The sequence below is a fragment of the Scomber scombrus genome, chromosome 16 (genome assembly GCF_963691925.1).
Source record: "Scomber scombrus chromosome 16, fScoSco1.1, whole genome shotgun sequence".
Classification (NCBI taxonomy): domain Eukaryota; kingdom Metazoa; phylum Chordata; class Actinopteri; order Scombriformes; family Scombridae; genus Scomber; species Scomber scombrus.
In genome coordinates, this window is record NC_084985.1 from 18,627,185 (window position 1) to 18,699,273 (window position 72,089).

The following is a 72,089-nucleotide window of genomic DNA, read 5'->3' on the forward strand; positions in this document are numbered from 1 at the left end:
AATACTTTTGTGTCATCCACTTACATAGCTGGAATCCTTATTTTAGTACAGCAAATCAAATCTTACGTAAAGCAATAAAGTGGCGTTTAATCATAGGCTGAGCAGACAGTCACACTGTGCCTCCCAGCATCCTGCTACACAACCACAGACTGAACAACAAAGCACTTCAGCTTTTCAGCTTTCCTGCTAAAATCTTTCTTATCTAACTTTCAAACATGAACACATGTCTTGTCCTGCACACTAAACAGCATATAAATGTACCTGAAAATGTCACTTTGGTCCAGTTAGATGCTAGTTTGGTCATTTCTCTTAAAAATCCCTGTTAGTGACACACTGTCTGTAATTAAACTGCAGCAGTTGGTTTACACACGTCCCCCGTCGACTGAGATAAAAAGGAGCGTTCCCCAGACCTTTTTTCTTCCAACCCATTTAGAAAACATGTTGACATTATTTTTGACTGCAAAGGATGAAGGATGATTAAATGTGATTTCAGTCTGGAGGAGGAGGCAAAGAAGGTCATCCACTAATCACGGGGTGGGCGGTTCAATCCCCAGCTTCTCCTGTCCACATGTTGAAGTGTTCTTGTGCAAGACAACAAACCCCAAATTGCTTCTGATGGCCGGGCCAGCTTCTTGGCTTTCTGCTAGTGGTGTGTGAATGGGTGAATGAGAGGCTAATTGTAAAGTGATTTGGATAAAAGAACTACAGTGTATAAATGCAGCTATTTACCCTTTACTAACTCAGTTAGACATTTCAGTAACTGTTTTCAAAACTTCAAAATGTTTTGTAATTTACTTCACATATGACTTGCAATTGAAAAGCAGTGAAGAGGCCTGAAAAGCTATACTTTACTTGCTTATAAAAAATGTCACGATGAAGCTGTAATAAAGAGGGTTTGCTGCAAAAATAGTGCCAGTTGTCAATAACATCCCCTTAAGAAAGGAAAACAGCATCAACACATACTTTAAAGGTAATAGGTCAACAAAATTATTTAAATAATTTTAATCTTGTATTATTATATCTAAAAATGTCATTCTTTTATGCTCTATTAAATGATATAAACTTCATTTTTGAACTAACAAAACATTTGTGGGAGAGGTAAAGTTTTACTGCCCAGTTACAGTTTATGCTCTTTGGCAGCAGATCTCGATACCTCTGATTTACTGTTTGTTTTGCATCACTGTTATAGCTACAGCAATCATTTTGAGTCTGAAGAGAGGGAGAAACATATTTTGTCTTTCTGGTTGTTGAGAGATGTGGAGCAGGCAAAACTTTTCACTTGTCATTCAGTGAATTTGATGTTGAAATTGTTCCAAATATACACTTGCAAATAATCATCCTATCTCTTTTTTTTCTTCTTTCACTCACAAACGAGCATGACTGTACACACACACACAAAACAGGCGCACACACACCACACCCTGTGACTTGTTGAATCATGCGGTTATAGTGAAGCTTTGTGAGTTTCTCTCATGTCACTCTGCACCTCACAGCTGTGGGACAAGAGGTGATGAAAACTCAGAAGATACAGTAGAACCTGGTGCACAAACTCACAAACACACACACACACACACACACACACACACACACACACACACACACACACACACACACACAGCACCAACACATAGAGTAGGTATACGCAAGCTCAAGTTTGTGCATTCTTTGACACATGTCTGCTGACCCTTCAGTCTCCTACACACACACGCACTCAAGTCTCTTATTCATTAATCTTCATTTCAACACACACTCTGGCCGCCGTCAGCACATATGCTCCCAACAATCACTTGGCGCTGTGCAGTCTCTCTCTCTCTCCCACACCCACGCACACACGTGGACACACACACATAAACAAGCTCTCAGCGGGTGAGATCTGATTGCTGACACTGATATCAGGTCCCCCCCTGCTGCTGAGCTGTCCATCTGGCTGCCCGATGAGAGGACAGAGTGAGGTCCTCACAGCAGGGCTTCTGTCACTGTGCATTAAGAGAAGGCTGAAGGGAGATCTGAACTGACATTCAGGATAATATTGGCATCAACAGAATCCTTTGGTGCCGACATCACATCGGGATTACAGTGGAACATGATGACATCTGAGGTGGCCAGGTCGAGTCATTTCGAGGGCACGGCGTTCCCTGATGATCCAGCAGATCTTTTCCTGGATTTTGCATGAGTTTGGGTCAAGTCCAGGGGACAAATCCATGTGGTGCATGTCTGTGTGAGCTCATAGTGGATAAACTTTGAGAAGTTGGGACGCCCTACTTCCAGACTGTATGTCCAAAACTACATTTGACAAAAAGCGTTAGTTTACTCTTTTCCATCTTATTTCTGTGGTCTGATCAGTGAGTTTGTTGAATCAAATCCAGACTTCATAAACAGTATCACGTTGGTTGAAAATCACGGAACCCACATAGATGAAGTGCCAATCCACTTAATTTTTACAATGTTGTTTACAAAGTTTCTTGAAAAGTAGGAGTCCTATGTTCATTAGAATTCTGTTTCTAGCAGGGATGACTGAATCCAGTCCTCTCATAGCCTCTGATTCACTACAACAGAGACAAATAAACTCCAAGCCTGTGTTTGGCCAAGCAAATCAGTACTGTTGAACGATTCAATCCCACCGTTTATTATGTTTTTTACGCCATGCATTCCAAATGAAGCCCTGAGCACGAACAGGCATGTAGGAAAAACCAGGCACTTATGCTTTGTATATTTCTTTCTCTCCCACTTTCTGTCTGTAGCTCCATCAATAAGTCCCTTGTTCTGAAAGATGAATTTAACTTCCTCATGGTTGTACTGTAATAAATGCAAACAATGCTTGAAAAATGTTAGAACCCTGACCTTGTTTTAACATCCCTGACTGTTCATTCACAAATTGTACTGAACAGAGGGGGCTGTGTGGGCTGTAGTATTTTACACTGGTGTCCCCAGCTGTGACTTGGCTGTCAGTGAGACATTTGGGTTGCTGGCTGGGGGCGACAAGAAGGTTTAGGTGTTGTAATCAAACTCCCTCTATTCCCCCCAGGCTCGTTACAACCCTCAAATTCTGCACTAATTGGCCAGCGAGTCACATGGCAGCCAGGGACCCTGTCTGCCCAGAAACCCCCAGAGAGAGACAAGCGAGGGCTATTTTATTATTTGCAATTTGTAGCAATATATAACCTTTAAGTTGATTTTCTGGGCTTCTTCAAAAGTGTACAACGTGTGAATTGTAGCTATGAAAGTGGCAAATACAACATCCTCCTATTATTGTGGCTCAACTGTAAAAGCACACATTGATTTAATTAATCTATTCTCATGAAACATGCTGCTCCCAGTCTACAAAACATCATTATTACAGTTTTTTTTAAAAACACTTAGTGACTCAGGGGCTGAACATTTGCCTGGCTGTCATGTTGACAATAATGGATAATGTGTGTTTTCATAGAGATTTCTCAAGGATATTGCAGATGGATTTCAAAAGTAAATGGATTTGGACGTGGCCAGGTACTAAAGATAATGAAGTGTAACACATAAAACTGGGTGATGCAACCGTGGTTTTTCAGTAATTGGAATTGGAAGATAAACAATCTAACTTTATCTGCTCCTCTATCTCTGTAACCACCCCCTCCCTCATCTGCTCCCCTACTTCTCCTTCAATCTTCCTCGCTCCCCGGGTGCCTCCCTTTCTGAGGTTTATGGCTCGCAGTTCTTTGACTGCTGAGGCATTACCCCAAAGAGCAACAAACTGATCTGTGGTCACACTTTATAAGCTGTCAGGTGAACCGTGCTCCTCTGCCGACAGGTGAGGAATGTTTTCATTCACCTCTTTGCCTCTCTGTGGGTGTCTCTCTTTCTCTCTCACACACACACATATGCAGTTTTTCTCTGCACCTGGGCTCAGCACTTTAAAGATGAAAGGAAAGGGACAGGAGAAGACTGAAGATGAGAGGTAGAGGAGAGAAGGAAATGTGATCCATCATCAGATGAGTTTTCCTTTTCGTCTCCTGCACCATATCCCCCCCTCATTCCTGTGGGGTGTCCCTGAATCAAAGCAGACCGGAGGCCACAGCAGTTCTGGAAGCACTTTCACTGTTAATCACAGAAGAGAAGTTTGAAGCCCGAACGGCAGCTAAATACCCGCAATTTTTGACAACTACTGGGCGTTTGCTCTTTGTGTTGATCCATATTAACTGTGAATTAGTTTAGCTGATTAGTGTATGTTTGATGAGGGCTTAGGTTTCTCTGGCTGACTCATGCCCACCCGGCAGGCATCATGGGTAGCTGCTAACGGAAGAGAGGGATTGTGGGAGAACACAGGGGCCTGGGGTCGACTTGTCACCATCGCTCAGCGTCCTTTGGCCCTTCTGCCACTCTACACACACGCACACAAACACACACATATGAAAATGTCCCAGCCATCAGCTTGCATGTGACATCAGAGTTCTGACAAAGACAAGCTGGCCCAGCAGTCTCCTTTTTAACAAGCTCCAGCTGAGGGTGGACATAGGCCACTGTGAGTGTGAGTGTGTGTGTGTGTAGGCTGGTACCCACAGTGACACAAGGCAGCCTGTATATGTGTCTACTCCTTCATTTCCTGTTCCTGTGAGGCAGACTTTCCTCTCACAGAACATGGCAGCTCACCGTTGGGGGGCAAATGGGCCTGCAGTGAGTGTGTGTCAGTGTGTGTGTGTGTGTGTTCTCTATGGGAATGAAAAGTCATGCACACAAAAAGGAATCAATCGCACTTGTTGCTGATTGAGCTGCAACTCCAACCCCCTTGCTCTCCTACCTCAGCCTCTTCTCCCTCCTACTCCTCCTCCAGTTCTCCTCAGCTGTGAGTGATTAAGTTGAGCCGGAGGGGCGGGTGGTGGGAGCGGGTGGAAGGGTGAGAGGAGGGGACAGGGTACTCACTCACTGGCTGAGTAATGGCTTCCAGAGACCCCCGACTCCCTGGCTCTGTGCAGCACGAGGGCTAATCAGGAGTGACGGCTCGGCCCGTTTGGACAGTGTAAAGGCAGCTCCGCTCCTGTCAGGCACAGACATGGACAGCCAACCCCTCCCCTCTCTCTCCCCTCACCAAAAGACCCCCACCGCTAGGCCGCTAGTCCCTGCCACAACCATCTGACAGGGAACTGTTGGAAGAAGGAGGAGGGGGTGAAGGACAGAGAGAAGAGGGAAAGCAAAAACGGGAGAATAATTCAAGCAGATTTGAGGTTGAGAAAGAGAAAAGAGCCAGTGAAAGAATAGCGCACAGGGAGATACATGGAAGGCCCCCATATACTGTGGAGTGGTGGTTGCGGTGTGTTGGTTTCGTGTTTGTGTGTCAGATTGACTGTGTGTTTAATGGAACCTCTGAGCAGCTGGGGAAACCTATCGTGTTCATTTAACAGTACAGATCTCAGGCAATACTGAGGTTACCGTGCCTATATGTGTGTATGTGTGTGTGTTGGCGTGTACTGTATGTGTAAGTTTGCGAGGGTTACGATGTGGTCTGCTGATTCGTGCTGTTTCCACGGTGATTGGTTTCCATCAGGCGTTCGAGGGCTAAACCATCGACAGCGCTCCCTCCTTCCCCACCACCCGACTTCTTTTCATTTTTCAATTTCAGTTTCATCAACCGCTGCCGCCTGTTTTTTCATTTTTCTATTTCCAACTGATGACAGAAAGCGTGTGAAGTGTGAAATTAGAAAGAGCGTGTGTAAATAATGGCGTGTAACACGGAGAACACACACATGAACAGACGCCTATGAACACACACATACACTATTGCATAAGCCATGAGACAAAACTCATTACCTTCAAACTGAGCAATGGGAAAAAGTGAACAGAATGCATACACTTGCTTCCAAATGACATAATTACAAACTGAAAATGATAGTGGGAATTTGTGCTTGATTTTAGCAAGTGGGAATTCAGAATATTGTGCAAAACATGCAGAGAGAAGCCTTTGCTATTTTATGGCACTCATTGAGACATTTTGAGAAGAGTTTAAGTGTGTTATTTTGTCCTTTTGGGGTCTCTCTGTGAAGGAGCCCCTGTTCTTTGTCGCCCCTTGGCACATACACACACATAGAAAACACACATCTTGTCCCCCCACCTGGGTTTAACTGTCTGACAGAGTGAGATGTTGACGCGGTGGAGGACTGGAGAGGGAGGTCAGGGGCACAAGGGCAGTCAGGTCCCTCAGACGTCCATCAAAATGACAGGTACCCCGGCCTTAAAACTCCCCGACCCACCCCAAAACCTAGTTTCCCTCCTTTTTGCAGACACACATGCAAGCATACACACACACACACACACACATACTGAAATACCAGGCCTAAAAAGTAGCCCCGCAGCGAAGGAGACCAGCTCTCCGCAATTAGGACATTCTGCGGCCATGAAATCATTCTGAAAATTAGCTCCAGGAAGCGAGAGGAGGGAGACAGAGTCCTAAAGAAGGACAAAAAGAAAGGGAAAAAATGAGAGTGAAAGAAAAAGGGTGAAGTTTAAGGAGGAAGAAAGTGTTCTGGATCTCCTCAGCAGTCAAACGGACGGGCCACATGTGCTGGCAAGGCGAGAATGAAGGAATTTAGAAATTATCCCAGATAATGACGGCAGTTAAGATTAACAATTAATCCTCTGGCCTCATGACATGTTACATTTGGATCTGGGGAAATGGCGCTGAGAGGTGTGAAAGGTCTTCAACAAGGACTCAGTCAGCTAAAATACACTCTGTGTGTGTGTGTGTGTGTGTGTGTGTCTGTGTGTGTGTGTGTGTGTGTGTGTGTGTGTGTGTGTGTGTGTGTGTGTGTGTGTGTGTGTGTGTGTGTGTGTGTGTGTGTGTGTGTGTGTGTGTGTGTGTGTGCGTGCCTGACAATGTCCAGGCCCCAGGTCCTGACAGGAGAAGGAACCAGGGTTCGGATCTAAGCTCACGACCGAAGAGACCTGCTCTATGTTCTCCTTTCGTCCTGGACTTGGCTACAACAACGCCTGTTCTATTTTCTGCAGATCTGCGGTGCTCCTGTCGCCCCGGTTTACCCCGTTGTGACCTTTCTGCCATTACACAAACAGCATCTGCCAGAGATCAGCCCCCGACAAGCCCTAAGTAATGCTGGGACAACATTACCCAGTGCCACCCCAACCCTCAGGCCATGCTGTCTACTAAGCTAAGCATTTGAGAGATAGACTTGGGGTTCATCTAATGCTGGCGATTTCTACTAACTTTAGTACAAATGGATGTGTGTGTAAGTGTATGTGTGAGCCCAGCTGTGGGTTGTTAGTAGCGAAGTCAGCTCAGTGGGGAAGGGGCACCAGATGGTTACCGGGATGGAACGATTGAGAGTTGAAAGGAAGAGGTGTAAATCGCAATTAGAGAAGACAAAGAAAATACTTCGGACTGGGAAAATGTGGAGAAATAACAGAGCACAGCATAGACATTATCCAAAGCTGAATGTTTCCATCGCCTTAAACCAGTAGTATCCCGCAGCGATTTACAAAGACTCACATCAAAATAGACATATAGTTGCTAGGTAATCAATACAAAGCAACTCCATAAACTGAGGTAGTGTCTATGCCCACATGTGGGTATGTGTATAAGCGTATGTTGGCGCATGCATGCTCATGCATCACTGTGATTGTGCAAATGCAAAAACATCCTGTGTCCATCTCTACCACAACATGTTCTTCAAACTCCAGAATTCTCAAGAACATTTCTTCATCTATGAGGGGGAAAATGGGAGGACATGTTGTTCCGAGATTCTGTAATTCAGATCTTGTGTCTTTACACGACATGTGTTTTTGTCGACATGGGGAAACTCAGTGTAACAGTCAAGCAAGGATCACGCGATCAGGCGAGCTGCTAATCAAGTGATGGAAGAGGTTGAGAATTCCTTGGGAGGCAGACAATGGAGGCAGCGGGGTGTTTTTGTGGTATCCGGAGCAGCAGGCATTGGGAAATCAAGTTCAGCTGAACAGCCACCCACACACACCATTATTTGGCAAACATTTGGCAAGAGAAGTACCCATCTTGATTAAAGGGTGTATGCTTGTGTGATGTATGTTTCTGCTGATGACATGTTTCTTTCTCAGTGTTGTCAGCGTGTACGGACCTGTTAACTTTCCCGCTGTATGAGTTCAATTGTGTGTGTTGTGTGTGCATGTCTACTGTCTGATTAGCTGCTGTTTCTTTCAGGTGTCCCTCGTCCTCCTGCTCTTTAATCAGAGCTGAGGCCCCTGTCATGGCCGGAAGGAAACCCTGTTCCAGGAAGTGCCTGTCTGATACTGTGCAGCTGGCGTCACTGTGGTCTCGGTGCCAATTGTTAATCTATTCATCTGAGGAAAAGGAAAACCGCCATTCCCATCCTTGGTCATTCCTAAATCCAGTGACTGTAGATTCCTGTCCTGAATAGGAGGTGTGGTCTTCAGTGTGTTTGTTTTGAGCTCAGTGATTGACATCTTGTTGATGGATCTGACAGAAATACACACCGGTTACAGTCCATGACTCAACACCCCTGCATAAAATTTTCTAAGAATGTTCTTTAAAAAAAAAGAACAAAAAAACAACAACAAAAAGACAAGTCAAACTCAGGTTGTATCTGAAGTGCACTGCGGGTCACCGAGCCCTCACACAGGCGCTGAGTGATGATGTCATACTTAGGAAACCACCTCTGGGACAGCAGGAGGGAAAATAAGAGCTGGAGTATGAAAGGAGGGGAAAAGACAAAGATTGGAGGTGACGCTTGTGATGTGAGAGAGTGTTTCTGGGCGCTGTGACTGAGAGTGTGCAGTGCGGTTGCTAGTTGGCTGAGAGATTTTTAATAAACAGCCTGTTGAAACATGACAGGACTATTGGGTGAAATCATGGTTGTTTTACCATGATGACTGTAGTGACTCCCTGGACCTGGGAGACAAAGCAGATCAGGATGGGGTAAGAGCATGAATGTCGGCTTGCATAATTGTCAGTGGTTATACTTTAAGTTCTGCTTAATTTTGACAACACAAAGACCCCTTCCAACTCTGATACCACCAAATGCTTCTTGTTTACCATTGAGGTCACAGTATGCTTCAAACAGTGTCTGAAACCCCTTCCTCCAGCACCTTTCCAGTGTTGGAACTGGTGAGCTGCATCTGACAAAGTTTGACTGACAATCTAACAAGCTTGCCCACTTTACACAGCTAAGCCAAAAGTGTGAAAAGTAGAGTTTGAACTTCTTGACACAACTGCAAATCCCAGAGAATGATCGGAAAAACTGAGAGCGTCTGTCATTTTGTCCATCTGAACAATGAATGTGTCTCTGACCGCCTTTGATTGTGGTCATACATAGCCATAAACACTTTTGCCTTCAGAGATGGTTGGACGTCACATCGTATAAAGTAGTTCTTTTCAAGTTTACAGCAGATTTTAGTGATCGTTATTGTTGAATTGTTGTGTTGGCCAAAGTGTGTCCAAATTGAACACAATGAACATTTTTGGCTCACTTTATTTGCATGAATTTGGCCAGTTGACTGTTTTTGCAAGGCATGATTTGTACAACATCTGTGCTGACTGTTTGCAGATTGAGTTTGGGCTTGTGTGACAACTCTGACTAACTGTAAACCTTCCCAAATATGTCATTGCTTTTTGTTCCTTCACATCTCTTTCCTCTTTATTTTTGTCTCTTTGCATTCATATAATGAGTTCACACCATTGACTGTCTCACACTGCCTCTAAAATTTCACTCTGAACACACCTTGAAGATACGTATGTGTACGATTACACAACAAATTCCATAAGTCATGCAATCATGGTGGATGTGTCAGTCATGCTAATAAAACAACCACAAAACAGAATAAAACCGGGTACACCAACTACACACCCCCATGTGTGGTTGGTGCTTTCAAAGGCAATTTGGAGGACAGAGAGGATGCTGATGCGAGCAGAAAGCAACCTTGCCTATCCCGATCCCTCAGCAGACGTATTATGCTGCTGTTGGGGTGAAGGGTGAGAGGTTAGAGGCAAGGGGGAGGGTGTGGTGCTGCCGAGGAGGGGGGGGGCTTGCCTCTGGATGACGGCTCTCTCCCTCATCCATACACCAGCTGCCCCTGACGGATACACACATATGCTGACATTCATGCGTAAGCACACTCTACACATTAACCCACTCAACCTCTGTCCCCCCAAGCTCCAATCACTTCTCCTTGTTTTGAACAAAGACTTTTCACTGTTTCATGCCAGCATTATTCATCCTTTTTTCATGCAGGTGCTTCATGTCTTTGCCAGATCTGTCCTGCATACATGAATTGACATTTAACCAGTCTGCTGCTCTCTCTCTCTATATGGTGGCTGACAGGTTGCAATAAACACTGTTTTTTTTTTTTGTTTGAAGGAGATGCCACGCTGCATGGCATTTTGAGTTGCAGCAGATAAGAGATGTTTTCAGTGCAACTGCAGGGCACCATGTCGGGGCAACGTCTAGAAAGCTGCAATGGGTGCTGAAAGACTGTGAGAGGTGCAGGCCTGCAGGGCAGATGTTAAACACACTGTGACTGAGGAGAGACAGAGTAAGAGACAGAGCTACTGTCAGAGCCCGACCGCAGAATTAAACTGAGCAGCACCTGCCATAGGAGAAGAAAGGATGGAGGGAGGAGAAAATGATATTGTTGTTTTAAAGAGAAGGAATTCATCTTTCAAGATCAGGCTTCAAAAGTGTGAAACATCTGCATGCTGAATCAAATCTAATCAAGCTCTGATCAAACATCGCTGGGAAAGCAATTGCATATCTTGGGTGAAGAGGCCATGTTCCTGATTCCTTTCCCGGGGGTGTGATGTAGGTCTGAGCCATCAAGGTGATGGAAATGAGCATAGGCGCTGATCCGTGGGACCGATCGACACGTGTGCTAGCCCGTGAGCGCTCCGCAGATCTCCCCTTCTCCTCCTCCTTCTCTGTCATCTCTCCGTCTCTCCCATGGTTTCCTCCCATGGTTTATTATTACGGTATAATCGCTTCCATCTGCCTGTCAAGCCACCGGGTAGACTGAGATCAGGAACAAAAGACAGTATGAGCAAGAGAGAAAAAGAGGGCAGGAGGGATTTTGCTCTCCAATACAAACACATCTCCTCCCTCCCCTCTCCTCCCCTCAAACTCCCTCGTCAGATCACATCAAAAGATCAAAATGCTGCAGAGTCACTTTTCTCTTTCTGTTTGGGATATTATAATTCAGCATGACTTTTGGACAGCTTCATGAACAATTAGGAATTCAGCGGGACTGGGCAAGAAAACGTGATTCAAATTAGTGCTGTATTATATTACTGTTTTCTTATGATCTCTCCTGCCATCTCACACTCTCTCAGTTTCTCTTGAGGCTGTCCTATGTGTGTATGCATGTGTGTTTGGATGCATGAATGCACTCTCACGAATGATATGCACCCATACCCAAGAGGAATTTATTTATATAAGGAAGTAATTCCGAATTTGAATTCCTACAAAGACATCACATTGTCAGGGAAGTTTTAGCTAACAACATAAACACATAAAATCTTGTTTTGTAGTTCTACTCCCAAATCACACGTCAATGACCGGTAGCAATCAGCTGTGTTACAAACGAATATGTTTGATGTGTACATCTTGGGTCAGCAGAGGGGCGAGGGAATACTCACTCACAAACCACACAGGACCCCCAGTCCTCTGATCTCCAATCAGATTAGCCCATCGGCCCAATTACAGGCAATCAAAGCCAATTAAATCCAATTATGACCAATTATGGATAATTAGAATGCCCCGGAGATTGATAGCTCAGAGAGATGGGGCAGCAGGCTGTCACTTTCAAGAAACCGTGACACTCATCGCTTTTTTTTTAGCTTTTTTTTTTTAGAGATAGTCACTCCATCTCGCGCTGGATCTTTCAAAGGAAGCCTGCTGACTTCAAAAGGACTTTCGATACAATTCACGATAACAGGGCAAGTTAAAAGTATAAATAACATTGTACTACGTTTCTCTTTTGCTTGCTTGCGTTCTCTCCTCCATTACACCCAAATTATGGAGGTTCCCACTGAAAACCAAAAGACTGGAACACTGAAATGAATGACCACCAATCTGCTGTGTGCTTATCCGCTGCCAGTTCAAGATGGTTTTCTTTGCTTCTTTTCTAAAACGTATGACTACTTTGATTGTCAGCCATTTACCACAAAACAATCCACTCTTTCGACAGTTGGGTATTTTGGTAATGTGGTTTGCAAAGGCCTGCTTCCACCCTCCCCCCAATTCCAGATCATTGCAACAGTGATGTTTTTTAAAATATCAAATGCCGAACTCATGTGTTACCTGGGCTTTTCCTATATGGTGTTTTCGCAATAGTTCAAGCCCTCTCACTGGGTGCTGTGGAATGTCTATGGGCTGTATTATTGTATGGCCTTGAGTTTCGGATTGCCAGGGAGTTGATGTTTGACTTGGGTTGATACAAGGGATTCGGATACATATTCCCATCTTTTAGACATTGCGCAGACATGGAGAAATGTGGAAAATGAAACAGGTCTTCAGTTTAAATTCAAGCCGACATTCTTGAGCTCCACAGGTCCATCATGTTTGTCCATCAAACGGCGGGATCCTGTCAGTCAAAAGGTCAACCTCTGACCAGGTCCTGTCCCGCATTCTTGTTATCATTCACTCCACTTAAGGTAGTTATAGCGTAGCCTTTTATTTTCAACAATTCTGTTTTCCATTCCACAGAGCAATTGATGTTATCGTTTTGATTAAAATCACTGCTCAGATATTCGGCTCTAATGGCTGACAGAGAATAATGAGGCCTGTTTCAGAAAAAGTCCAGCCAAGATAAAGTGCATAAAGTGCGGAGCGTAGTCTTTTGCTGTTTTGAGCATTCTGAAGATTGAAATAATTACTACAAAATACTCACATAAAAGCTTCCTTCTGCTTCACTTAGTCAGATTTCCAAGATAGTGCCTGCAGGGTTTGCTCTTTGGATGGGAGCTGAGAAGGACTGAAATAACCTCAACCACAAGCAAACAAAAAGCTACACAGTAACCTAACTTTGGATGAACCCCATCATTGGTGGTTAAATGATTTTTTGGGTGTTCTTTCTCGGCATATTCCTCTTTCACACTCCTCTGTCACACATGCACTTAACTCTCTTCTGTGTTTCCTTCTTTCCCTTGGGTTATATAAGTTCATATGTGTGTGTGTGTGTGTGTGTGTGTGTGTGTGTGTGTGTGTGTGTGTTTGGGGTGGGGGTTTCAAAGGAAACATGGAGGATAAACAAACAGACTTGCAGAACCGTAGAGGGCTCAGCACTGATTGCCCAGCTTAGATTGACTGCCCTGGTTTATTTGTCTATGTCATCGAGATAAACATCACAGTAACCCTTCGACAACTCATGAGAGGATGAACGCTCTCACTGGTGAGCAGAAACCACTCACACATGCACATGTGCACATGCACAGATGTAAAATGCACCCGCAACTACATAGGCTCTCTCTATTTTACATACACACATACATTCCTTCATGCCTTCCCTGGCCCCTGCAATGAAGAGACCTCTTTAAGAGCTGTCAGTCAATGCTGGTCACCATGGAAGTGACTCGAGCTCATAACAAAGACCCTTAAGAGTTTCTCACAAGGCAAAAAAGGAATGGCACACAGAGAAAAACAACAAAGAAGAAGACAGAAACAGACGGCGAGAGACTTACCGGGAGACACATCAACGCTAGCGAGGCATAGAGATTGACTCACTGAGAGAGTGAGACGCCACTCAGATGAAGATGGATTGAAAGGATGTGATGGACAAATGAGACAGAAACATATTGAGATAAAGAGGTTGGGAGGCAGAGTTGAAGAAGAGTTGGCAAAAAGATGGAGAGAGACGGAGAGAGGAACCAGATTTTCTTCCAGACATCCTACCAAGCCTCATTAAACACTTCTGGAAACCCTTCCCCACCGACACACACACACACACACACACACACACACACACACACACACACACACACACACACACACACACACACACACACACACACACACACAGACACACATCCCTAAAACAACACAAAGATATATACAGTGCACGTCTACAGAACAATCTTTTCTAGGTTTGCAAAGCATTTTCTGTCATTTTTAGGGTGGAGAGCCAGTGTGGGTGGTGGTTGGCCGAAGTGGCAAAAAAGGCAGAGGGAGCGTGGGACAGTGGGTCAAGAGGTGAGGGGTCAGCGGGTGCAAAGGGGGCCAGGGCAATGGGCCTGTGGCTACAGGGTCACATGGGGTATGTGGGCTTCAGGCAGAGTGCCAGGCTGAAAGGCACTTGGGTGGGCTTGATGGTGGGAGACAGGGGCATGGAGTGGTGGGTGGAAGTCCAGAGGGTAAGGGTGGAGGTACACACTGGAGGATTCTCTAAAGCCAACTAAGCATCAAAGTAACCCAGCCGTGTAATGTTTCCAAAATTTGATGCTCCAATAAAATCTCAGAGGAAAGCTTTGCCAGCAGCTTTACAAATTTGGGTGGAACAACTTTATGTTGAGGTAAAAGTGTTTAAGAGTCTTCGGAGTGTCTCAACACAGAAGTGCAGCTTGCTAGAAAAGAAGATATAAGGAGAGGGGAGGAAAGGAGAAGAGAGGAGATGAGAAGAGAGGAGAGGAGAGGAGAAGAGAAGAGAGGAGAAGAGAGAAGAAAAGAGAAGACAAGCTGAGCAAAAACGGCAACAGAGTTGGGCAAAGAGGGATTTATTCCCAGAGTAAACAGTTTGACATTAAGAATACCACCCCTGTAGCTAAAATATAGCTCTCCCTCTTTCAGACACACAAACTAAAGTCCTTCTCACACAGCCCTCTGCCTATTTTGACTCGGTTTAAACACTTTTCATCTCAGTTTTGACTGAGAGGCAGAACTGAGAGGCAGTCAAGCTGCTCCTTAAGACTCCATGACACAGTGATAAAAAACAGTGCTGAGCAGTGACAGACTGAGTGAAAGGGAGACAGAGAGGGGAGGAGGGGAAACAGTGAAAAAAACAGAGGCCTTCAGTGGACGAGAAAAATACCCATGGAGAAAGAGTGAAAAAGAGAGAGACTTGCTTGAAAAGAGGGTGAGAAGACGAGTGAGAGCCAAAGAGAGGCAGAGGAAGGGGAGGCCAAGAAGAAGAAGAAGAAGGAAGAAAGGAATGACGAGCAGTGCAGAAAAGGAGAGAAAAAGAGAGTTAAAGAGATTACTTTCAGGTTCAGAGACGCTCTTTCTGGCTGCTTACTGGCTGTCACTCAGTGCCTGGCTCCTAGGGGGAGGGACGCCTAGCTCTCATTGGTGTCATTCACCTGTCAATCGGCCTGACAGGCGGACCATAGGGCCTCATGTTGTGGTGCGGAAACTGTCAGTCAGCCATGCAGCAGCTGCATATGACATCATCCAAGATCAGGTTTGGAGCACGCATACACAAACTGTACGTGTGACAAAGAACATACACGCATGTTAAATTTGGAAATTCAGACACTGGAAATAACATACCATCAACACCTTTGCCCAACAACACCCAAGCGCACGTACACACATTCACACTTGACTCCCTGTGGATTGCACCTCATGGCCTTGCCAATCCCGTGGCTGTCCTCCCCTCCACTTTGCTCCCCAAAAGCCCTTGTTACTGGCAGGACAACAACCCTAGGACATCTGCACACCAGAGCATACACACAAATACACTCACACAAGTACATCTGCACACACGACAGCTGGACAGTTCGACAGCCAAAGAGGAAAAGCAGATTTGTGCATACGTCTTGGCTGTAATTAGGCACACACTCACTAACGCAGACGGAGATCAGTAACCCTGCTTACCTCACACTGACACACTCAAACACAGAACACACACATAGCTCTCATGGAGACGGCTTGGCACCCATCTGTTTGGAGCTAATTCAACATGGTCACTAAAACAAAGGAGACAAAGGCCCGTCTTGTGAATAATGATGAAGTGACTGTCAACTGAAAAACACTTCTGGTTCTTGTGTGTACAATTCACCCTGTCCATCTACACTGGTTCACACAGCACAATGCAGGATTTTCATTGGAACTACATACATATAAACTGGTGAGATGTGATGTGCTGTTGCAAATGTGTGGGAGGAATCTAGGTCTAATTTGTAATTTAATACATGGAAGTTTGAAGTATGACACATGAACACATTTACAGGATGTATGATATTGTAGGACAAATTGTTTCAATCCTGGTTAGAATTACTTTAATTTCACTAATGTGTATTTGAGAACATGCTGCCAACGTTTGACTGGTACAACATTATTATCTTGCAGTACTGAAGCACTGTACCTGAGTAGGTTTGAGGTTCTATTCCTTTACTTGATTGTATTCATTTTCTGACACTTTATATTCCTGCTTCAATACAGTTCAGGCGGAAATGTTGTACTTTTCTCCACTACTGTTTTTTCACAGCTATAGTTACTTTTCAAACTAAGATTTTACATACAAAACAGATGAATAGATTAGTTCATAAAATATGTTGCATTTTTAAATGCCCAATCATCACCACATTTGAAATTATCAAATATATTTACTGTAAGTATTTACTTTTATTCTGCTACTTAACACTTCACAAAAGCAAGATTCTATATACAGACCAATGCATCACTAATTATAAAATATACTAATATACAGTTCTTTATAAAAAATAAATTTTTCCGATAATTATTATGCAGTTTTATGTAAGATTTTGAACTTATTGTTGTTTTGGATATTTTTATATTATACTATTCCTACTTTTATTTATACGCCATGAGATGAGGCATGTGTAAATATATATATATATTTATATATATATATATATGGAGAGAGTGAGAGAGAGAGAGAGAGAGAGAGAGAGAGAGAGAGAGAGAGAGAGAGAGCATGTGACACAACAGATGGGGAAATGGGAACTGTTGAACCATATCATTGTGACAGCTATTATGACGGATGACTGTATCATCTTAGAGAGGAAATCCCTCTCTCTATTTACTTGTGTCTTTAAGGTCTGATTACTCTCACTCTCTGTGTCACTGACTTGCCTCTGATTTGGGGTCAAAAAATGACATTTTAAAGGTTGTGAAAGGAAAATAAAAGTAACACAGATTAAAGACAAAATGTTGAACATGCTTGGGTGAATTGCAGGAAAGTCCACTCAGTTTATCATTTTATTATTTTTTATCAGCCTTATGGCGCTGATATAAATCTTTGACATAAATTCAACTAAAACATTTTTTCTCCGAAAAGCCTTAAGGAATTGTTTCTTTCAAGTGCAGTTTTTCTTAATATTTTAGTTTGATTGCCTTGTGATCATCACTGATTTGAGGCCATAGTTCACTCAATTATTTATTTATACTGGTGATATTAGAGAAGAAATGTTTATTGTCTCTGTACAGCTCCACTGATCTTCAGTTTGCACCAATCAAACACTGGCATGCAGACATTCTTTGTTGAGAACAGGCTGCTCTGGTGAATGTCCTTGCCTCTGTCTGATGTGTTGCCTGCTGACAGTTTTGTCCACTGCCGAAAGCAGCCGGGAGGCTGTTCATACACCATGACAGTCCACAGATTCTTTAAATGTCTTGCAAGGACGCTTAAAGGATTCAGAATGGTTGGCCGGACACTGTTATTCCCAGTTACATCTCATTGGGATCACATAAAGTTAATGCTCACAATAGGACATGCTGCTATTCATATGCTGCTATTATTGATATTATTTCTTAATGGTATGCCCTGATGTTTCAGCTGAAGGAGTTCAAGGCTGATAACTGTAAATTTGTTCTCTTTAGGCACTAACTGTGGTAATAAAAATGATATACAGCATGGACAAAACCAGGGATCTCTTGTAAGAACTGCTGAGTGGGAATGTTCAACTCCAGACACAAGCAGAGTGGAGTGAGCCTTTCTCATGGCTTCTCTATTCTTTTCTTCTTCTCTTTTCCTGCCCTCATCTGTTTTTTTCTCCCTGGCTCTGGAGCTTAAAGTGATGTTGTTATTCCAGATGTCTCTGTGCTATATGGAGAACAGACAAGAGGAATACTTAATTGAAAACTATGAAAATATGTCAGCATGCGGACATCATTATTGGCAGCCTAGTTCATTTAAGCGCCCCTAAAATTACCTCCAGGCCTCATGAAGAAAAATAATAAATGTGTGTCTGTGTGCATGGATGAAGGCTCACATGTATGCCGCTGCATCTGTACGGAGCTCAGATGTGCAGATTTCAAACACATGTCTGCTTGTTTCTCAGAGACCTTGATAGCAAATCATATCTAGCGTTAACACAATTAGCTTTACATCTGGCTTTGAAGCTGTAAACCTGTAATAAAAAACACGATACAAACGGAGACACGCAGTCTGCAAGGCAGAAATGGTACTGAACTGCAAAAAGTGAGATATATGTTTTACATTCCTCCTCCACTCACTGTTTTATATCACTCAGATTGGTGCAGGGGAGCACGTCTCCATGTGGGGCTCTGTCTCTCCCTAAATCTGCCTCCGGTGGGTCCTGAAAGTGCCCCTGTGCCAAATGAGCAGCGTAAAGCATGGCCTGAGGCATGGCCCAGAACGACACCCAAACAGAAAAGCTGACAGCCCATGAGCCAATGCACTAAAACATGAGTACAGCTCAGCCGTTGGGTTTTATAGCCTACAACTCCCAGTCACAAGCCCTCTAATGCCCCGTTTAACAAGCTGAAAATCCTCCATTTATTCCCCCTCCATCTCCCTTTAGGAGCTCTTCTATTACCATTTACAAACAAAGATGGGCTGAAATACACTCCATGCAGTGTGTATATCCAAGCGTAAATGGTGTTAATGCCCTGATGAGATGCTGGAATAGATGGTGCTTTGCATGTTTGCATTCATGCATGCATGCAACAGTGTTTTCATTTCAAGAATTTTACCCCTGACAAGGGGGAAAACCTTCTCATACAGTGGTTTGATTTTGTATCTATGTGGATACATTGGCGAGTTGTAGGAGAAGGAAAGGAAATTGAAGGAGAAGAAGGAGAGCAAAGCAAAGGGATAGCGCAGTGGGGTCGATAGGTCTTGGGAGGATAGGGTTCACTCTCTCTGCTCTCCCATCATGAACACAGCAGACTGGATGAAGTCTTCATCAGTGTTACACTCCACCAGTCACAGTCTTGTGAAACCAGCACCGTGTCCCCAGCACACACACCCCTCCTCCACTGCCAACAATGGTGTCACTCACGGAGGCCAAAGAGACACAAGGAGTGCACCATCATGGCTATTAGCTATGGGGATCAGTTGCTTTAAATAAAAGAGGAGGGGTGTGCTTTTGCAGCCGATCATGTAACAACTGCAGATGAATACCTTTGAAGTTTTGTCTCTATTTATTACATGTATTTCCCTTTCAAATTGGTCTGTGAGGGTAGTAATGTAGCCGCACAGGCAGGGAAAATACTTTGGATTAAGCAAGCTTGTAAAACATCCTTCCCAATTTTTATGCATTTAAATCATTTCCAGGTATTTATTAGGATTTCATTACATTTTCATCATAGGTTTCACTAGTTTCTACAAAAGATGGAAACATTTTTTTCCACTTCATTTCATTTTACAACACATACTGTGGGGTCCTGCTTTACCATCTCTGGGACAAGAAATTAAATCAATTTCAAATGCATGACACAAAATGGCAATGAAAGCCCTGCATTAAGCAGATCTGGTTGGCTGGTTGCATTTTCCAATTAGGTTTTGTTTGCTTGTTTATTTTGCTATTTTTCCACACTGAAACATCCAAACTATACTGTCTTAGCGGCCTAACGAACTAGCGATCTTGGAGTTAGGAACATGCTCTGCAAGCCAAATTGTTTTTCCCTCATAACACCATCTGTTTTCTCCTAGCCAAGCATGGCAAATCAGGGGTCATCAACATTAATATGCGTGTTTGCTAAATCCCACTCCACAATCACCACGTAAGTCCTGGTCCATTTAGGGCTATGTGAATTTGTCACCAGTAGGTTTAACTCACTGTCTTCCAAACTTCCCCTGTGAATTTCAAAATCAAACAGGCTCTCATAGGAAAAAGCATTGAGAGGTATGGAAAGATGGCCAAATGAAAGTAGTAAAATTTAAATTCTCAGAGGTATATGAATTACAAATTCCTTCACATTTTTAAAGGGTATCCAGCAAACCAAAGCTCAGATTGGATTAGCCATGCTGATCTTCACCAATATACCTTCCATCTATTTTCTTTGAACATGTGTTTATAGCTTTGGGAGGACATGTTTATGTTCGTCGCCGTGACAGGACCAGAATCCTCAAGAGTGCTATGATGTGGACAGGAAACTCTGAATCTCTCTCCCTCACAAACATCGTACACATTTTCCCTCTCCTCACCCAGTTCTCTAAAATAACAGCTTTGACACGATCTGCGCCAGGCTGCCGGTAACTTGAGAGCAGGCTGCTAGGACGTGGAGTGCTGAGGAATCCCGTGGCTGTGAAAGAGATGCAGTCAGAGACGCACACACTGAGGCGGGTAGAAATCGATGGGATGGATGGTATAGGGGGCCACACAGAACCCACTGGGCATGGGCCCCTGGTGAGAAATATCCCAGGCCATCTGGCTAGGGTAGAGGACAAGGAGGCTGACAGGGGAAACCAATGTTTGGGTGGTTGTGCCACAGCAATGCAGAGCATTCACCGCATTCGTCCCTTACAGTGGAGATGGAGTGTGTTGGGATTTCTGACGGTAGTGGTGGTAGTGGGGTAAGGCCCAAGCACACACATGCACTCACAAAATCCTACTCGCTTCTTATGGTCACAGAAGTGCAGTCAGTCCTCTGTAAACATCTGTCAGCCATTGCCTTCCTTGTCCATACGCCCCTCCCCAGACCCCAGCAATTCAGCGTGCCCTTTGACCTTCAGCTGAAGAAAGAGCAACTGTGACTTTCTGCCAAAAACTAGCAAAGAGTTCAGTTCTTTGACAACTACCTCAAAAGGGGAGACTGATTTAGTTGCATGTCTGTATATGGATAAATCAGTGTTAACAGCAAAGACTTGTGTTTCTCATGGTTCACAGTCCAGGCAAGCAGGCTTAAGAAAGTACAGCTGTATAATAGTGATTGCAGCAGAATGTGGCAAAGTGGAAAGCCCTTGGGTTATTTAGGCTTTGAAAGGGTTTAAATACTTGGAATAAATGCAAAAAACACCTAAATTATTCGAAATAAGATCTGAAACACAACTGTGCCAATTATCAGTTCAAAGACTTGTAATTGTATTTGCCAGCAAGGAAATTCAAGCTGTTGCAAATAATAGACAGAATATTATTTTTGAATCATACAAGATTTTGCTCTTCATTTCCGTTTAGTTAAACAGTCAGTTTTCCTAATAAGATTTGTCTGTGGTTTGGACATTCGAGGCTCTGATCTACTGTCATTTCAGCCACTCTGGCCCCCGTGGGATCCAGACCAGCACCATAGACCCGTGGACACAGACCAGAGCCCTCATCAGTTCTCCTACTCCTGCTTTTCTGGGGCCTCAGGTTTCCCCTCCATTCCCTCCTGCCCTCTCTGCTTCCAGCAGCCCCCACAAGCCTCCCTCCCTACATCAATTACAGCCTATCCCCTGTAGCGCTGGGCCCCTCCCTCTGTGACCCCAGGGGTTACCAAGTCAGGGAGGTCAGAGGTCATTCTCCCTGCAGCGACCCAAGGCATCTCTCAGAAGTTTCCGGCTCTGTGTCTGAAGCCCTGCGGCCCTGCAGGGCGACACCCACACGACCCTCCGGCAGCTTGGGAAGACAGGGATCCCCCTCCTTCAGTCGTGTCACAGGTCAAATGTTTTTCCCAAAAATTATTTTCATATGCAGTTTTGCATTAAGTAAATATATTTTGGATCCTTTTATCCACAGACTCACACAGTCATACATGCTGTAATGTATGGTTGTTTGGGAAGAATGCAAATTATGTATGCTCCATAGTGCAGCAGAGGAATGTAAAAGTAATGCAATACTCAATTACAAGCACATTTATGTATATAAAAGGTAAGTTACTAATTTATGCCAAATGGCCACTTTCAGAAAGTTAAATTATTATAGGATAATTAGTACTGATGCATTAACATGCATGCAAAATTAAATGTAGTAGCAGACAAAGGTGGAGCTGATTTTAACTAAGTTATATAAAGGTTTGTAGTTCATAACAATCCATCAAATAGAATTACCCAAGTACATAAAGTACCTCAAAACTGTACATAAATACAGTGCTTGAGTATATGTACTTATTTATGTAATACTGCCATTGTGTGATATCTTTACTGTTCCTCTAAAGACTCCAAGGCAGCATCTTGTACCTTTTTACCGTTACTTTGAATAAATCTCAATTGTTTGTCCAAAGAAGAGTGTCATTTTGTGTCTTACTTTTAAAATCATCTGATCATGCTGGAAACATGTCATCATGGATTTAGTGTGTTTTGTAAATGTATAGATAATCAACTCTAAATCTAAATTCAACTGAGAGTATTCATGCTTGTCACAATAAACATACATATTTTACTTTTTATCTTCTTACAAAAACAAGAATTTAAAGTTACTGAAGCCAACTACTATGTTTTGACTGAATAACTATGATATAAATATGGATAAAAGTGAGCTTGTGCTGACCATGGAAATCAATACTTAATGCGAAGAAAGGGTTTACACACATCAATTTTCTGCAGAATGCTGGACTATCTCAGGTAGTTTCTTCAGATTAATGCAAATACAGATAATTGTATGGTTTTTGCAATAATTTTCTTGTGAGAGGAATATGAATGTTCAATACAGACTGTATACATACAGTAGCAATCGTTTTAAAATGCGCTTTAAATCTCTTTAAATTTCTCATTAATTTGACAACATTTATCAATAAAGGACTTCAGGCAATAGCGAATAAAACTTGCTTTTAAAATCTATTTCACTGATTCAGTGGTAAATCTCACAGCGTGTGGTCAACAATGAGTACAGTCAGCTAGGTTAAACAGCAAGTCGATGACTCGGGTTGTGTCGTTGACCGCAGAGTTTTAACGGGGAAATCGGCCTCACAGAGCAGAACTGTATTTCTATCATAGTACCCAGACCTTGCAGTGTCAATACCAGACACATTATCTCTAATGGGAGAGTCTGGGGTGGAGGGAAGAGGAGACAAGGAAAGAGAGAGAGAGACAGAGAGACACTGAGCGTGGAGAGGGACGGTATCTCTATTGATTAACTGGAAGAGGACCTCCACTCCACCCTCTCCTGTCCAGACATATGGGGTAATAAGGACCACTCTTCTCCACTGTCACCCCCCCCCCCCCCCCCCCCCACCTTCTCCTCTCTCTTCTCTTCTCCCTTCACCCCAGCTAGAAAGCCTTTTAATCAGCCCCTGTGGGAATACATGGATATGATATGAGAGAAAAAGGAGGGAAAGAAAGAGGGAGGAAAAGGAGACAGGCTGAGAGGAATCCATTAGTGAAGTAGACACAATAGCTACAGAAACAGAGGTTTCCCTCAACCACAAAAAAGGCATGACAGACCTGAAAACAGACTCTGTATGTATTAATACACACATAATTACTTTCTTCTTCAGTGTAAAATATGATCATTTTTGAGGAAACACTTAAAGGATAGTTTCACAGTTTTTCAAGTCCATCTGAAATCAACAGTGAGGTGCCCGTATAAACACTGAAAGAGGTTTTCCTTGCTTTAATCATGCCTCCTGTTCATACTGACCATTATAATGTCCCCTTTAAATGCACTTTCAATGTAAGTGACTGATGCCAAAATCCACAGTGTAGCCACACTGCATTTAAAAGTTTATCTGAAGCTTATATGAGGTTTCAGCAGCCTGAGTTAGTCATATCAATCAGATATCTGCCACGTTTACAGTCTTTTTTAACTTCAAATTCCCTCTTTGTGTTTCCTAGGACAGTGTTTCCATGTTACGTTAAAAAAAAAGAGGGACTTTGGGACTTAAAAGGCTGTAACGTTGAAAGATATCAACTTGGTTTGACTAATTTGGACGGCTGAAGCTTCATATTAGCTTCAGATAAACTTTTAAAAACATTGTTAAACAGAAGCAGCCAGGTTGGGGACTTACATGGTAGGTGTATTATAAGATATCAAATGACCAGTATGAACATAAAGAATGATTATGGCAAGAAAAACCTATTTCAAAGTTATTTTGGGTATCTGTATATTGTTTTAAGACAGAATTGAAAAACTGTGAACCCGTTCTTTAAGGCACTGCGATCAGTATTATCAAGTGTGAGTGCACGTACAAGTCTGAGTTGATATTGTTCCAAAGTTACCAGGTCACATCATACAGGCCTGTTTTTCTTCAGCCAGGGCCATTTTCCTCTGTTTATGTAGGGCCTTTCTGTTTTCTTTTCCAAGGAGAAGGCTGCCAATCTCAGCGAGCCAGACCAACTTTATCAAGGCGACCATCTCAGACTCTGACATCAAATCCACGACTGCTTCTCAGACTGCAAAAAAAAAAGAAGAAGAAAAAGAAAAAAAGAAAACCCAACCTAAAAACTTGTCAGCACCTCGCCCTACTGCTGGCCCCTCAGCCTCTGGACTCATGAGAGATGGGGTGAGGACAGAGTGAGGAAGGGATCCAAAACATTTAAATGTGGTTGAAGGCGCTCTGACTTTTAATCTTGAATGAGATGTTCAATTATTATGTCTCCATTCAGTTTAACAGCACAGAGCCTTCAGAAGCTGCAACATTTCAATCAGTGAGCACAGGTTTCATTTGTGAGAACTGATTACCCTTCACATCAAGATTCATCATGGGCTTTACAATCCACATAAATTGGACAGTAGCGCCCCCAGGTGGCCGAGGCTGCACCAAGGGTTTTTGGGGAGCGAAATAACAGTTTTGCTAAACAGTATCACATGTTACTGACTGAAAATGGGAATAAAAGTTGGGAGTTATTGTGTCCTACATGTTTTAACATGGTAATAAAACAGCAGTCCTATATTTCTGTCAATAGAAGACGTATTGCTGCTGATGGAATAAAGCAGAAAAACTGCTAAGTGGGCTAACACAAAGCAGTTAGTTTCCTACAGGCCGGTGGGACACATTATGTAGAAAGGTCTGCTCAGTCCATCAGCATTAAAACAAAACCTGTATTGAAAAGGAAAAGAAATAAAGCCGTGAAAAACTCGAGTGTTTTTCTTTTTTTTAACTCAATTTGCAGAGTACAAGCTTGGTGTAAAATTGTTTCCATATGTCTCCACTGCGGGGCGCCACAGAGTCTGCCAAACGGCAATTATATATTTTTTAAGAAGTGTACGTTTTGTGATTGGCTGACGCGTTGGAGTGACCAACCAATAAAATGTAAGGGGCTTGACTCTTTTGTGTGATTGGCTACACACGGATGTCAATCAAGCAGCGACGGAGTCTGGAGGCAGAGAGCGGCCAGTCTGTTGTTTTGCTCTCTGGAGGACAGAGCTCCGCTGCTGGACACACACACACACACACACACACACACACACACACACACACACACACACACACATAGCCAAAACTTAATTAAATAAAACAAGCTAATTGAAATCAGAGTAAAATATGTATATATTTAAAATCAAGTATATTTAAAACTGCAGCTTGTAATAAATTGTATTTTAGGATATATTTAATTATGGTGAATTATTACTATTATGTCATGGATCATTATAAAAAGCCTAATTATAAACCGGGCTTTAAATGGCCTGCAAATACATATTAAGCATAATCCTTAAATAATACCAAATCGGAGTAAAATAACAGTAATTGTTTTAAACGTTTTAAAATTTTAAAAACATTCAGTCCATAAAGTTTATCATAGTGGGCGTATTTTTTTTTTCTTTTTTTGCACTAATATTTTTGTTTATTATAAAATGTATTAAAACTTTATTTTGTGTTTATAGACACCGACGTGTGTAGTATTACATTGACTAGCATTTCTAAACAAGCTTAATATAATTCTTATTTTTCATGACACAAATATTTTTAATAATTATGAATATTCGAAAATATCTAAACTACAATACCAGTCCTGCAAACTAATAAAAGACTAAATAGGACTACAATTAGAACACTGAACTATTTTCCTAATTTAATAATTTCACTTTAAGATATCAAGGCTATTAATAGCATAAACTATGTTCAGGTAATCGTGTAGGATAATACATACATGCTCAAATTGAATATTTTTCATCCATAAAATAAAACAGGGATAAGTTCTTCTCTGCTTCAAAAATTTGATGATTTTTTAATTTTTTATTTACAAAAGTATGTTAATTAGATTACTATAGGGATATGAGACCGTCAAATTTAAATTGTTGCACTCAGAATAACCTTAAATCAGAACTGAGGTCAGTGTAAAAAAACAGACCTTCCACACAAGTTTAAACTGTAATTCCTACAGAAAACACAGAAAATACCGAAAAAAATAGTCCCTCGGTTTGGTCACCTCAATTTCCCTTAGGTTTCCCGTGAGTCTTTGCGGCACCCAAATTTGTGGGCATGCGCTCTAGCCTCCCATACGTCAGGTATACGCCCGCCAATCAGCTCCGTCCTCAGAGGGGCACGTGGGGGTGATTTAAGAGCTCTCCCCCAATAAATCTGTCAGAACTTCGCAAAGTTGATTTAAATGTGTTTCACATCGTTATGAAAATACTTGTGGATTAATCAAGTGACTGCGCGCTGGCGTCAGATCAGTCGGAGTAGATCACTCTTCACACCTTTGGAACGTTCAGACTTTGGATTTGTCGGGCCACCAAGTCGATCTGTAAAGCTTTGCATTATGATTTTTTTATTATTATTATTATTATTATTATTATTATTATTATTATTATTATTATTATTATTATTATTATTATTATTATTATTATTATTATTTCTTCATATTACAGTTTTGCAAGACTTAGATGCACCGCGTAAACAGATTAGGACGTTATTAAACACCAGCTCTTCTGTTGATTGACTATATAATTATCAAATAGGCCATTTCCGCTGACAGTAGCCTATCGTGTGACTGTTACATTGTTGCAGTAGGTGTATAGCCTAACAATGTTGCAGCTTTATCCTAAATGAAGTGTGATGTAGCCAGTGCCTCTTAAGCCACGTTTAGGCTTGTTTGTACTAGATTTATCAAGCTAACATAGACAGTGTGCGTTGAACTTGTTGTGTTGAACCAGGCATGCTCACACTCATTATTGTGCCTGTACTTGAATGGGATTTTCTAGACTTCCTTGTGGTGCAATGGTACATACGTGTCTTGTGTAGAATATTTCCAAAAGGCTTACAGTGAATTTTTATTTCACCGAAAAGCTCCATTACAGCACCAAATTTTAAACAGGTCATAGAGTTGTAGAGATCCTGAGGAAATATTTGTATCCAACTGGTCATCAACAGCTTATTCCTGGATAGACTTTTTTTTCTTTTTCTTTATAGGCTATTCACAAATCATACGATAAGAGAACGATATACCTACAATAGGCATATATCTTTTAAAATGTAGTCTGCACAATAAAACAAAAGTTTTCAGTGTAACATTACTTTATCAATTGGCGGATATACTTCGTCAGGCTGTTATATGCAATAAAATAAATAGCCTAACAGACGTGGAAAGAACATAAAAATAATGGACATTGTTTTCTTTCTGAAAATGTACAAGTTTCAGAGGCCCAAAGTTATGTTTTTGTAAGGATTCTGTTGATTTAGTGGAAAGCTCTTTCGATTGCTGTTACCATTATTCGACAGCAGGTGTCACAGTTGAGCCAGATTACTTACACTGTTCTGAGTATCAGCAAAATCCAACAGGAGGGACTTGTAGGAGTCCTGGTACCTCTGATACTATTATAAATCAGCCATGAAGACAGAAATTTGGTAAAAATTGAAAGTAGATTTGTTTAATGATTGCCCACAGCACATACACAGTAGTGAGAGGTAACTAAATAAATCTACAAAGTTGTCACCTAAGTACAAGTTTTAGGTACTTGTACTAAAATGTACTTTTGTACAAAAAAGTTCTACCTTTTTATGCAGGAAACTAATACTTTGCTATACTTTATATTCCACTAAAATGATCTGACTGCTAGTTACTAGTTATTTTGCAGATTAAGGTTTCACATAGAAACCACATGACAGGTTTATAAAATGTAAATTTATGGGATAGATTTGACTATTTGGCAAACTAAATAAGCCCCAATTATGTATTTGTCTGTGTTGTATACAGACAAATACAACACACATAACAATAACACTCTGAAATGTATCATTCTGCATAGATATTTACATGTGATAAGTGCATTTCTGTAAAAAGCTTTTTTTTCCTGTTTTTACTGTGCATGTATATTAGGAAGATTTTGAATGTATAATATTTTTGAATGAGTACTTACACATTGTATTTCAAGATTTACTATATATATATATTTATTTATTTTGTCCCACCACTGGATGTAGAGCATACATACAGTATGCATTTTACTATTTATTTGCACAATAAATGTTTTCTAAAGATGCAGTGAGTGTTTGTTTAATTCTGTGTGTCTGCTGGCTCTGTGCTTTTGATTTAACTCAAGGTTGTCCCTAATTACACCATTAACACAGATACAGTTTACACAGTCCTTGAATAACTTGATACTGTATAAGCAAACAAGTGTTATTATTGGTAGACATAGACCCATTAAACATAAGCACTAGATTATGCTTGACATCTTAGAGAAGGACAGACTCTTCCAAAACAATGTGTTTGTCTAACCATAATCATTTGTTTTGTGCACATGGTTCTTATGTAAGTTATGATTATTCAATGTTTGAAACAAACAAACAGGACATAGAGAAATACACCATGTAGAGCTTTTCATCCCTTACACAAGGTTCATCAGTTTGTACCGCAGATGCAGACACAGTTGAAGTTAATCTGCCGGAGCCTATACAGTATCTATTGATCTAACTATGAAGGGAAAACCCAAAAAGTTGTAAGGGGCAACTTCATGTTCTTTCACAAGTTTTAAGATGAAGGAAAATGTACAGTATAAGCAATGTGAACAATGAGTCGTTGTAATTGAGCCATAGGTGTACACTATAGTTCTGATTAAACATCATGATTTATAGATACACAGCATCAAGTACTATAAAACCAACAAAAAGTCCAACCTTGAAATATCCAAATGGTTACTTAATGGCCACGGCTAAATTGACCTAATAACATTACCAACAACATCTATCAGTCTGAGTGACTACTTTTTAATGTGAAGGGTCTTCTGTTTCAAATCATATTTAAAAACATAGCACAAAATGTAAGGAAATTTGTGTTTGGTAGATTATTTCTTTGTTGTAACAATGCTTTTTGGCAATAAATCTTATACCGTTGGAAAGCCTGTTTATTTCCCTTTTAAATGGGGCCACATTTGTAAGGAACATGCATTTTTGGGATGAGCAGCAGAGCTGAGTATGTGGTTTGCGCCAATGAAAAATGTGTCAAATCTTCTCTGCCTTCTTTGGTGGAGGCAGTGTGATGGTGTGGGCGGCATCTCCCTGACTGGAAAAATTAGGCTTGTCAATATTGAAAGCAAACTCAATGCAGAGAGATATCGAGATGAGATTCTGGAACCAGTGGCAATCCCATATCTCCACAGTCTGGGACCAATCTCTATCTTCCAAGATGACAATGCTTGCTTCCACAGAGCGAGGTTTATCAGAGACTACCTGCAGAATTTGGGAGAGAGGATGGAATGGCCTGCCAGCAATACTGACCTCAACCCCATTGAACACTTGTGAGATCAGCTTGGGCGTGCTATTAGTGCCAGAGTGACCAACACAACCACGTTGGCTGACTTGAATGGGAGAATGGGATGCCATCCCACAGCAGTGTGTGACCAGGCTGGTGACCAGCATGAGGAGGAGGTACCAGGCTCTTGTGGTTGTGTATGATTCTTCCACACACTACTGAGGCTGCTGTTTGTTAAATGAATAAATTGTTAAATTGACAATAAGTCTGGTTTCTTCCGACTTCAGTCATCCAATTCATCAAACAACACCAAACAAGAAAACAAATTTCCTTACTTTTTGTGCTATGTTTATTTTTGTGTTTAATCTTATAGGGTGTATAACCACAGAGTTGGGAAAGTTACTTAGGGAAATGCAATAGGTTACAGATTACTAGTTACTCTATTTAAAATGTGGCAAGTAATGTAACTATTTCAATTATTTAATGAAAGTAATGTTATTATATTTGATTACTTTTCTAATTTTCTAATGATTGTTTTCAACTGTTAGCGTAAGTGTACTCATCAAGCCCACCAAAATCTAAGTTGAGGTGTTTTTCATGGATACTGACATGATTTATAAATTACATCATTTCATATAAAGCAAGATTTATGTCTTAATGTATTCATTAGTTCATGTAGATTTTGGAATATAAAATAGATTCAAATAAATTAATTAATCAAAAGTCTGGCATGGGCTTAATTGGTACAGTAACACAATTTAAGCCCATGTGTGCTCCAAATAAGCCCATGTAATGATCAATAAAAATATTAATTTCAAAGAATTAAAAACAGCAATATATGTATTCAGTAACATGTTAAATATTAAAAATGAGGGAAATAACCTCCACCAGATGTAACCCCCTTTGTAATCATCAACGTTTTCATAAGTAGCTGTCATTCAATTACACATTTGTTTCTCAGTAACTGTAACAGATTAAAGTTGTATTTATTTTGTAATTAAATTATGTAACGCTGTTACATGTAACTAGTTACTCCCCAACACTGCCACAGACCCATGACAAGGAACACTCAAATCCACCAGATTTAACTGTTGATGGCAAAAGTTTACCCCCTTTCCTCATGAATGGTGGTCCTAAAAAATATTTAGATCCTTTAATTGTGTAAAAGTATTAATATACAATGTAAATGTTCTCTGTTAAAAGTTGTTTTTTTAAAAAGTATTAAATATTGCAAAATCCCCTTTAATATCTAATTATGTAGAATGGCCCCTTTTTAAGGTGCTACATTATTATATAATATATAATTGGACTATTCTTGCTGATGTTGTGTAAGAAACATTTCCATATTGAAATTGGTAAAGGTGGAGCTTATTCAATTTATTTAATCTATAACAAAACAAAGGCTATAACCTGATATGATTTGAAAGAATATGTAATCTGAAAAGTAACTAAACTATGTAGCATCAGATGTCCGATTGGTGAGGTGTTTTGAAGATATTCCCTCTGTTTGGAGTCAGAGTAAACAAGTTCAAAGTGTAATTCAGAGACAGACCTCTAGGCCAAACATAGACAAATGCAGGTCAGTAGAACAAACGTCCCGGAACTGCAACCTAGTTTACGTTGCTCAGAAATCCCTTTGAAATCAACAAACTTCTGGATGTAAGAAGTTACTGGGTCAAAGAAGTATCGGATATATAGTGTTTCTGAAGTGATATCAGTGTAATTTCTGCAGTTTTTCGTGTAAATAATGTGTGTAGTTATGTTCAGGGTGGGCACTGGCAGTGGTTACCATCTGTCTCTTGCTTTCATTGGTCAAGAATATAACTGTCATGCTTCTTGTCCAATCAGGTGTTGTTGCGGTCAAAGCGGTGGACCAATCAGCATGAGTTATGCAAATCATGAAGTGAAGTTCCCTCAGTAGCAGCACTCTACTGTGACAGCATTTAGCTTGACCGATATTATTATTTCTGTTTAATTAGCAAAGTTAGCGAGGTTTTGATAGCTATATACCACGGAAGAACCATTTCTCCGTTGCAAGGGATTGAAAGGCGGCGTTTTCGCTATGTTTGTTCCAAGAGCTTTCCGTTAACTGGTAATTAAAGCTGGTGGCTAACAGCTAGCATAACGTTAGCTATCCAACGATTTCGCCGGTACAGGCGGACCTCTTTGTCTGACAGGGGAAGGCGTGCTCTTTTGTTAGGCTTTTCCCCTTTGTCCATACGGGAAAGAGGAACTGTTAGGTCAGGATTTCGCAATTAACTGCAGCTCTAAACGTGTTTAGAAAATGCAAATCGCTAAAAAATACTTCACAGAAGGCCTGATTCAATTGACAATCTTGCTCAGTTTGATTGGAGTTCGTGTGGATCTCGACAGCTACTTAAGCGGCTATTATTCGCCTCTGATAGAGATTAACTTGGGTCCTAGCTCAGCCTACACCCAGACACCCTTTCATAATTTGAGAGACACTCTTGACGGATACAGCGTGCACCCAAAATGTCCCGAGTTGGACTATTTCTTCGCAAGTCGTCGGCTACTAGACGAAGTGAGGGCTCTTGGCTCCCCACGGTTCCCCACTCAGTTGAATGCATGGCTGGTGCACCAAGTGTCTGCCACTGACAAGGCTGACTGTGGGCATCCTTCAACCAGTAACGACAGCACTGACACTAGCCCAGGACTGGAAAGCTCCGGGTATGAAACCAGTGATGACAGTGAACACCTGCCCAGTGGCCAGGAGCTGTGCCAAACAACCCCTCAAGTCGGACAAGGGCCTTGTAACGGTGGAGCCTGTGGGTTTCTGAAAGAGGCAAGTGTGTGTGTGCAATTTAACAGAAGTTAAACAGACTTTACTGCTAACTAATCTATGTGATCAGGGACGTTGCTTTGCCAACTAAAATAGTTAATGAAATAGTGTCACAACTTCCTCACTGGTTAACTGAACAGCCAATGTTTTCCTTAGCTAACTAGCAGCACTAATCCATGTTATACAAAAATGGGTTTCTATCCAACAAGTTACTTATTATGTTGTAACATTTCCTGGTGCACCAGTGAATAGGGCAAAACAATGTGATAACCTAATCTATTGGCAAATCTTAAAATCTGCTCTCACTTTCACTTTGTGTGACTCAATCAGGCCTGTGCCACAACATGCAACATGATGATATAGTCTGGCAATGCTTTCCTACTTAGTTTAAGGGGCTTACATGCATACATTCAAGTCATTTTAACAACACTGAACTGGTTAAGTTAAATAGCTATCTAATCCATAGCATTAGTTATACAGACTGTCATGTACAGCATCACATGTGTTTGATGTACAGTGTTCAGCCAACTGTCTACTGCACCTGTCACTCTTCTTGTCACATTAAGCCTCCTTTGAATAGTTAGGACAATAGAATTAACTTCACAAATAAGTCTCTAAGAAGACCAGTCTATTGGGTGAGAACACAGCTGTAAAACCACCATTTGCCTAGAGATATGGGTTCACTCACACTCTGTTGTTGTTTTTGTTGAAACCTTTCATAAAAACACCTGTTTTTTTCATATTCAGTGTAGCTGTCACCTGTTACATGTGACTTCCATCAAGTGTTACAAGACTTAAATCACACCCAAACTGTTATCTTCAGTTCTCCAAGTGAGCGATCCAGTCTTTCTAGCTCAGGCTAAACAGCTGCCTCGTGGATGTTATGTCCTGAGGGCAGTTGATGTCGCCAATTGTGTAACTATATCCCCTTTCTTCAGGCTCAACCGCCAGCTGTGGGCCTTGAGAGGTGGAAAAGTGAGGCTTAGACCCACACCCTGTTTGCTTACACAAAAGTGGTGGTCCATACTTGAATGCTACCCCCTCCCAGGGTTCTTTTTCACATGGATAATGTGATGTTGACACATCTTTTATTCTTCACCCCGTCTTTTGTAAAAGAAAATAAGTAATAGCTTTACTGCTTGTAGGGCAAAATGTTGTGTTTTGTGGAAATATAATGCTTAAAAGGAGAGAACTACAGCTGTCATATTTGAAAGTAAAACTTAGTAACGATCTACATTGACGGGGCCATATCAAGCTGGAAAAGCTGCTCCAGAAGAGGTTGACATGCTCAGACAGAACTAGGTTGGTGCAGAGTACAGTTTGTCTTATTTTTGCCTTTAGCATTAACGTAAAATCAGATACAGCAATCATTTTCCTTTCAGAACAAGTAAGGATCTGCAAAGGTATATATGCCGTCCTCTAATATCAGATAAGCATAGAAACACATTTTCTGCATGAGTGTGGAGATGAGAATGAAGAATGTACATGGCAGACAGCAGGTAACCTACATTATTGCTGCACTTGTGGAAATGTCTTACAACTAGATGGGTTAGATAATCTCTGAGGGCTGTTAGTCTTACTGTTATATATATTAAAGACTTTAAACTTCACTTGCATACACAAATGTACCAGCTCACACATTTCTAATGTGTGCCAAACGGCCCTGACCACAGTTGGCAGGATAACAAAAACAGTTAAATGTTGACCCAATCAGTTCATTGGGTTTCTGTTCCTTCTACACTTACGACTGGTTATTAAAACAAACGCTTTCTCTGTCAGAACAAAACAAAAATGTAACTAATCCTGTAATACATTTTTCCGCTTTCCCTATTCTTCTATTTTGAGTCCTTTCACACTCTTACCCACTAACCAATTGTTCCCTTTCTCACCATTTGTCTGTCTTTGCCTAACCAGGACAATGATGCCAAAGTTAAAGAGGAGGAGGAACCTGCCCCACTCACTCAGCTGGCTCACAGTTCCACACTGGAACAAGAGGTATGAGCAGGGTCAGAGTTGTCTTCAATTATTGCTGTATATCAGGGGTATATAAGTCCAGTTTGTGAAAATTTCCTCAAGTGAAGGTCCAGAACATCATAATAGTTTTTTTCAGTACCTTGAAGTAGCATTGTAGTTGCATCAGCATCTGTGTCTAGTGTGTAGATTGTAGACTCTCAAATAAATACAGTAGAATTCATTTATTAGTAATTACACTCAACTTGTGGGATTCGAATGAATAATAAAATACATAAGAATAAGAATGAAAAAGCACAAGATATATTTCTTTTATATCAAATAAAGATGGCATTTTGAAATAAAGTGCATTACAGAAAGCCTTTGATTATGCTACTTAAAGTGCTTAGTTTTAGAAAAATAAAAAATAATCCCTTTTTACTTTTAAACTTAACTTAAACCATAAGCTTAATTTCACATCTAATAACTTAATAACAAAACATCTCGACACATAAACTCTGTGTGTATCTCACTGACAGTCGAGTCTCTCTACATGTCCAAATGCATAGATTTGATTGGCTGATTAGCGTCATTTGAGAATATTGGCTATGCACAGTGGTCTGTGAGTTTCCAAGGGCCGCTCCACTTGTACCGTAATAGCTGGAGAAGCCACACCCATTAAAATAGAAACGCTCGGACAAAATTTAACAATCCTCAGTATTTCATCAGTTACAGGTCCAGGTCCGGGTCCGGGTCCGGATATGACGGCATAGAGGTCTGGATCCGGACCACAATCCACCTATTAGTGACTTCTGCTGTATATGATTGAATGTGTTGCAAATTGCATCTATGTGCCTTTTTCCCACATTGACAGTGTTGTGCAGTTTATCATAAAACATGTCACATTTTCATGAAATTTACAGTCACATGGCTCTTGTTGAAAAATACTTTGTACCTATTTTTAATCAGAAAATCTAATTTTCACATGACTTCACTCAATGTGCACCACTCTGCTGATGGCAGTGCTGTTTGGTGATATCATACAAGATAAGGAATGGTGAAGCACAGTAATAATTGTAAACCTCACAAGTAACCACTTCAGTTTTAGTTCCTAAAAATCTGTACATATATAATATTTAATTTCAAGTGTTCCTCCTTTATTTTATATGTCATCTTTAATCTTTTACTTGATATGAATTAAACTCAGACACAAACGCTTGAATTGATTCTGGAGTCATAAACATGGCAACAAAACATGCCACTAACTGTAATTTTTGTCTATTTTAGAGCCTGCTTGAGAGCATCAGTACACTGTCTGATCCAGCACAGCTCCCTCCCCCAACCACTGATGTTGACCAGCATTGGAGCCATTTACTCTCGCTGTCTGTCACAGACCTTGAAGTAAGTTGTCTGTGTATGTTTATTTCAGGTGCCTGATAATAACTTTTACACAAGGCTTAATATCTGCTTGTAAAGAGTAAATCGGACATATGGGCCAGGAACTATCAATTTGTTACTACAAAGAGTTTCAGTGCCCCATGATGGTCTACAATGTTATATTGAGTAAAGTGAAATGTTTGTTTTGTGTGTAGGAGTTGGATTCCCTTGTTACTGACCGTCTGTCAGACATCAACACAGACATCGCCAGCGCCATCAGCCAGGATGTCAGTTTGCATGATGCCATGGTAACCAATGCTGGAGCCTTTGGTGTGACATTGGAGAGAGCTGACACCAGGCCAGTCAGCCAACAGCAAAGAACCCTCTTTCGCTTGGAATCCACTGGCTCCTCACAATCAAACGCTTCATCAGGGATGGCCACGGGCCTGGCTGCGCTCCCCTTCGCCTCAGTGTGTAACTTAACTAGCAATGTGTCATCACAAAGTGAACTGGGTGATTGTCTGGATGAGGCAGTTTTTGACCAGATCAATCAACTGGGTTTGGAGGGCTTGGACACCATTGACAGCCAGCTGTTGAGCGGTTTGGAGAGCATCGACCCACAGGTCCTCGAGGACTTGGATTCAGACTCTGGTCTCTCCTTGGAGAGCAGCTCTGGAGGTCCAGTCTCCCCAGGTTGGTTCATTTTAATACATGCGCTTAAGGGCTAAATATCTTTTATAGACTTGTGGAGCAAATAAATTGTTGGTGTGTGTGTGTGTATATATACTAATAAAATAATTAACTCTTCACTCATCCAGGCTCTTCTGAGATGTCATCATCATCTAGTTCATACTGTGAAGATGAGTGTGGAGCTACAGGCTACAGCAGCGAGGTGGATTCAGTCCCCCCTAAAGGCATCATGGACTACACCACAACGTGGTCACCTGTGGATCTGAGTGAGAGTGTGTGGCATGACCACAGCTACTCATCTCCTGCTTTTTTCAACCAACCATCAGTAACACTTCCCAGTAAAGGCATCAAAGAGGAACCTCTCAGCGATGATGACGGCTCATCCAGTTTAGAAGACAGGGAGCTGAGTCGGGATGAGCTGCGTGCCCGTGCCCTGTGCATCCCATTTTCTGTCCTACAGATTGTCAACATGCCCGTGGAGGAGTTTCTTGAGGTCCTTGACGGTCACGGCTTCTCCCCCGAGCAGGTGACACTCCTGAGGGACATCCGCAGGAGGGGGAAGAACAAACTGGCAGCACAAAACTGCCGCAAACGCAAACTAGATGCCATCACTGGGCTCCAGGAGGAGGTGGAAAGGCTGCAAGCTCAGAGGGACAGGTTACTGAGGGAGAAACAACTTACAGCAAAGACAATGGGTGCTGTGGGTCAGCAGATAGAGCAGCTCACCAGAGACGTCCTGGCCCGGCTGAGGGATGATTCCGGACAGCCCCTAAACCCAGAAAGATTCACCCTGCAGTGCGGGGCCAATGGGAGGGTTGTAGTTCAGCCTGTAAGAAGGCCCGCTGTCTCCACATCAACCAGCAACAAAACGGACAAGAGGAAGAAGGAGAAAAAGCAATGATGCAGTATTTACAGCTGAGACTTAAGCTTTTTAGGTTTTTGGATATCTCTGAACTTTCTTGCCTGACTCTGGTTTTGGGATCTCTGTTTTTGTTAAGTGTGTGTGGATTCACCGCTGTTGGGAGCCTAAAACAGCAAAAGCTGCAAAAAACAAAAACAAGCAAAAAAAAAAGAAAAAAGAAAGAAACTCAAACATGAATTAATAAAAATTCTCTGTAAATAAAAATTCTCACGGGAACAATGTAGCTTACACACTGGACATCCTTTGCTTATTAAAGATGGAGAAAGCACCCTGGGCATTTAAGGGAACAGCTAAGCTACAGGCGATGCTACCGGTCTCTTTTTGTGCCTGTTAACATTATAAAGTCATTGAATCTTAGCGTTTTTACAGACTGACAAAAGCATAGACAACCAGACATGTCTAAAAGTCAACATGGCCAACGATGTGACAGTTACCTGATGGAGATGGTGGAGGAGGATTGTGTTTGTTTGTTTTTATGTAGCTTTGCCTCTCAATGTATACATATACAGTACAAATTGGAGGTAAAAGATTGTATTTATTAAATTTTCTGACGTTCCTGTAATGCATATATGCATCATGAGACTGTCAAGGGCAGTATCGTTTTTTGTTTTCATAATGGCAACTTTATCTCAAAGTGGTAAGAATATTGGGACATTACATATCTAAAGTTTACAAATTAGTTTCAGATGTTTGAGGGTGTGTACTGTTCACTAGAAATATAAATTGAAATGCCACAAAACTAGATTTTGTTCGTTTCTTTATGTCTTGATGACATACAGTATACCAATGATTAAACTGACAAGGCCTTAATTTGCATTTGATAAGTGTTTTTGTTATTGTGTGTGTGTACATGATTCACAGATGCACATTATCATATCAAAAATGTTTTTGAGAGGCTACGCTTTTATGATTTGTATTAATATTGAATAATTGATTTCAAGCACAATTTGGCTTAATCCCTTCCTTTCACGTACTTAAGAGTTTTGGCAAAGTTATATTCTACCTCACGCCTTAGTTTATGTTATAGATTTTGGCAACATTTTAAAAAACCCTTTCAGGGGAACTTAAGTGCACTCAAAACTACAAATCCCCTCGTTATTAAAATGGCCCTGGATGGACCTTAAGTATCCCATTTAAAAAAACAAAAAGAAAAAAACAATCAACTCTATTGAATAGGATTGAATGTTGTTTGGATGTTGCTTTTTATGTATTTGAGATTATCTGAAAGAGTTGAATTAAGTATTTAGAGGTTGCCATCTTATTCATGATCTCTCCGCTTTATATAGTCAGTGAGTGAGTGAGTTAGATGGAGAGAGGTGCACAAAGTAGTTAATGGTGTGACTCATGAAGTATTTTTTCCCCTAGTCCCTCACATTTGTATTTCATTTTTCTGGTTTGACAAAGATTTTACTTTTCTGTTTGTATAAACTTCTAACTGTTTTTTGTTTTTTTTCCCTTTGTTGCTGGGGGCAGATGTTTTTGATTGCATGGTGATTGTTGAATGGTGATAGTATGATTTGCGTAGGGAATTGAAAATGCTCTTGCAGATATGGTTCTTTCTGATTAAAAAAACACAAACAAAACAAAAACAAATACTGTGGGTTTTTTTGGTTTTTTTTTTAGTGTCTCTTTTTTTTTAGCACCACGGTATCAGGTACATGAAAGTACCCTTTCTGAATAACAAACAGGGCATCCACAAGACAATCAGATCTTTTTGACGTTAAAAACCATAAAGCTAAGTCATAAACTTGAAAATAATAGTGATGAGGCTCTTTACGGTCTTGATGTGTGTGCCTTCTGATCTTAAAAAGAGCGAAGCGTGTTTTCCTACCAGGTTGCCGTAGAAGACCAGCCATTAGCTTTTGGCGCCTGCACAGTAGTGTCCCATACAGCGTTACGAGATAAATAGAGGAAGCGAACCGCGTGGTAAGGAGACATCACTCAACCAATTTCAGTTGTTTTTTTAAGCAAGCCGAAAAGCGTTACGCAGAAATAACTTGAATTACGCGCAACATAACGCAATACCTACATTTCACCGCTTGACCCAGATAAGGCAGCTCGGGCGTCGAAGTTGGGCATTGCATTTTAGGTAGCATACAATGCAGTTTGTGCAGAAACGCCGGAGCAGTGGTATAGTATTAAATCCTATTATTAAAACGGCTGCATTGTCACTTTATTGTAACTTAACTCATGTGTGTATTGCATTGTTTCGGCTACGTTATTGTCAGCTAGCTACGCGAACGAGAGTGCGGGGTTTACTCGTATCATTTGGGCCTTTAAAGGTTATTTGAGCGCTATTTTTGTCTTGTCGTGTTTTACGTTATTTTCACATTTAACGTGGTAGCGTAACAACATTAACTTCTGTGGTCCTCATTGTTGTTTCCTTGTTCCTCTCGTGTGACTCAACGTAGCATTGCAGGTGGCACTATTAAGTCAGCGTAATCCAGGCCTGAATGAATTAGCTGCAGGTAGCACGGCGGCTATACTACATTTCGTTATCTCATGATTTAACGAGCTTTAGCGTCTCACACGGCGCCTTTCTGATTTAGTTAGTAGCATTAAGCTAGTACCGATGTGCACGCTTTGTCATGTTGCTAAATGCCCGCGATTACTTCATAATGACAATAATATCAGTTACCACAATGAATTGCTTTATGGCCCATTTATCTGAGGATCATTTTTTTGCACAAGCTGCTAATGTGTTTTTCCTGTGTTTTGTGTACTTAATGTGGAAAGGAGCTTCTTCTTCAGGCATAGTACTGTGAATTATTTGGGTGGCATTGCAGAAATCTGTAAGTCCTAACACAATGTTCTCGTTTTTAGAGCACAACATGGGAAAGAAGCAGAATACCAAACCTAAGAAGGATTCACAGGATGCACAGGACGAACCTGAAGAGTTTGTTGTGGAAAAAGTGCTGGACCAACGTCTTGTAAATGGGAAAGTAGAGTTCTTCTTGAAGTGGAAAGGATTTACAGAGTGAGTTGCGTGGGACACCTGCCCCCCTCCCTGCTGAGCTGGAAGTGCTTCCCTGGTATGGGGTTGTGCTGTGCTTTTGTCCATAGTCATTTTGGTTGCATGAAGTTCCTGCGGTTCTGTATACAAACTAGTTTTCAAAAGTTTATTGTCTTTTTGCAGCTTTAAGGTTGGAAATCAATGTTAAGGGATGTTTAGAAATGCAAATGCTGATCCTGTTCCTGCTCGTTCAGTGCTGACAATACTTGGGAGCCAGAGGAGAACCTGGATTGCCCGGAGTTGATCTCAGCGTTTCTGGAAGCACAGAAGGAAGTAAAGGAGAAACCGGCTCCTGTGAAGAGGAAGGCGTCAACAGACGAGCCTGAAACCGCAGCCAAAAAGAAAGATGTGGTGAATACACTGTAGTTTCATATGCCTCTACAACCATCATCATTTTACCTGACACCTTTTTGAATCCCTCACTTGAGGACAGTTACTCAAAATTCAGACGATGATAGACCACATTACAGGCCGCTCAGTCCATCCCAAATTTTTTAAACAGCAGTTGCTATGGTTGACATATCTAACAATGATTTGGATTTTCATTCAAATGCAGCACCTACTGAGCCCAGAATCCGATGATTGTGTCTGAGTCAAAATTTACACTCATCTGTTTGTTTTTATATGCTACTTTTTTTTGTTCTCACCACTTAAAGGCTGAGAAACCACGAGGATTTGCAAGGAACCTCGAACCAGAAAGGATAATCGGTGCAACAGACAGCAGCGGGGAATTGATGTTCTTGATGAAATGGTGAGTAATAGTTAAATATCTGGTGCATTAAGCCATTTAATATTCCTATTAGTAAAGTAATTTTAATGTAAGATAATAATATGGCTTTTTTTACCCCTCAAAGACAAATAAAAAGTTGCACATGCAATAAAAAAGTCATGTTTGTCTAAAGTAACCTCCTAACATAAGGGGGGAAATGAGTAGTCTGGGCAGTGGTCCAAAGTTGCTATAAGATCTCTCTTCTCCTTTTGCTGCAGGAAAGATTCAGATGAAGCAGACTTGGTTCCGGCCCGCGAGGCCAACACGCGCTGCCCACAGGTGGTCATTACCTTCTACGAGGAAAGACTGACATGGCACTCCTGTCCAGAGGATGAAGCTCAGTAGTCCTTCCCTCTGGTCTCTGTAGTCCCTTGCACTACCTGCGCCCTTTTCCTCAGGACTGAATTTTCTCCTCTGGCTTGCCTTAGTTTTAGCTGTTAGTTATTTTTACAAGATGTTCCAACACTCTTTGTGTGACAGTCAAGGAGAGCTATGTCGTTCATAATAAGCTGAATTGATTGTGTGAGAGCTGATAAAGGTGTTGTTATGTATAATAAATTTGAGTCTTCCATTATCATATGATTATGATTGATGTTTTGGTAGTTTGGAAACCATGATGGTACCTGCCATCGTCCATATTCATTCCTGGCTAAATTTAATAAATTCTGAATTATTACTTTGGTATGTTTGCGTCGACCACAAGTTGTAACCATCTCAATCTGATGTAAGATGATGATTTTTAAAACTTTTTTTTTTTCACTTTAGTCCTAATATTCCGTTCTAAAAGTGTTTTGTATACTCGTTTTGTAAATATAGTTTGAAGTTCTAATAAAGGTTTTATGTGACCAAATTTCACTGCTGTATGTGTTGTGGTGAAAAGTTAAAAAAAGAACAATACAGATGAAGGCTAAACTATATAAGATCATCTATATTTTGCCATTTGATTTTGTTTAGATCTAGATAAACAACACATTCCGAAATGTTTTCTGTCAGTTCCTGGTAGAAAACTGGCAGGAGAGGAACTTAATGGTGTAGATGGTTAACCACATTCTGGACAGCATTTTTTCACTGACCCTTGAGGAGCCAAAGATCATTTTTCCACAATGTTTAATCTCAATTATTCATGTGTATTTTCTTTCCATCGCACATCAAAGGTCCAAGATTTTGACATTGAACAAAATATTTCTTCAGTTTGACTATTTGAAAAGTTACCATGTTCATTGAGTTACAGAAAATTTGAAAACTCAGCCCAGTGTCAGAAACTTTCTGTACCCTCCTATTAACTGCATGTGTTCATCGGATTTAAATGAATAGTTCTTTGTACATCTACATAAATTTAAAAACTGAGGAGCTTCCTAGATATGATGCATTGCCCCAATGTAATAATCAGACTAAGTGCCTTTTTACTTTTGAATGCAATTTTGAATTTACTTGTGACAGAAAAGCTTGAAAATTATGGGATTGCTACTTTTACTCGAGTACATACATTTCCGCCCAATCTGTCATATCGTATCATTAAAGCACCACCTACATAAGCTGAGATCATTAGTGATGTTCCTCAGTGTTGTTAGTTTATTTTGAGTCATGTCGCCAGATGGCATTGGTTAGTGTGGATAATGGTCTCATGACTGGCATTAGGGCATGGGAGATGGACTTTGGTCCCTTGTGCATTACAGTAGATGTTTCTATGGCAACTCAAGCAGAGGCAAATCCCTCACGGTACATCCCCAGGCTGCCAGGGCCTCTTCTAAAATGACTAAAAATGTTCTATATTTGTACCAAAAAGGAGTCTTACCCTAACCCCTATCATCAGATCCTTTTTTGTTATTTCAATATGGTTATGGCTATGACTGACTGATGCAGTGCACGTGTGGAAGAGTCTGGAAATTGAGGGACTTCTTACACTGGCTTGTAAGAAGCAGTGTGTGAAAAGTCTACAAATAACTATTTTCATGTCGGAGAAAGTGTGAAAAAGATCATCTAGTTTTATTCTTGTCATCTTTGTCACAGGACAACATCTTGATTAAGTCACACATCTAATCAGTGCAGCACAGTCATCACTTGTATAGAAATTTCCTCAGATCCCCATAAGTTTATAACATGATATTTTTTACAATGGAGAGGAGGCCCAACCCATGATCAGGCCCTCTGCAAAACAAATGTAAAACAGCTCTGTGTTTTATTTTTAAAAAATTGTTAAGAGACTGAAATACCAAGATGTCATCTATGGCTTTGTGTGGACAGTGAATGATAGTCGGCTATAGTCCAGTTCATGGGGCAATTTTCTGAGTCAGCACTTTTGGACTTCCACATATTGACCATAACCAGCCAATCAGATTTACCTAGACTTAAAAAAAAAGTTATTTTCCGACAGCTAATCCAAACAGTTGGAAAGTGAGCAACAGCCAGTGAAATACTGCTTACTTCACTCAAGATTAAAAAGCCTTTATATGCAAATGAGCAGACTTTAAGAGACTGAAATACCAAGATGTCATCTATGGCTTTGTGTGGACAGCGAATGATAGTTGGCTATAGTCCAGTTCATGGGGTAGTATACTGAGTCAGCACTTTTGGACTTCCACATATTGACCATAACCAGCCAATCAGATTTACCTAGACTTCAAAAAAAGTTATTTTCTGAGAGCTAATCCAAACAGTTGGAAAGTGAGCAACAGCCAGTGAAATACTGCTGACTTCACTCAAGATTAAAACGCCTTTATATGCAAATGAGCAGACTTTAACCTTCTTTAACATTTTTACCTGAGGTAGACTATTTGATATCCAGTCTCACTAGCTGTGTTTAGCTTTACTCCTGGGTTGGACAGGATTTTGGAATAGACTCCTGAGAACTTTGGTATGAACACTGTTTTTATTCTTCATTTCAGGCAATATGTGCATACATGACGATATCATTCTGTTGATTGTGTGGTGTAATATTTAGAGGAATATTGCTGCTGCAGAAAGAGCAAGAGTAACTTTGCTGGTATCAAACTAGGTGAAAGTGTAAAAGTAACTGATAGCAAGAATTGCCCAATTTAGATGTTGAGCTGATACTTTAGCAACTTGTGGAAATACTGAGTTGAGAGTGAGAATGTGAGTATATTGTAGTTTAAATTCACCTTAATGCATTTGAACAATACCTGAACAAGCTTCAGGTCGTTATGGCAGGCTGCACTCATCTCTTTTTCTCTTTACAAGAAATACTATATTTTGTGTGATCAGTGCCAACAAACTAGCTCAGCTACACGTTACACCCTGTAGAATGTAACATACTAGTAGCAGTAAATACAAGCTTTTAATTGTCGGATTTTCCAACAGTGGTGGATGACCTGAGCGGCACTCATTACTTTTTACACACTAGTTTTCCATGGCCAACCATGGACTGTTATCACATCAGCTTAAATTCTACTTGTCTGAGATGTCTTATCTTATCTTCTGGTGGTTCCCAGTGTGAGTAGTCTGGCTGTTGACTGAATAGGCAATGAATATGTTTAAAGATGCTAAATATTAACCTGATGTGGCTATGGCTGGTTACAAAGAACCATCTGAAAAGTCCTGAGAAACTGAAACTTTCAAAAAAAATACTTGGCGGGTGATTGTCTCTCACCTCTTACCTTGCGGGGCAGCTGGAACACGGGAGAGTCCTCATTAAGATGCTGATTGGTCCGTACTAAAGGTGGTTTGGACGTAACAAGATTAATTATCGCGTGATCTCATGATCTCGTGAATTCATCTGCCTTGTAAGCAAAGCCAAAAATTGTGTAAATATAGTCGTGCTGGGGAGGTTTAGGGTGGGTATTGAACATACATGTGATTTTATTACTTCATAAAGGAAACAAGTTTTCATTTTTATCATTGCATATACTCATTTTAAATTGAACTGACATTTTACAAATCAAAAGATGGATTTGCTTTCTTAGTATGTTATACTATTGAGTATGACACCTTAATTGGCAATAGCCAGTAAAAAAAAAAAAGAGAAAATAAATTTGAGTATTGATGGTGAATTTAATATCTTGTATTATTTCAGGTCACAGTTCACCTTCTCAGACCAGGTGATACCATTTAAACCAATCCTCCCCAATTAAGGCGCAGGTGTGCATTAACGACACACCTAGCACTCATCCCTCATTGTGTCTGCTTGTTTTTTACGACTTTTTATTTTACGTTTTTATGTTTTAACGTCGTGGTCAACCCGTGGCAGAAAAGGCGTGAACAAACTTCGAGCCAGAGGTCACACTCAGTGGTTAGCAGTTAGTATTAACAGTAATTCAGTCCGCACAAAGTTGAGACCAGGAGGGAGAGAAAGGTAGGCACGAACTGGAATTAAGATTAGAAATGGATTCTGTTTTTGTTTTGTTTTCTGTTCGGTTGCAGACGTTTTTTTGTTTGTTTTTTGGGTGGTTTTTGTTTGTTTTAGCGCCGAAACTATTTTCCTCTTTCTAAAATGCAGTAGAAACTCTCCATTACTTTGAATGGCACAGTACAGCAGTGCTCTTATTCTAACAGTGATACTAGTTTAAATAGTCCTAAACCTTACTTATTTTTAAAATTAGTTTTTAAAGTATTGCTTGTAATTCTGTGTATTAATGGAAAGGTTATTGTTCATTGGGTATTTATTTTAGGTGTAATTGTTTTAAAAAGTATCTCAAATTGTGATGACCTCTGTTTTCAAACTCCAGGTTGGCTGTTCAGTTCTTGTTTCAACCTGTCAAAGTCCTGGATCAGAGCTAGAAAATTACATATTTTGGTCATAAATCAGTTTCATTCCACTTACTGTACTTAACTGCTGCCTAAAGCAAATAACAATATTATGTAACCCATAATGTCTCATTGGTCCCTGTGGGAAAAAGTATACCTTCTCTCACATGCTGCTGTTGAGGTTTTACTTGCAGAATCCTTTTGACCCCATTTCGCTTGAGATTATGAGGAAATTTTCTGTAAACAGCAGTGATTTGTTTTTTTCTTTTAGGGTCTGGCAGATCATTATACAGCATTGCTACCCTAAAGCAACAATACATTGTCATGAACAGGAGCATCCAGTCTGTAGGAAACCTAATCGCAGGATATATTCAATGCAATTAGTCTATAAATGTGATTTCACTGGAGCTTGGTTCAGAGTCACTCTCTGAGATGGCCTTACACACATGCTCAAATGTTGTTAGTGCTTATTGATTAAACCTGCTTGGACTCAAGGCTTGTAAATGGCATGTGTCTCATTAGGGTGTCAAGGGGCAAATGGTCCAACATATGTTGCTTTGCATGTCAGTGAGGGAACAATAGTATCAATATGACATGTTTGAACATCTATTTGCCAGTGCTTCAACATTTTTTCTTTGAAATATTACAATACTTGCTGCTAAATTTATTGTATGAATGGGCAAATAGATGGTTGACCTCTATGTATGCCTATTCTGTCCCAGAAAATGATTTCTTCTAGTTTTTCAATCCTGTTGTGGTGAATGATATTAAGGTCTTTATAGCTGAGACCTCCCCCCCCCCCCACAGGCTAAATCCCGCTCCTTTGCTTTTTGTTCCCCTTTATGCATCAGCTCAGATTGTACTTTTGAGACCGTTAAGAATTATTTGGCAGCCAGGCCTCTGCTTACCAAACAAACCATCCACTGAAACTCAAAGAGCCAAAGTGTTACTTCATGCAGAAGAATGAAATCATGTTTGAGCCTAAATAAGCTGGGGGTTTTTAAATGGTCTTTTACTCTGTAGTCATCATGACACAGGCTCTTTTAGTTTCATGCTTAGACATGTGCAAGTTGGAAAAGATCAGTCTTTCTGTTCAACACTCTTATTTGTTCCTGTGTGTCTTGCAGATTCTTGTTCCTACTATGGACAGTATGCTTGACAGTCTCTCAAAAACTGTAAGTAGTCAAGTATGCTTCTCCTGTTTGACTTTGCAGTTGCGACTATGTGGCACTTTGGTAATATTTTACGTTAAAGACTAGTAGAAAATAGTTTTTCTAAAAGACAATGCATGCACATCCTGCTCTAAAGCAATGAAAACCTGTTATGTTTTTAACCTGGCAGGAGTTTATCAGCATTTGTGTTCGGGATCCAAGGTTCCATAGAGATGACCTCTGGCACCAGTATGTCGACTATGAAATCTGTTTACATGTGAGTGTCACTTGAATAAAAGCTCAAAGATATCTTTGTTTTGAAGCTTAAGTTGCATTATTCTGTTGAACTGAGGTCTCTCTCTTTTCAGACCAATAGCATGTGTTTCCGAAAGAAGACTTCCTGCGTGAGGCGGCGTTACAGTGACTTTGTTTGGCTGCGTCACTGCTTGGAACGGAATGCTTTGATCATGTAAGTTCACACCCCAGATATTTATCTATTTTATATGTGGTATTTTTCTTGAATTAATCAGATTTCTGAGATTTTGTTTTTTTTGTCTAGAGAAATGCCCAAGTTGCCACCCTGGAACCCATTCTTCAGTCTAAGGAACACAGACCAGGTCACCCAGAGGATGAAGGGCCTGCAGGAGTTTTTAGAAATGTGAGTTGCCGCCCACCCCCCACCCCCCTTCTCAAACCTCCAGAGGCTGTTAAAGAACATCTGTTGCAGCATGAGTTTGGTGGGACTTGAAACTGACTTTGAACACGTTTGCACTGTTCTATCTTCACTCATCTTAGTTCACTGTTAGGCATTGTCTCATTAAATATCCTTTCTTCTTTAGTGTTCTTCGTACGCCATTGTTATTATCAGACAGTCGACTCCACCTGTTCCTGCAGTCAGACCTCAGCCTTACAAAGATAGAGAGGTGTGCTCTTGGTAAGACCAGGTACACTGTGGCTGAAGCCGTACAGCGTTCCAGCAGCGGTTACATCAGTAGGTTAGAGGACAAGGCCTCTTGTGACTCTGACTGTGAAAGGTATGAGCCTAGACAGCAATGGTTCACATTTGAAATATTTTTTGGGTCAGTTTAATGAATTGACACTAAATTTCCCCTTTTCCCCTCACAGCTCTTCATCGTCGGGCTTGGGGCTAAGTGTGGACACTACAATGCCAGGAAGCCCCCCCCCGTTCTTGGAGTCCTGATAGTCATTCAGCTGTCTTCCAGGGGCCCCCAACAAAGAACAACTCATTGAGCCCTGAGGCACAGGAGATGGACTTACCCACCTCTGTTTCTGTTTGGACAAAGATAATCTATATATATCAATTTATTTATATTTCATGGAGGTAATGTCTGTCTTAGTTAACCTTCCAAAGAGCAAAAAGATTTTACTTGTTTGCTTCACTACTCCCCTTAAATTTGTTTTCTTTTTTAATATGCTTTAGTTTTCTCATAAAGCGATACCTTTGTCATTTAATTCAGCGTGTACTTAAAAAAATATGTTTTTAAAAAAAAATGTATAGAATACATATTGGTAAATTCTTAAATTTGTTTTGTATATGTATATTTTTATCTGCACTGAAGCTGTACTGAGGTTAGCAAGGGATGTTTTGAATTGTTAGACAGGTTTTTTTTTAAATATTTGAGAATACTTTTATGACTTATTAATGGATGAATAAACTGTCTTTTGTTTTTTTTGAAGAAAAACAACTTACTCCTCGTTCATTGAATGTTTCATCTAATTGAGTTTGGCCGAATTTTAAGTGCCAGGGTTTGTTTTCTTCATCTGACCTGCATCTCTTGATGTACATTTTACAACAGTGCATGACTGTTGCACTAACAGCCCAGTAGAGGGAGTGTAGACATCATAGGACCTCGAGCTGAGTAAATAACAGTTCTGGGAATCGAGGTTCACAGTGTTGATAAAGTTGCTATGGGGGTCATGTACTATCACTGTAAAACTTTGCTATCTTACGAAGCGGTGTCCATGCAGAACTAGTGGATGGATTGAAGTTGTACTGGGCTTGAGAAATATGTAGGGAAAATTAGAGACTGGTGTGTGATATGTCTCAAGTTACTTCCCTGGGAGTCTGAACAATGTAAAACATCCAGTGGTGGTTTGATCACAAGCAAATCCTATGAATTTCACTGGCTTGTTAGAAATCTGCCATGCGTCTCTAGGGACAGGGATACATGGGACTATTAAATCTTTGTGTATATAACCGCCACTATTTAGTTGCCAGTTTATTTGGTACAACTGGCCAAATCTAATGTGATCTAACATAAATCCTTACAACAAATCCTACCTCAATCAAACCTTTTGGTGAAACAGAGTTCAGAGATGTAATTTAAATCTAAAGTAAAAATGACCACAAATTCAAATCAACACCCAAACTTTCAACAACTGAACACTATAAGCTAACCTTTCTTCAGGCCTGTTGTGTTACTCTATTAGTTTTAGGTTTATCAAATGAACTGGTACCAGGGTGTATGTGACAAACAGCAGTAACATTTCTGCCAGTCTTCTTGCCCTCCGCTATACTCTTTATGATCTGGAATCCCTCTTGATATTAGAGGTTCTTGTAAATGTACCACATCTACAATCTAAGTGTGTGTATGTTAGATTTTAAGCATCTTCAGTGTTTGAATATTGACAAGTAGAGGTCATATTTCAGCCCCAAGTCATAGCTTTCCCAAGTGAGATGGCCTAATATAAGGAAGACAGCAAGTTAATTTAACTATTACAGACTACTCCTGGGAATCACCTGCAAGAAACAAGATGGCCTCAAACTCTGTGGGTGGGATTGGGGGGCACTGTAGAAGTGTTGGACAGTCCTGTAAATTGAAAGCTGATGAAAGAAGTGAAGGCTCATTAAAGGAGACAGCAGCTGTCCCCCAACCCCCTCCCTCCGCCAGTGGCTGGACTGACATGGGCCAGCCCAACAGTAAACCTGGCCTGTCCCGCATCTCTGTCCTCTTCTCTCCTTCCCCTGGATGGTGCTGTCTCCCTCTGCGCACAAGCCATAATGAAGCTGTCACAGACTTCACACACCAGCCACTGAGCTGTATTCACACAGCAAACACAGAGCGCACACATATCTGCGTGTCTGAAAACACACTGACAGCTGTGAACACAAACACACACACGGGCATACACTGGTGGGAAAGCTGCGGATGAATGAGCATTTTCTCTTTTCCTCATCCTCTGTCATTTTCCAAGTCCCACTGGTTTGTGGTTGGACCTCTCCATCTCTGTTTGCTGTTAAGGTTGACCTTATCAAAGTACCCCATGACAGGCACGCAGCACGACACACACACACACACACACATAGTCACACACACACTGTTTGGTTCAGAGCCAGTCAATTTCCTGACAAAATGAAATGCAACTGCAAGTGGCGATCTTGTGTTTGTGTGTACATGCATGCATCTGCCATTTTATAGTTGAGAACATCTAGCATTTGGATATTGAGTATTCACGGTACATGTCTATTTCAGCTCTGTAATTTATAACTCAATTTCCAGTGTGCATTGATGCGCTTCATACCTCCAAAACACCAAACAAAGCCCCAACCCAATTGTATTTCAAAGCAATTAGGGTGTCCACTGAGTTGTGAACGGACCACGATGCAGTGGCTCTGGGCCCCTGTGATATTTTTAATTGTTAATTTTCTGTCACATTAGTCAACTTCAGTGCCTCTGGACAGGTGACCGAGCTCCTATAGGCAACACATATAATGACACAGAACATATTCTCAGTTTTTTGATGTGGCATAGTTGGTGGGATTTTATGTGTAGGCGAAAAGGTTCTGCTGTATTTGATGAGTTAAATGACGAGAGGGTATATCATATTTACGGCTGTTTTATGGAAGGAATCTTTCTAATGCTTTTCAATATACGTAGTGGCCGTCAATATTAGTATTAGTTTATGAGTCCAAATTATTAGCTCATTTAGACTTTCACCTGAAGCCACCACAGGGAATGTCTTCACCTCCTTGACCCTACAAAAGCCAACAATGGCAAAATCCATATGAGCAATTACCCTGTGTACCTCTCACCCCGGCCCTGTGCTTCATTTTTGCACCATTCGTGTCTTTCCATCACTCTTGCTCTTAGTTCTCTCTTTCATTTTCCTCCTCTCTCTCAATCCTCATAATCACTCTGTAGGCTGCTAAGTTAATTGGCTGTTCTATTTTGTGTTTTTTTTTTCTGCTGACACTGCAGGCCTGGCTTACTGTACCTCAGCTGTCTAACTGTTGAGAAAGGAGGCCCGGGTCTCGACCTCGCAGCCAACTCCCCTTCCTCACTACTCTCTATTGCGCCGGGCAAGTGTGGGGTCAGAGGTGACGACTTGCATTGTATTTGTGATTATTACCTCTAAAGTGCTATTGCATAGAGCATCATTAAAAGTCAATGCATCTCCCTCTCCCTCTTCTTTTCCCACCCTTACCATTGCACACCTAAAACATACACACACACACATACACACACACACACACACACTCACACATACTCATTTAGCACGCACTCCGCACATCGTCAGCCATTTAACAGCTAAAATACGACCCGTGTGCAGATAAATGTCACAGGGCCATCTATCTGGGAGTGTTAAAAGTCGGCTAATGGAGATGACATATTAGCGGCCCAAATGACTGCCATAAAAACTCCCACCATACCTTGCAGCGCCACCAGGCCACTGTGACTGCAATAGGATACAGCCCTGGCACTGCAACTATCTGTTCACAGGAGGAAGGTGAGGAATGGAGAGTGATGTCATATGTCATATCTGGATGGAGTCCTTTTGATTTAATAAATTCTGTCCATTCGGTTGAAGCAGCCTTTGTGTGTGTGTGTGTGTGTGTGTGCGTGTGTGTGTGTTTGTGTGTGTGTGTGTGTGTGTGTGTGTGTGTGTGTGTGTGTGTGTGTGTATGTAAAACAGATGTAGCTTATTTACTGAGGGCTGTATTACACACAGACACTATACGTAACTCTACTGATGTAATGCTAATGACCTTTCACCTTTGACCTTTCATAGAGTAGCTGGTCAGAAATGATGGGCCAGGTCAGCTTTTCACATCGATGCCTGTGCATGTCAATAACAAAGCTGCCTTTACAATCAATACATTGCTCCAATCCCACTTGAAGAGCTTCTACAGGTATGTGTTCACCTCCTCTCCTCCTTCATTCTTTCTATCTCTTTATTAATTACCCTTCTCTATCCATGTGTGTCGTTCTCTCTCTGAGTGAATGGAGCAGTTGTAATTGCTTCTCTCTGGAGCAGTTAGAAGCAGCACAAAGGAACCGTATAGAAACCACATTTGCATTCAAGATGAGCTGAGATGGAGAGAGGGAGGGAGCATTGCCCTCCTGCCCTGTACTGAGCAGCTCCACTTACTCTCTTTCTCTCCCTCCTTCCTTCTCTCATCTATTGTCTCTCTCGTTCCATCCCTCCCTCCACCTTATCTACTCCCACCACCCCCACCTCCTCCCTTTCGCAGCATGACTCCCCTTGCATTGTCTTTCCAGAGAGTTCCAAGGTCGACAGGAGCTTGCTCATCAGAGCAGGGTATTGTACGCATAGCGCCGGTATGGACGGGCTAATTTGTGTGTGTGTGTGTGTGTGTGTGTGTGTGTGTGTGTGTGTGTGTGTGTGTGTGTGTGTGTGTGTGTGTGTGTTTGTGTATGTCCTGGAGCTTGCATATGTGAGCATATATGTATAGGAATAAGTGGTTGTCCAAGTGTGTATGTGTGTTTGTGTGTGTGCATGTGTGTAACTGTAATTTGTAATGGTTGGTAAAAAAAAGGGGGGATGAAGGAGGGGAGGCTGTAATTAATAACTCAAAAGCTCAGAATTGCAATTTTTTATAACCACCAATATCTCACCACCTCTCAGACCTATGCCATCACTCTCACTCACTCCTGTGGAGTACACACACACACACACACACACACACACACACACACACACACACACACACACACACACACACACACACACACACACACACACACAAACACACACACACACGCACACGCACACACACTAACTCCTGAGGGCTCTTCTTTTCTAGCTTGATAAGCATTCCTCGTTTGTTTCAGCATTTTGATCAATACAGTTAAAACGCCAAACCAAGCATAATTAGGTCTGAGATGGCTCCCACTGTGACTGAATAGGCTTCACCTAGGGAGGTGCTCACTATTATCATCATCACTCGGTGTGAGTGTTTGCATGCGTGTGTGTGCGCATGTGTTCTTACCGCACCCAGCGTGATCTAATAGAATTGACAAAGTGCACATTGGGACGTAGATTAAAGGAGAACTTTGAGCTAAAGGTTGATTTTAGCAGGTGATGGAGTTGCCTGTTCACTGTGCTTTCACTCACCTTCATTCCCATAATCATTTAGACAACCTTTACAATACATCTCTGCCAGCAGGTTCATTTCAATATGTTATAGACCACCTCAATCATTTTTTATTGGTTTATTTACTCAGAACGATACATAGATGGAGACTAGAGAGATCATAAATTGTCCACAATTATCGTTATACATAGTGAAGTGACTCTCCTTTGTGCTATAATCCAGGGTGAAACCTTTGTGAAATCCATCTCAGACAGTAAAGAAAAGATGACACACATTCACTCTCATTCATTTCACTTACCCCTCATTACTAAAAGAATAAACTTTAGATGAGCTCCCTGTATATCAATTTTGTCAGCAAAATTCATCATTTAAAGCCCCCAAAATGTGAAAGACCATGTCTGCAAAAGCATTATCTTATAATCAGCTGTGAAACTTCTAGTTTCTGAATCATTACATAAAGGTCGCTTTTTTTTCTTCAGATGTTTAATATTTGGACAAAAGCATATATCCTCACTGAATAGCAGTTACATCAGTGATAACAAGAGCTGAACTACTTTGTCGTGTCACACCGCTTCTTTCGTCCTGACTTCACACATTTGAATCAGTTATGATAAAGTGGCAGCAGGTAGTAGATGACATCCCTACCATCTTTCATCTCTTTCTGCTGTTTCAGAGTAAAACAGAGGAGCACTTTGTCTCTAGGCATTCCTGCAAGTGCTTAGAGAAATGTGAGCAAGGGCAGATGGCAGCGACGGGGTTATCTCAACACAGACTGGAGTTTAAGTTGAACTGTCGCTTTAAAGACAGAGGGGAGAGGACATCTCAATTCTGATCACGGCCAACAAAGAGCTTAATATGATGTGTGGTAGAGTGTTTGTGTGTATTTGGGGGGTTGCACAGGTGTCAATGAGAGAGAGAGAGGGACCCAAGCTACTGCTGTTTGGGGGGGATAATTTCAGAGTAGAGGCATATGTTGTGCATGTGCATGCATCTACAAGCAATCTCTGTGTGTGTGTGTGTGTGTGTGTGTGTGTGTGTGTGTGTGTGTGTGTGTGTGTGTGTGTGTGTGAGTGTGTGTGTGTGTGTGTGTGTTTGTGTCTGTGAGCTGGGGAGGACACAGAGCGGGAGGAGGATTTAGACCCATCATAAAGGAATTCTCCCCCCCAGCCCGTAGCTCATCCCGACACTTTTATGCCTTTTTATTTTCAGGCCCATTGCAGCCAAGCCCAGAGATGTGATTTATACTGCCTGGCAGCATGGGCACTGCAGCAAGAAAGACAGATGGAAGGAGGGAGTAGAGGAGGTGGGAGGAGGGAGGAGAGGGGTGAGTGGGAGCTGCTGAGGGGAAGAGGGGAAGGGGACTGTGTGGGGGGCAATAAAAAGGAGAGATGAGGAGGATAGGGTCAGGTGAGAGAAAAGATGAGAGATGGAATGAAGGAGAAATGCAAACGGAGAGACAGAAGAAACAAAAAAAACTCCTTGCTTTTGTGCTGAGCTCTCCTCTCGTCTCCCACCTCTCCTTGCTTCCTCTCTGCCACATCTTCACCTCTACATCTCTCTCTCTCTCTCTAATGAGTTATTGGCCCTGTCTGACTCAGGAAGAGAAGCCCCATCTCTCCACCACACTGGCGCTCTGACAGCCTAAATCACCCTCCTTCCCCAATCCTCCTACCCCCATACCTCTATTTCTCCTCCCCCCCGCAGGCGACCGGGACACTCCTCTGTTTGCCTCACGCCTGCCTGAGGTGTGTGAAATATTCATGGCGCTTCCATTGATTGGGATGGGGGGTGGTGAGCATTTGACGGGCTCAGGTCTCAGGCTGCAAAGAAGACGAGGAGGCCGCCGCCCACCAAGAGACAGCTCACTTACAGGAAACATGTAGGGGGGTAGAGGGGGTGCAGGAGACGGGTAGACAGAGGTGGTGGACAGAGGTGGCAGGGTTGTGAGATGGGAAGCAGGTGAAAGCCTGGAAGTAGAGGAGGGGATCTTGATGTTGCATGCAGGTGCGTGCCTTAGTCTACGTGTGTGTGTGTGTGTGTGTGTGTGTGTGTGTGTGTGTGTGTGTGTGTGTGTGTGTGTGTGTGTGTGTGTGTGTGTGTGTGTGTGTGTGTGTGTGTGTGTGTGTGACACCTGCCTGCCACTGTGGCAGTTGTGCTGTCTCTGCGCTGTAACATCTCTCTCTGTCACCCAGCCGCCTGAGAGGAGATGAGCTGCCATGCCTACTGTCATTCATCCATCACAAAGTAAGCACACACACACACATGCATGCACACACACACACACACACACACACACACACACACACACACACACACACACACACACACACACACACACACAAATATACAAAGCTGAACATGCTTCATTCTACTCTCATCTAAATTTCCATTTAATATAATACTTTTTCAGTTTCCATTGCCACATCTTTCAGTCCTACATTCTCTTTATGTCTCTCTGCCTCTACTCCCAACCATAAATGTCACAAAAATATTTTAGAGAAAGAATTGCCCTCCAATTTCAGATCTAAATGAGAGCAGGGACTTCTGAAACGCCTTTGGCTTATTACCCCATTAATCTGTAGTTATTTCACCCAGAGATTTGATAGTAAGCACTCATATACATCTGATTCAAAGCATCCTATGTAATCTCTAAAGAGACATGCTCTGGCATCAAAAGCAGAGGGGCACACTGGTAGAATCTACTCCACAACTAGGTTCAGTAGTAACATCAGTTAGGGTTAATTGTAACAATCATAAAAAGTGCTAATTTCCTAATTAAATTCTAATTACTTTTGTCATTAATTTTAATGGGGTCATTTATAATGTCTCAACAATAGCGCCATGTATGCTCCATGCTTCTGTGCATTTTGTGAAAGCAAATATGGATATATGTATGCATGCAGAGTTAGAATAGACGCAGCATGACACCAAATTAGAATTTCAGTCTCGGGTGTTTATCCCAAAATGCAATGGCAGAGCAACTGTCAATTTGTCGGATATAAATGGAAATTGGAGACACACATGGCAGCAGAACTTTGTTTGTCAAAAACAATGTTTGTTTGGATTTGCATATGGACCTAATAGTCTTATGACTGCATTTCACAAACAGTTTAATGTGAATGTTAGGTCTAGAAGATGACATAATAAAACATTACGGATATCCCAAAATATGGGTGATATATGAAGAGTTGATTCCAAAATGATGTATACTATTTCGATAAACTGACACCTCACATGACAACTTGAATGAAAATAAAGCGCATATGGATATGATAGCGTCCACTGAATAAAAAATACTCCTGTTGTTATGGATGCTATTATTTGTAGTTTTGAGAAGTTGAACAATTTCATAAAGTAGATTTAGTCCTGAAGAGATAACTACTATAAGGTAAATGTTATTTTATGTTCTTTTTCATTTTATTAACAAATGCATGAAGGAAACTATACCAACAATGTGTTAGTCCATCTTTCAGTACTTCCTGATCCTGTCTGCGGCTCTAACCAAGTAATTCCTGCTGAAGACATCAATCTTTAAAAAATTGTCACAAATACACAAAAGGCCATTTCCTAAATCAGCTGGGCAATGTAAGTTTTAGAAAATATTACACAAACAAGATTCAATTTTGCATTTGTTGGAGACTATTTTCAGGCAGAAACTGAAACATATTAGTATTTACTGCAGCAGGGCAGTGTATGCAGAATTGATTTAACATAAACTACAGTGCCAGAGTTCATGGTAATAAAGGAACATGTTATCCAGTACTATGGGGTGGCTCAACTTTCTGGCTGCAGTGGCCAAAACGCTAATGGAAAAAACACATTAATCCCATTCAAATCAATGGGAGGAGTGGCGTTTTTGTCGTACTGCCTGATTTGGTCTAAATGCAGCCTTAATTATGTGTTTTTAATTGTTTTTGGAAAGCAATGGGATATAAGGCTCACAGGAATAATCTTGTTTTAATGTTTAATGGTATTTTTGGACAATACAAAAAATATACTGGCATTGTCCTTTAGCTTAAAAGATCATCTTCCATGGTTAGGGCTAAAGAATAAACCAAAGACAGCCAAAATAAATCTATCACTAACCTAAAAATCTTGTTTGAATCACATTGTGTACACCCTTAAAGCATTAACATTCCACCTTAAAACACTTACATACCATTTCATAATTCTGGGGTCACTATTTGAAGTATCTCTGATGGCATAAAGATGAATTCTGTATTACAACTTTTGCAAGTCCTTCCTCCTCCTCAAGACCCAATACTGTTACCCCTGCAGCAACAGTAAATTGACATAAATATTCACTTTCTCAGGGGCTCGCTCTGCTACTCAGCATCTGTGGGTGGAGCCCCTCACTTCTGAGAAAAGCCAAATATGCCCCCTAACACATAGAACCTTTCCAGGGCTGTGTACACACTAATACATTTTAATTGAACATTTTGAAATGAAAACAATCTCAGTCCAGACAAACGTTTTAGCACCATTTCAGAAATAATCTCCGTCCATATTAAAGCTACCCTTACCTTTGTTATATTTTTACACATTTTTTCTGTTTAGGTTAAGATGCTATTAATAAGGTAATGGCACTCTAAAATGTTAGAGAGATCCACCAGGCATAGAAACTAATAATTATTCCATTCTCATAATATTCTGTGAAAACTCTGACCAATCATATCATTCGGTCCGAATGATATGATTGGCCGAGCGACCTGCCTGTTTTCCCCTTCAGCATTACGTAATCGCGCGCACCCCCACCCGGAAGAGAGTCTGTTTTCTGTTGTGGATCCACGGCATTATAATACATCCATGATCCACGGAGATAGCCGTAAACAGACAGTACAGTGACAATGACCGACAAAAACGGGCCACGGCTTCCACCTCCAGCCGCTCCCACAAGGAAAAAGAAAAATATATCAGAAACTTTTGTAGTGCGCGTTCGCGGAGGCGTGTTCGAGGGGAAGGGAGTGCAGGTGTGGGACATAGGAGGGAGGAGGTGTAGCTGTGGCATAGGTGGGGCTGCACTACTCAAGGCAATATTTTTGCTGCTGATGAAGACAATAAGATTGTTTATGATGATGAAGGGTCTAAATGTTTTCATGACATCACCAGTAGCAGAGTGTCAAGAACCTACAAAGTAACTGCGTACCTGGGTAAATGCTTGTTCATAATCACTTGCTCCAAAAAAAAGTTTCCAAGTCCTTTAGCTACTACCTTCCACTGTGTTTTTATTTACATCTGACTAGCCCATATAGTGGATTTTATTTAACCATTACTGGCAGTTGGTGTTGTTTTAGCTTGGCACAATTTATGACTACTCTAATTGCTGCTCCCATCTTCCTGGTGCGTATCTTTAAACGAACAAACACGTGCTGCGTTGCTTCTCCAACCAGTCGTCGTTGTAGGCCTAACAGCCCTTACTGGCACGATGAATTTGATAAATCCCCCTTATCGCCCCGGGAGACAATTAAAGCGCATGTGACAGGGGTCCCTATCGCCACTCTCCTCCTGTAGCGCTTCATTTAGAAGCCATTTGTCTCCGCTATGGATTTCCTATTTTTAATGGTGCGCGTATGCAGGGGTCGGGGCCGTGCTGAATAATAGATGCCTTTCTCTCCCTCTCTTTCCCTTTCATTCCCCCTCTCGCTCATTTCCTCATCATTGGGCCTCATGGGAAGGTGTCGGTGTCACTCTGAGAACCAAGGTGCAGCACTCCTGGTGCTCTCTGGAATCTGGCAGGAGGCTATTCAATCTAGCGAGCGGGCTTTTGGTGAAAGCCAGCTGCAGACAGTGAGCTGATATCAACGGGCACACGTTAACCCCCCCCCCCCCCCCCCACCCTTACCCAGTAAAGGACGTTTATCACAGAAAGCGAGGCCGCTGCGCAGTGAGGTGATATATTGCCCTGGCCGAGCAGGAATGAATAGACTAGTAATTATCCCGTTAAAAGGGTGGCCAGACAAAGAGAGAGCCTCGCTATAATTTAAATTGTTTTGTTTCCCCCACAGTCGAAGCCTGGCGCGTTGACTGACATCACGGAATGGGAAAAGTGAGCCTATTTATAGCCTGAGACGTTCAACTAATTGTAGAATTTAATAAGGTTTCTGGAAGAGTGGATTCAGTAAAAGCAGGAGGCCTGCACCTCCTTTCAGGTCTGCTCTTATATCTCCTCAACATCTTTCTTTGCCTCTGCAATTCTGCTCACTCCCATATTTCTCTCTGCATCTTTGACTTCATCCTCCCATCTAGCCATCCTCTATCCTAACATCTTCTCTTTTTGTGCGTCTGACCCACCCTCCCCCCACATGCCTCACCTCCCAGCAAACCCTCAATTTTTCTCCCCCTCCCTCATCCTGTTATCTCCTATCACATAAAATCTACCTTAGACTAATACTCCTCTCACTTTGCTTGCGTGACTCTGATTGTGTGATTCTCGGCATGTCACAGTGGCTTAAGGTGTGCATGGATATGTGTGTGTGTGTGTGTGTATGTATGATTACAACTGAAAGTGCGTCCAAGAGTGTGTGCATGTGTGTGTGTGCATGAGTTCTCGTCTGGTGCGCGTAAGACAGGGGTAATTGAGCTCAGAGGGTTTTCTGTCTTTGGTGGCAGAGGGGAAATTGGAATCTTCAGAATCCATTAGAGAGATCCTCTCACAGTGGTTGGTGTGGTTTGTGTGTTTGTTGTGTGCATGTGCATGTGCGTGTGTGTGTGTGTGTGTGTCTTGTCTGCATGTTTGTTTAGTGACAGAGAGACAGAGACAAAAAAAGGCATGTGTGCTGAGGTGTAAAGAAGTAACAGTTACTTCAGGAAAGGAGTAACTGGAGAGTGTCAACATAAAAAATAAAGTCACAACTCAACTGAAACTGAATGCTTCTTGCTTGCTTTGTACTGTATGTACATCTGAGTCTGTGTGTGTGTTTGTTATGTCCCTAGTGTGCACACTGGCTCGCTGACACTAACTGACTGAGTGCCTTCATAGACTGCAGGGAAAATGGGGAGAAAGAAGAGAGGGAAGGTGAGCAGAGAGAGAGGGGGAACAGCAGGTAGCCAACAGCAGATGGTCTCACGCTTCCTCCCTGCAGAGCTATCACTCTCCTTCTCTTTCACTCTGCACTCCTGCCTCATGTTCTTTCCTGCATCGGACGTCGTATAATGTATCACCTCACCTCAGCGTCCTTGGTCATGTACAGTGTTTTCCTTATTTACAGTCTAGGGCTTAATTCAAACTAAATTGCCTTCTGCTGGCAGGGTTATGTAGGGTTAACTTGTCTGGTATGTGTTTCAGGATAAGAATGATCTGTTTTTATCCACCTGTGTTAACATGTGAGATTTTTTTTTAGTCAACATATCCCATGTAATGACCAAAACCAACAATTAATTGATCCTACTGTCTGTGTAGGCAAAGCCTGCTCTAGCATATTCCTCTGTGCCATATAGAGCTCCATTAATGTCCAAAAAATGAGCGATGAATGAATGCACTATTTACTCCTGTTTGAATAATGTTAGCTAAAAATTAGTGTTCAGCTGTTATAGGTAGTTATTTTCCCTTTTTAAAAATGAAACTATATATTTGTGACCCATTTTCAAAGATTTACATCTACTGTTCAGGCACAAATGTTCTTGGCACTGAGAGCCACAAACAAAATTGGCAAATTGGAAATTACTGAGAGTCAGACAAATGTATTGCTGGTTTTGAGGCATGCTGAATGCAAACATGCAACAAAACATTATACAGTTTAAAGGGAACATATTATTCTTATTTATATACTGTTATGATGTCACTTATTGATGTGAAACTTGGTCCATGTTACAAAAATGGAGGTGAATGTATGTAAAATGCTTCCTGAAAGTGTCAAGCCCAGGCTCAACCTGCTCTGAATGCTTTGTTTGCAATGTTACTTCTACTTTCTCAGACATCAGATTGTTTGTGCATGCCCACAACTGACTGTGCGTTCCGTAGAAAAATAAGAAGTTTTTTCGTTGTTGTTTTGCATGCTGACATTGTGTCTGAGTACAGCCTCAAAGAGCTGCTAGCATGGCTGTGGACTCATAGTATTGTTGTCGTTTCATGAGATTTTACAATTGAAAAATATAAAACCCCAGACTAATCTTGTACTCTGGAGTCATTTAATAGTTTGGAAAGTATAATAATGATATAACTCATATTGACTGTGCAGTCACCAATTCTCAATCCAGTGAACATACTGTATATAAAAGACTTTTGAGTGACATGTTAGAAAGTGTTCACCACCAACATCATCAAAACACTTGTGGGAATTGCTTTAGGAAGAATGTGAATCTATGCCAAGGGTTGTGGTGGCCAAAAACCTCACTAAGACACTATTTGTTAGTTTTTTTTTAGATTTTTCACTCCAGCCCAATACAGTTTGATGAAAATCTTAGAGATGACTGAAAAAGCTGAGCACATAGAACCAAACCTATCTTTATGGATTGATATTGGGTAAGTGAGAAGATGTATTTGTTTCTTTTTGTAATTTCGGAGAACTGATCCCGAAAGAAATTTCTTATTTACAAAAGAATTAATCTTATCTGGATTTTCTCTTGTCAGCATTATATTAAATAAACAATACCAATGGGAAATAATCCAAATAAATTCATGTCCAATTTGTCAACATATTACTTTCTTGTCACATAAACTGATAAGTGGAGTTTTGTTTAAGACCAAAATGTTTGTTGTTGAGGGAAACAAGCTTAGATCAATACTGTTAGCACTTCACAGCTTCTTTAACAGGCAATGTGCATGTGTGTGTGTGCGTGTGTGTGGACATGGCTATGTGTATAAAAGTCCTGTTTATGTTGTTAACTGTGCTTAAATTGATATGAAATCGCATTTATGCAGTGCAGCAGGGAACGTATGCATATGTATGCGCTTCTGTGTGTGTGTGTGTGTGTGTGTGTGTGTGTGTGTGTGTGTGTGTGTGTGTGTGTATGTATGAGTGTGTAATGTGTGTGTGTGTAATGATTAGCCTTCTCTTAATGGGAAAATAACGTCAGAGCCACTGGGACGTTTAATCCATCTGAGCTGATTCTGTTTCCATCACAGCTATTGATCAACTCCAGTGACAAATCAACAGGGGGGGTACGTGTGTGTGTGTGTGTGTGTGTGTGTGTGTGTGTGTGTGTGTGTGTGTGTGTGTGTGTGTGTGTGCGTGTGACGAGGGGACCACCTTACACAGCATTTTACTATGTCACAAACTGAACACCTAGTGCAACAGTAGATTCCAATGACGCGCTTTCCTTTTCTCTACTTCTCTTTCAACCTTTCTCTCTCTCATTCCCTAGTTTGTTTTTTGCATCTTCCTCTTGTTGTGTCTCTTTTTTCAAGCTCGCACTCATCTTTCCTTCATCCTGCCACATTACCTCTCTCCCTCTCTCCAGTCGTTAAGTGGTATTGGCTTTAAAGGGGCAGCAAATCAGTTGCTGATTAATACTGAATTTTTGGGGCCATTTGTCTGCACCGTTGCCCCTGTCTGTGACACCCGCCCCCCCTCTTTTTCTCCCTCCCTCACCTCCTTCTCTCTCTCTACCTCTCCTCTCTTTCTCCTTCCCTTGGCGGTGATGAATGACTGGCCGATTGCCGAGGGATTAGAGTCGTCACGGTTACCTGTGCCTTGACAAAGTGGTCCTGATTGGTGACCAAGGCACTTCGAGGGGGGGGGGAGGGGTCACATCTCAAAATGGACTAGTGTGTGTGTGTGTGTGTGTGTGTGTGTGTGTGTGTGTGTGTGTGTGTGTGTGTGTGTGTGTGTGTGTGTGTGTGTGTGTGTGTGTGCATGGTCAGAATCAGCTGAAGTTGTGTGTGTGGCCTGTAAATGTGCATGCAGTGTTAGTGTACACAGTTTATCATGTTTGTTACTGTGATCAGGGGCAGGACTGTGTTGCATTTCCTATGTGTGTGTGTGTTTGTGTGTGTGTGTGTGTATGTGTGTGTGTGTGTGTGTGTGTGTGTGTGTGAATGGGGCAGGGGTGAGCTCCTACTCTCCAAGACACTGATACTGTGCGACAGAGATTGGCGAGGTCCCGGCAGCGATGTGACCACAATGACACCCGAGAACCCGGTAAACGGCTGCTAGTGGACACTGATGAATCGGCACTCGGAGGAATCGAACACAAGCCTAATCAGCGCATGGATCCCCCTGCAGCAACATTTTTCAGTTTTGTCCTGCCTTATCAGGTGCAGGGCGTCAGCTATGTCAGATCCCATTGGAGCATTACAGATTAACAAGTGGATGCTGTGATCAGTAAATCTGCATTTGTGTGTGCAAGTTCAGATGCACGACCGACATCCTGTGTTTTTGACATTTTGATGCCTCAGATCATTCTGAGAAACTATGTAAAAGATTTATTTTACATCCTCTTACATCAGCAGGGAGAGGGGGTGGTGTGTCACAAACACCTTATCGTCTCATTTCTAATCATGAGCATATGAATAAACTGAGACTAAACATAAATAAAGTGGAGAAACATGTTGACCTTAGATGCTTCCATACGGGTCATAAGGGGTCACTGAATGGTTTAAAGGGCATGGGATGATGTGGATGTTATGTTATGCCCTTCAAAGTCACCAGATTTCAACCCAACAAAACACCTTTGTGTGTATAGTGCTCTCATCAACTGTCATTAAAACATCAATCCATCATCCATTCATAGTTTCTGAGGAGCGGGAAGTCAGTATCATAAGAAGGGGAATCCCTCAGAGACTGTATTCCCACTCAATGGAACAATTTATCAGGAAAACTAGAAGATCAGAAAGCAATGTTCTTTAAAAAGCTTCTTTTATGGGGCTAAAATGTTCTTACAGACACATAATCTGTGCAAAATGGCTATGAAATGTGTCAATCACAGGAACCTCTGGCCAAGCAATGCATGGCTCTGAGTAAGTGTTGCTTTCCTTGTGCCTTTAAAACCAACATAAAGTTTAACATTAAGTTAAAAATACTCCGTTTGATGACACCATTACAAATAATCTGATGTATCTGGCCCTTCTGCAGAGTACTGTATGTAGAATCCTGGGGTGGATGCCGGAGGTTGTAGTGTGAGAGCAGGTGTCGCTCTGGAATAATTAAGTAGTTTAATTGGAGATAACTGGGTGAATTAGGTTCGAAACAACTCTATAAGGTTCAGTTGGAAGTTGTGGTATCCAAGAATCACAGTCAGTCTTATTAGAAAACATAGCTTTAGCCTGTAGTTTAGTCTGTGATCATAATATTTTCCCCACTCACTCTTAAATGTGTTCCTGGTCCCAACAACAGCAAGCTAAAAGGTGACTGATCCTGCTGACTTCAAGTTGCCTTGAAAATTATGTTTTTTTCTAGTGAACACGATTTCTAAATGACAAAGGAGAGGGTATTTCTCTGGTGGGTTTCTCAGAAAAGCTGTCAGAGTGGGGGATCCTGGGAGGAGGAGAAGATCCCTCCTGTCCCTTCAGGCTACAGAGGGATGAAGGATGGAGAGATGGAGAGACGAAGGGATGTGTAGTTTGGTTAGAAGATGATTATGTCAGGGCAGTAGAGGCTGAAGAAGAGCCTTGACTAATTATAGTCATCTATTACAGACACAATTAAAACCTGGCTAATTTACTGCAGCCCGACGCTCGCACACCCAGCTGATTTATACCAGAGCTCAATGACACCCGGAGGACATACTCTCACACACACACGCACACACACGGGCACACACACCACACTCACACACACACAGATTTGCATGAACACAGAAGGGAAGAGAAACTCGAAGAGATGCACATATTGATATGTTTCCTTCTTTATTGTTAATGCTGACCGCATTTTAAAATATTGCATATTATATTGACATTATGTAACAGCACACACAGTCCAAAAAAAAAAAGTATTGTACCCTTGTGGTTTAAAGCGTCAAATATCGTCCGTCATTAAATATATACAAATAAAATAATAATAATAATAAATGCTGGTCACAACAGCATTTGAAACAACAAAATATTCATGTCACAATAACTTATTTTCTGTGGAACTGGATTTACTAAAGGGGGTGAAGTAGATTCACTTGACTCTTTCATGATAAGTTGATCTTCGGTGAACTTTGATACACCAATGTATGTACTGACTAAATGTAGGATGTGTTGACAGTACTGACCTTTGAGGAAGAGTCAAAAATAGAAGAAGCTATCGTCGCTTATCAGCTATGTTGGGTTATCCATTTTCATTTAAGCCTCCTCAGTCGCAGTATAAACTGCACACTGACACAAATACATCCTTTAAATACACTATGTGAACTTATGGTCCCATGTTAGCAACCAAGGCAACAAGTTAAATGAAAGTTAGCAAGCAGTTTACAGAGTTTTTGTCCCTCTTTGAATGACATTATGTACAATCCCAAGAAAACTAAGTGCCAGGGGGAGTAAATGGTTCAGCACAGAGAAACAGAAAAGCTCAAAGAAGCTAATTTGACTGACTAACAGTTAGTGCTAACATGTTGCCAGCTTGGCAAACTAAAGTCTCAGTGGTTCTGCTAATAGTTATTTTTGGCAAGTACTTCATTACACTGTAACGTGTTACAGTAATATAATTACTTTTTTCAGTAACAAGTAGTATTTAGAATTACAGTTTGAAATTCAGTAATTATATTATATAATCCCAGTAACTCTCGGTTACTTTTACACTTGGTGGTTGGTATGCTCACAGTTTTACCAGGATTAATGGGGAGATATCAGGGTGGTCTTTGCATTCAGCTGACATACTGTCAGAAGAAATGTGACTCTCAATAATTCCGTTATCTTCTTCTTGTGTGTTCTTAGCTGGCTTGCTAACGTTAGACATGGGTATACCTACATTCAGGAGTTCCCGACACTAGTTGAGATTTGGAGAGTGTGTGAATCATGCAGTTGAAGTTGGGACTTCTGCAGTGCTGTGTACGATCGTGAAGCTATGCTAAAGGAGTGTGCTTACTGCATTCGATGGATTCTATCAAGTGCACCACAATTGTTTTTGCTATGATGGCCAAGTTATGACCTGCCCTGCTCTGCTTCTGATTGACTCGTTGACTTTGTTGGTTGGGTTGGTTAGGTTTAAGCATGTGGAGTGAGATTCGTTGAAATGATTGTAAGAATATCAGGGTATGCCAATCAGAGGCAGAGTAGGCCGGGTCATGACTTTGACATACATGTCCCAGAACAGTCTGTTCCATTGAGCCAATGTGTAAAATAACAGGCTAACCTTAATGCAATGCAGCCATTGTTAATGTTAATAATTACGCCTATACTTTTCCTGCTATAGGACACTGGAGAGGACTATAAATTACTGTGAGAAATCATTTATTTCATCCTAACTCTCTTGGCTCTTACACACACATACACAAACGCACAACTGTCTGTCTGCCTTTTCTTACACTATATGTTCATACAATGAAGTGAGTATGTTTGTAGGACTCTTATCTGTGTGTAGCCACTGCCACTTTGTGTCAACAACTCCTCACACAGGACCTACAGGACATATCAAAATACAGGGAGTGAGGGAGGGAGAGGCAAAAAGAGATACTTAGAAAGGAAAATAAAGAATGGAAGAGAGAGAGAGAGCTATATGTCAGCAATTTTCTTGGTCCTCCAATCGGTTGTCAAAGTGTTGGGTTGCTGTGGCAACTAGGCTCCACCTCCTGCTGGGATAGGCCATGCTTGCCTGCATTTGCTCCTCCCTAAAATTTATCAATTGAGGCAAAATCCAGACAGGAGACCTGCCCATCTGGGTGGTTCCACCAATAGAAATCTGTCCCCCTCTCTCTCTTTCTCTCTCTTTCTCTCTCTTTGAGATGGCAGCCCTTAGGTGATGCAGCGCTGTAAGGGTTAAGTCGGTAGCATGCTGGATCTCTGCAGAGGTGACAGATGCTTCCTATCCCACCCAGCACCACAGGGGAACCGGAGACACTCAGCATACCAATGAGCCTCTGCCTGTCACACACACACACACACACACACACACACACACACACACACACACACACACACACACACACACACACACACACACACACACACACACGTACATGCAAGCATGCACACACAGGCATAAATATGCATATGTGGCCACACAGAGATCACAAACTTAGCCAAACACACACACTCCAACGCATGCATATGCTCAGATGCATACATTATGTACCTGCTGGGGTATATAAAAGATGTCATATTTATGATAATCATCTGTATGCACATCATTTGAACATCTTCCTGCTTTGTACAACCAGCGCTAAAACAAATAGATGTGCATGACTTCTCTTCCAGCGGGACTCAGGCAGATGTGATCCTTTGTCTCAACACATGACCTGCTAGAGAAGGCCACAGCACACAGCTATACAGTAGCAGGCACACACCTACACACACACACACACACACACACACACACACACACACACACACACACACACACACACACACACACATACCCTCACACACTCACATATATGCACACATGCATGCAGACACATTAAAACATATGGTACAAGCACAGTATATGCACACAAGCAGACACACACACATGCTATAAAAGTGACAGCTGTCGTTATGATGGAGCACTCGGAGAAGGGGAAGTGAAGGCTTAGCCACCGCGCAACATGGTGTCGAGAAGACCTGCTATTCATTTTCAGCTTAATATGTTCCAGCCCATTGGAAAAACATTGCAGCATATAATGTAAGCAATTTCATATGCGCACACCACTCCTCACAGCTTTCTCTCTGAAGCGCCTGGCAAAATGAAGAGACCAGATTTAGCTGATGGTTGACTGATTTTGAAAATAACACGCAGCCTGTGAGTGTGTGAGTAGATGTCTGCCTGATTTTGTGTAAGTCTGCGTATAAGCATTTGCATTTGAGTTTCTATGGCTAAGTGCATGTGTGTGTGTCTGCATTTGAATATGTGTGTGTTAATTATTTTGGTTCCATTCGTTTCTCTTTTATGCATCTCTGCACATTTACTCTCCATCACAAGCATCACTTGATTGTGGTGTTTATCCACCAAAGCAGTGAGGATGATCAGCAGAGTGACACTGGATGAATGTCTTTACCATCACAGATGGAAATATGTATAAACACACATTAACACTTACACACGCGTGCACACACACAAACACAGGCACACACGCACGCACACACACACACACACACACACACATCCAGCGTTGCCATTTGAGAGACGAAAGTACTCTCTTTGAAAACAAAACATTACTTTACACGTGCATGTACACACATCGCCATATGATGAATACAAATATGTTACTCTCTGACAAAAATGCTCATATACACGCCCTATAACACACACACACACACACACACACACAAATTCACAAACAAGCACAGTGAGCCCCAGCCGGTCCCCTAGCATCTTTATATGGGTAAATAAATGGCGTGCTTGGCAGTGGGTAAATGCATGTGTTCTCAGCCTGCGGGCCCAGATGGTAGCCCAGTCGTTTGCTTTACCTTGTTTTGTTTAATTACTACAATCAACTCTCTATTTCTTCAATTAATCACCACCAACCTGTTCCATTAGTCTCTCTCTCTCTCTCTCTCTCTCTCTCTCTCTCTCTCTCTCTCTCTCTCTCTCTCTCTTTCTCTTTCTCTCTCTCTGGTGCAAACACATCACAAAGCCTGCACAGCTATGTGGAAGCATCAAATACAGAAACCTGGCAAATACACAAAGATATGGTAATATTAACAGAAACCACAAGCAATGTAAATGCCACACACACACAGATACACACACATACACATACTGCATATACAACTGTGGCCCCTGTCAAGTTATTAGCTTTTTAAACGATTAAACTTTATATGAACCTTGTGTAGAGAAAAAAAATGTAAAATGAGAAAACAAGCAGCCGGCTGTGGCACTCAGTGATGAGATGGAGAGATGGAGAGGGGGAGGAGTGGCGCATCCAGTCAGCGTGGAGGTGGCTGAAAGCAGCCGGGCACACGAAAATAACGGGGCGGAAAGCACTTCATTACGTCCTTTTATTCCGTTATAATCACCGCACGGCCATCACTCCTCGGCGACACCGGGGCCCAGGGACTGACACGAGGATTGATGCACCGGAAACGCGGGGCTCCTGGAACACAATAAACAACACCATTAACCAACGTGGCCCCGTCAACGCCGTAAACAGTTCATATTAATTATAGTCTGCCCGAAGCGCGCCTCCACGTTGCATTTAATCCGCCCTAATATGACGACAGCCAAGAAGATTGTCAATTATAGTTTTTATGTGTAGCTGATCACGGATGCAGGTTTAGCGGCTTGTAATAGAATTAGATGGAATCAATTTGAAACACAAAGCGAGGCAGAAATTAATTAATAGCCTACACAACCAGGCCCGAGTAATTTTATCATCAACAAACGAGGTACATTTACTCCGGGTTTACACTTAATACACACTTTAAAATGTATATCTCCTTTGGTGATTTGGTGGTCTTATATAGGTCCTTAGTGTGTGTGTTGGTATAAGAAACCACTGATGCACGTTTATTAAAACAGGCCCAATGGACGTTTTATTAAAAAAAAAAAAAATGATTCGGCCTGGAATCTTCCTAAGTGGTATCTCATGGTCTCTGTGAGGGTTTCAGTAACCTAAATGTGACATTATGGCACAATAAATGCGTAGTGGCAACTTCATCACAACACACTGCTGTTCCTGTCAGAGGGATGTGAGAAGCAGCCATTGTTTGTCTTGTACTGCCATCTACAGGTGAAGATGAGGTACATCCTCCAGTATGGGAAGGCTGAAAAATCTGTTCCATCCTCTCTCCATTGGCTCTCTCATATTTGTGATTTGTGCGCATTATAAACCAGTATCTGATCTCAAGTTATTTTTAACCATGATCCCATATACACATACAATTGTGTTCGGTTTTTTATATTGATTTATTATTAATATAACTATTAACATTTTTATAAATTCACGTTTTACTTATTTTTCTTTTTTCTTAATCTGTCCTTTGTCTTTATCTGTCTTGATTGGAAAGCACTTAGCATTTCATTTTACTACTACTACTGCTCTTCTACTACTACTACTACTGCTATCACTAATCATCATCATCATCATCATCATCATCATCATCATCATCATCATCATTCTGGTAACAAAAAAGACACTGTTGTCATCATTTGTCAAATTTTGTAACATAATCTTCATTATTACTTGCTCATAAAAGGTGTTTGGTTAGGAACCAAGCTTTTTTTAATGTTGCAATTACTCTGAAATGCTATGGTTTAGGACATTATTTTAGCTTACATGTATGATAAAAGTACATCATGTGACCTAACAATCAGAGAGGGAGCTTGTGAAATGAATGTGCTTTGCTTCATTTCCCCCCCTCAGATGAGAGATTCCTATAATGTGTCGATAGTAATCAAACTCTAATTATGAGATGGACAAAATGTTTACTTTAGATGTAAACAGAATCTTCATTCCTGCACTGAGAGGAAGAAATCTATGTAAACACAGACCATCAATCCAGCATCATTCTGTGTCAAAAATGCAGTCTAAACTGAAGAGTTTCTGCTGTTTGGTTACAGTTTTATTTCCACAAATAGGATGAAAGAGGCTTTAAACGTAGTGAAAAGAAAGTCAGACTATTATGTCATGTTAATGTGTAATGATTTACAAGCTAACTTTCCCACCAAACTCTTGACAAAGGTATTTTTCTGTGTTGTATGTGTGCACTTCGACCTCATGGAAGCAGCAATATTGGGAGGAAGTACAGGCATAGGATTAACCTGCTCAAACCCTATTATATATTCAAAACCATAAAGAGTCTGAAAACCATAAAGATGGTTTATAGATCGTGAAAGATAACATATGACCATTAAAGAGCTTTAAAACTGTATTTACTCCCTTAAGTCCATGCAGACTTTGACATGACCTTCATTACTGTACAGTTACATCAGGACAAAACAATGCAATGATTTTGTTTCGCTTAATCTTCAAAGTGATTGTGTCCGCTCTCAGATGGATTGGATAACAGGGAGGAATGTTTTGTTTGCTTGTGTTATAAACAAGCTGTGAAAAAATGATCCAGAGCAAGATGCAACTCTGGCCATCTGGGAAACACTATCTCTCACACTATTAACAACATGTGTAAATATTGTGATTTTGGAACTGCTGAAAAAGCTCATGTCAAACAATATTCGAGCAGAGTGAGATGGGAATGACAGCTTACATTAGGAACTATTTCCCACCAAATGTTTTAGTCTTCTCATTTACAATTTGACACAAAGTTTGAAACCGTTTTCTGTAGCATCTGGAAGGCACGATAGTTTTGTGTCCATTTGGTTCGATATGAGGGGAAATGCTACAACAAAATATATTGTAATTACTCACATTTCATTACTTTAAGTAGACGCTATTACACAGTCTTTGGCCAATATTAGCTTGTGTGGCTCAGTCCAACATCATGCGGCCTTGGCCCACATATCCAACCCCGTGTAACAGGCAGTAACCCCCACCTTCTCTCTTTCTCCTCTCCCCTGCTCTCTCTCTCCCCCTCTCTCTCTGTATGCACGCACGCACACACACACACACACACACACACACACACACACACACACACACACACACACACACACACACACACACACACACACACACACACAAACACACACACACACACACACTTAAAACCTTTTGCCTTTACTCCTGTTAAACTCAGGATATGAGTCCTGAG

The 72,089-nt window shown here is 41.3% G+C and overlaps 3 protein-coding genes across 5 annotated transcripts; all 3 read left to right on the forward strand.

Moving 5' to 3' along the window:
- Window positions 1–31,579: 31,579 nt before the first annotated feature.
- nfe2l3 (nfe2 like bZIP transcription factor 3) lies at window positions 31,580–39,234 on the forward strand. Its single transcript, XM_062435508.1, has 5 exons — window positions 31,580–32,455; window positions 34,367–34,447; window positions 35,690–35,803; window positions 35,995–36,472; window positions 36,598–39,234. Exons 1-5 carry the CDS (start codon window positions 31,937–31,939, stop codon window positions 37,368–37,370), a joined length of 1,965 nt encoding a protein of 654 aa, XP_062291492.1. The 5' UTR covers window positions 31,580–31,936; the 3' UTR covers window positions 37,371–39,234.
- A 6-nt stretch (window positions 39,235–39,240) lies between these two features.
- LOC133995995 (chromobox protein homolog 3-like) lies at window positions 39,241–41,747 on the forward strand. 2 transcript variants are annotated; one of them, XM_062435510.1, is made up of 5 exons: window positions 39,241–39,317; window positions 40,215–40,368; window positions 40,599–40,755; window positions 41,061–41,155; window positions 41,392–41,747. In XM_062435510.1, the coding sequence occupies exons 2-5, from the start codon at window positions 40,223–40,225 to the stop codon at window positions 41,516–41,518; spliced, it is 525 nt and encodes a 174-aa protein (XP_062291494.1). In that variant the 5' UTR covers window positions 39,241–39,317; window positions 40,215–40,222; the 3' UTR covers window positions 41,519–41,747. The 2 variants fall into 2 exon arrangements, with proteins under 2 accessions (XP_062291494.1, XP_062291493.1); XM_062435509.1 differs by lacking the exon at window positions 39,241–39,317 and adding an exon at window positions 39,354–39,521.
- Window positions 41,748–43,633: 1,886 nt separating this feature from the next.
- On the forward strand, window positions 43,634–48,722 carry LOC133995996 (sorting nexin-10A-like). 2 transcript variants are annotated; one of them, XM_062435511.1, is made up of 7 exons: window positions 43,634–44,027; window positions 47,002–47,049; window positions 47,216–47,302; window positions 47,394–47,494; window positions 47,585–47,683; window positions 47,865–48,059; window positions 48,151–48,722. In XM_062435511.1, exons 2-7 carry the CDS (start codon window positions 47,017–47,019, stop codon window positions 48,224–48,226), a joined length of 591 nt encoding a protein of 196 aa, XP_062291495.1. In that variant the 5' UTR covers window positions 43,634–44,027; window positions 47,002–47,016; the 3' UTR covers window positions 48,227–48,722. The 2 variants fall into 2 exon arrangements, with proteins under 2 accessions (XP_062291495.1, XP_062291497.1); XM_062435513.1 differs by lacking the exon at window positions 43,634–44,027 and adding an exon at window positions 44,065–45,482.
- Window positions 48,723–72,089: the final 23,367 nt, after the last annotated feature.

Coding starts and splice junctions, on each gene's coding strand:
- LOC133995996 (XM_062435511.1), top strand. CDS start 47,017: ATGGACAGTATGCTTGACAGTCTCTCAAAAACT. Junction 47,495..47,584: donor GAACGGAATGCTTTGATCAT/GTAAGTTCACAC, acceptor TTTTTTGTCTAG/AGAAATGCCCAAGTTGCCAC. Junction 47,684..47,864: donor CTGCAGGAGTTTTTAGAAAT/GTGAGTTGCCGC, acceptor TTTCTTCTTTAG/TGTTCTTCGTACGCCATTGT.
- nfe2l3 (XM_062435508.1), top strand. CDS start 31,937: ATGCAAATCGCTAAAAAATACTTCACAGAAGGCCTGATTCAATTGACA. Junction 35,804..35,994: donor TGTCTGTCACAGACCTTGAA/GTAAGTTGTCTG, acceptor TTTTGTGTGTAG/GAGTTGGATTCCCTTGTTAC. Junction 36,473..36,597: donor TGGAGGTCCAGTCTCCCCAG/GTTGGTTCATTT, acceptor TCACTCATCCAG/GCTCTTCTGAGATGTCATCA.
- LOC133995995 (XM_062435509.1), top strand. CDS start 39,491: ATGCAGTTTGTGCAGAAACGCCGGAGCAGTG. Junction 39,522..40,214: donor GCAGAAACGCCGGAGCAGTG/GTATAGTATTAA, acceptor TCTCGTTTTTAG/AGCACAACATGGGAAAGAAG. Junction 40,756..41,060: donor CAGCCAAAAAGAAAGATGTG/GTGAATACACTG, acceptor CACCACTTAAAG/GCTGAGAAACCACGAGGATT.